At 50.4% G+C, this 60,948-nt stretch overlaps 7 protein-coding genes across 7 annotated transcripts in view; 5 read left to right on the forward strand and 2 right to left on the reverse strand.

Annotated features, from left to right (window-relative positions):
- The window catches only part of ARRB2 (arrestin beta 2), a gene marked incomplete at its 5' end in the record, with an annotated part of 8,539 nt that extends 3,782 nt beyond the window's left edge, over positions 1 to 4,757 (forward strand). The window contains 13 exon segments of the mRNA XM_079726266.1: positions 1 to 25; positions 257 to 485; positions 487 to 511; positions 737 to 796; positions 1,171 to 1,238; positions 1,372 to 1,507; positions 1,839 to 1,923; positions 2,211 to 2,283; positions 2,578 to 2,715; positions 3,370 to 3,453; positions 3,614 to 3,693; positions 3,808 to 3,862; positions 4,156 to 4,757. The exon segment at positions 1 to 25 is cut by the window's left edge and continues 20 nt beyond it. Of these exon segments, the coding sequence (XP_079582392.1) occupies positions 1 to 25; positions 257 to 485; positions 487 to 511; positions 737 to 796; positions 1,171 to 1,238; positions 1,372 to 1,507; positions 1,839 to 1,923; positions 2,211 to 2,283; positions 2,578 to 2,715; positions 3,370 to 3,453; positions 3,614 to 3,693; positions 3,808 to 3,862; positions 4,156 to 4,249 (1,152 nt within the window). The 3' untranslated portion in view covers positions 4,250 to 4,757.
- Positions 4,758 to 14,003: 9,246 nt separating this feature from the next.
- On the forward strand, positions 14,004 to 15,544 carry MED11 (mediator complex subunit 11; the record flags this gene model as incomplete). Its single annotated transcript, XM_079725074.1, has 3 exons — positions 14,004 to 14,088; positions 14,285 to 14,415; positions 15,059 to 15,544. 3 exons carry the CDS (start codon positions 14,004 to 14,006, stop codon positions 15,194 to 15,196), a joined length of 354 nt encoding a protein of 117 aa, XP_079581200.1. The 3' UTR covers positions 15,197 to 15,544.
- Positions 15,545 to 16,172: 628 nt separating this feature from the next.
- Positions 16,173 to 19,449, reverse strand: CXCL16 (C-X-C motif chemokine ligand 16; the record flags this gene model as incomplete). The annotated part of the gene is made up of 5 exons (XM_079725170.1): positions 16,173 to 16,418; positions 16,869 to 17,288; positions 18,501 to 18,583; positions 18,888 to 19,026; positions 19,383 to 19,449. The coding sequence occupies 5 exons, from the start codon at positions 19,447 to 19,449 to the stop codon at positions 16,372 to 16,374; spliced, it is 756 nt and encodes a 251-aa protein (XP_079581296.1). The 3' UTR covers positions 16,173 to 16,371.
- A 1,198-nt stretch (positions 19,450 to 20,647) lies between these two features.
- Positions 20,648 to 25,830, forward strand: LOC307067770 (zinc finger MYND domain-containing protein 15-like). Its single transcript, XM_079725355.1, is given in 14 exon segments — positions 20,648 to 20,996; positions 20,999 to 21,238; positions 21,680 to 21,914; positions 22,001 to 22,156; positions 22,412 to 22,572; positions 23,110 to 23,262; positions 23,583 to 23,663; positions 23,812 to 23,928; positions 24,049 to 24,137; positions 24,225 to 24,323; positions 24,487 to 24,640; positions 24,723 to 24,781; positions 25,016 to 25,176; positions 25,544 to 25,830. Coding segments are annotated over 14 exon segments (2,184 nt in total). The 5' UTR covers positions 20,648 to 20,665; the 3' UTR covers positions 25,692 to 25,830.
- Positions 25,831 to 43,598: 17,768 nt separating this feature from the next.
- On the forward strand, positions 43,599 to 50,038 carry TM4SF5 (transmembrane 4 L six family member 5; the record flags this gene model as incomplete). The annotated part of the gene is made up of 5 exons (XM_079725568.1): positions 43,599 to 43,772; positions 48,939 to 49,019; positions 49,396 to 49,532; positions 49,766 to 49,949; positions 50,024 to 50,038. 5 exons carry the CDS (start codon positions 43,599 to 43,601, stop codon positions 50,036 to 50,038), a joined length of 591 nt encoding a protein of 196 aa, XP_079581694.1.
- Positions 50,039 to 51,011: 973 nt separating this feature from the next.
- On the reverse strand, positions 51,012 to 51,980 carry VMO1 (vitelline membrane outer layer 1 homolog; the record flags this gene model as incomplete). Its single annotated transcript, XM_079726267.1, has 3 exons — positions 51,012 to 51,340; positions 51,601 to 51,716; positions 51,795 to 51,980. 3 exons carry the CDS (start codon positions 51,978 to 51,980, stop codon positions 51,043 to 51,045), a joined length of 600 nt encoding a protein of 199 aa, XP_079582393.1. The 3' UTR covers positions 51,012 to 51,042.
- A 1,820-nt stretch (positions 51,981 to 53,800) lies between these two features.
- Positions 53,801 to 55,562, forward strand: GLTPD2 (glycolipid transfer protein domain containing 2; the record flags this gene model as incomplete). The annotated part of the gene is made up of 4 exons (XM_079726422.1): positions 53,801 to 54,359; positions 54,478 to 54,530; positions 54,787 to 54,953; positions 55,046 to 55,562. The coding sequence occupies exons 1-4, from the start codon at positions 54,254 to 54,256 to the stop codon at positions 55,560 to 55,562; spliced, it is 843 nt and encodes a 280-aa protein (XP_079582548.1). The 5' UTR covers positions 53,801 to 54,253.
- Positions 55,563 to 60,948: the final 5,386 nt, after the last annotated feature.

Here is a 60,948-nt window from a genome sequence, read left to right on the forward strand (position 1 = left end):
CCTGACTACTTGAAGGACCGCAAAGGTACTGGCCCCCGAGTCCAGGGGCCCCAGGGGAGGGAGGGAAAGAGGGAGGTGGGGAAATGAAATGGGCTGGCATTGAGAGGGGCCCTGGGGAGACGGAGGGCCGAGGCGGAAGCCAGGAGTAGGATTCAGGCAGGTTTTATGCTGCTGAGGAAGGAGCAGCTGCTGCTAGGAAGTGGGGGGACTGTGGGAGGGGGGCTCGTGACCACCCTACCTTGCCCACCTTTGCCAGTGTTTGTGACCCTCACCTGTGCCTTCCGCTATGGCCGCGAAGACCTGGATGTGCTGGGCCTGTCCTTCCGCAAGGACCTGTTCATCGCCAACTACCAGGCCTTCCCCCCAACGCCCAACCCGCCCCGGCCCCCCACCCGCCTGCAGGACCGGCTGCTGAGGAAGCTGGGCAAGCATGCCCACCCCTTTTTTTTCACCGTGAGGATACCCCCACCCTCTGCAGAGCAAGGCGTCTGGGACTGTGTTGGGGGTGGTGGTGAGGCACCTGTTACAGGCAGGTCTGGGAGAAACAGTGAGGAGGGACCCTAGACCCCCCGCCCCTTCAGGGTCACCCTGCACTCAGGAAGCCCTTGCCTCTCTGCCTCCCCCCGGGGCCCCTTCCTTTTTCCTTTCTCTTCTCCAGGAGTCCTCCAACCTCTTGAGATTGGGAGGAAGATTCCGGGGCTTTCTGGAAGAACTGAACTCTTTTCTTCTGCCACAGATACCCCAGAACCTGCCCTGCTCCGTCACCCTGCAGCCAGGCCCAGAGGACACAGGGAAGGTACGGGAGGAACAGGGTCCAGCAAGAGCCAGGGGACCCACCTGGGGGGCGTGCGGGAGGAGACGTCAGGGTGGGACTAAGGATAGGGAAATGTCCCCGATGGCAGTGGGTGTATGGAATGGTCACTGTTCAGTTGCGACACCTCCTGCTCTTGACCTGCATGGCCCTGAGTAGAGGGGTTCACCTTGTTTAGCGAGGACCGAGCCTCTGCCGGGCCGGGCCTCGGGGAGGCAGAGGCGGAAGACCCAGGCCCTACGCCCCTCAGACCACGATGGGGCAAGAGTCCATGCCCAAGACAGGGAAGTGGGAAGGAAGGGAGTGGCGGCAGTGGCAGAGGCCTTGTGTAAGATGTGACCTTTTCTCCCCCTCCCAAGGCCTGTGGGGTAGACTTTGAGATTCGAGCCTTCTGTGCCAAATCACTAGAAGAGAAAAGCCACAAAAGGTGAGAGAAGCAACCTCCCCTCAGGTCTGACCATTCCCTCTGGGTCCCAGGAGCCCCAGGCCCCTGTGGGAGGCGGGAGCCAGTGTCTGGGCATCTGAGGACTGACCCTCTCGCGCCTCATCTCTGCCCCCAGGAACTCCGTGCGTCTGGTGATCCGAAAGGTGCAGTTTGCCCCAGAGAAACCCGGCCCCCAGCCTTCGGCTGAAACCACACGCCACTTCCTCATGTCTGACCGGTCCCTCCACCTTGAGGCTTCCCTGGACAAGGAGGTGGGGTGGGGACCCAGCTGCTGCAGACCCGGTGGGGAGGGGTGAAGCCACATGTCAGGATGGTGTTTTTAAAGGAGGCTGCGTTAGCTGGGGGTGGGCTTGGGTTTAGAGGGAGGAGGCCCAGCAACGTACACGTGTGTGTGTGTGTGTGTGTGTGTGTGTGTGTGTGTGTGTGTGTGTGTGTGTGTGTGTGTGTGTGTGTGTGTGTGTGTGTGTGTGTGTGTGTGTGTGTGTGTGTGTGTGTGTGTGTGTGTGTGTGTGTGTCAGGGGGCACATTAATAATGGGACCAGTGAAAAAAGATCCGATTAACCTGACCACCCCCCTCAAAAGCTGTACTACCATGGGGAGCCCCTCAATGTCAATGTCCACGTCACCAACAACTCCACCAAGACTGTCAAGAAGATCAAAGTCTCTGGTAGGACATGGGGGTTGGAAAAGTGTCTTAGGGGAGGGAGTTGCTGCAAATGTGGCCTCAGGCATCAGCTCAGCCCCAGGACACAGCCCAGTGGGGAGACCCGAGGGGCTCAAAGGACTCAGGCTGTCTGTCCCAGTATGAGATGGGGGTGGGGTTTACTGCTAGGGGGAGGGTGCAGGTCATCGGAGGGGCAGGGGCCCTTGCCTGGGTCTAGAGTTGGCGGCGGGGGGTGGGGGGGCGCTGCCGGCACTCCATGTGGAGCTGCTTGGCCCTACCCCACCCCACAGTGAGACAGTACGCCGACATCTGCCTCTTCAGCACCGCCCAGTACAAGTGTCCTGTGGCTCAGATCGAGCAAGAGTGAGTAGCACAACAGCCCTGGGTCCCAGCCTCAGGGGAGAAGGGTAGGCCCAGGGAACGTGAGGTTGGGGGGCAATTCTTCCCGAACTGTCTCCACTTACAAGGGCATTCGCTCCAGCTGAGTGGCTCTGAGCTGCTCATTTTATTGAGCAGGTCTAGCCACAACCTCCTCCCTGTGACCTGTGCCCAAAGAGGGCAGGGGCTAGTGACCGGGGAGAAGCTGCTGGGGGTGGGAGCTGCCCCCTCACCCCATCTGCACCCCCAGAGTCTCGTTCTCTTGTCCCCACCCCCCAGTGACCAGGTGTCGCCCAGTTCCACGTTCTGTAAGGTGTACACCATAACCCCCCTGCTCAGCAACAACCGTGAGAAGCGTGGTCTCGCCCTGGATGGGAAGCTCAAGCACGAGGACACCAACCTGGCATCCAGCACCATGTGAGGGGGGGCTGGGGGAGGGGAGTCCTGCAGCACAGGAGACAGACACTTGTTCCACGCCAGGTGTGTGCCAGGCTCTATCGGTGAACAGAACAGACCCAAAACATCTCTTACATTCTCGGAGACGGAAGCCAGACAGATCAGATAAAAGGCAAAATATATAGCATGTTTAGTCATCGGTGTTGAGGAGAAAAAGCAAGGCAGAGAAAGGAGATGTAAAGCCACGGTGGGGGCGGGGGGGGCGTAATCCAGAGGGAGGAGCACTCAGGACAGAGGGTACGACAGGCGCAAGACGCGGAGGCAGACGGCCCCGTGTGTCCGAGGCGGCTGGAGGCGCCGCAGAGCCACTGCTGGCCTCTACGGGCCCCGTGCCTCTCGGAACAGCTCCGCCAAGTGTGGGCTGGATTTCACCCACACTGGCGCCTCTGTACACGACCACACACAGCAGGCCTTGAGGCCAGCGTGGGAGCAGGAAGTGAGGTCAGAGGGCTGATGGAGAGCAAGACAGTGGAGGGCTGCTGGGTCACAAGGACTTGGGCTTTTACTGGAGAGAACTGACAAGATGGGAGGAAGGACGCAGCCGGGTACCTTACACGAGACCAGCCTAGGGTGCGGGGCAATGGGCTCTGGTCCAACTCCTCCTCCCACTTGCAGCGTTAAGGAGGGTGCCAACAAGGAGGTGCTGGGAATCCTGGTGTCCTACAGGGTCAAGGTGAAGCTGGTGGTGTCTCGAGGCGGGTGAGTGCTGGGGTGGGGGATTCCTGGGGGTGGGGCGGTGGCACAGGGCTTTCCTCTGGCGCTGCAGTGTCATCTCTTCACCGCTGCAGTGTCATCTCTTCACCGTGCCTCTCTCTCTCTCTCTCTCTCTCTCTCTCTCTCTCTCCCTCTCTCCCCCCAGGGATGTCTCCGTGGAGCTGCCTTTTGTTCTTATGCACCCCAAACCCCATGACCACATCACCCTCCCCAGACCCCAGTCAGGTGAGCTTGCCACCCGCCCAAGCCCCGCAAGGGAAGGCCTGAAGCAAGGCCAGTGGAGGAAAAAGCCGGTCCTTTCAGCAACCCCCCACCCCCCCACTCTCCTCCTCCCCTCAGCTGCTCCTGAAACAGATGCCCCTGTGGACACCAACCTCATTGAATTTGATACCAAGTAAGAGACTCACCCCCTACCTTCCTAGCTTTGACTCTCTTTGGACAGATTCCTGTAACCTTCAGACCTCCCCTCTGCCCCTCATTGTTTTTCTCTTTTGGGGGAGGGATGGTTGAAGCATCCAATCGAGAGGACTTCGCCATGTGAGCAGCCGATTACCTCCCCTTCTCTGTCCCTTCTTGCAAATACCTCCAGCCCCATGGCTGCCCCAGCACCTCTGTCTCCGGGAGGGGAGTGGGGGGTGGAGAAGGAGGGCTGGAGCCCTCGCCTCACCCCTCCTCTCCACCACCAAGCTATGCCACAGATGACGACATCGTGTTTGAGGACTTTGCCCGGCTTCGGCTGAAGGGGATGAAGGACGAGGACTACGACGACCAGTTCTGCTAGGAAAGGGCGGCTGGAGGAAGGGAGCGGATGGTGCTGGACGAGTTCTGCTAGGAAGGGCGGCTGGAGGAAGGGAGCGGATGGTGCTGGGAGACGTAGGGGCAGGACCAAGACCCCCACTGTCACTGGGGGGGATCCCAGCCTCTCTTCCTTTCCCCTCCACCCAGCGGCTTCCTCAACCAACCCCTCCCCTCCCTCCCTCCCCCATCCTCCACCAGATACACACTGGACCCATCTCTTGTGGATCGTGGGCATTAATTTTTTGACTACGGCTGTGCTTCCCCAGCCCCCCAGTGGGTGCCAAGCTGGGTTTGTACCTAAATTTTTTGGAGGGGGACACTGAAGAGGATAGTAGGGAAAGGGGGGGAAGAGCTCCCACATTCAACCTCACACCAACACCCCCTCCTGTCACTATCTCTGCCTCCCATTCCTTCAGGATGAGACCCTTTGGGGGGCAAGGCCAGTTCTTTGCTTCTGAGCATAAAGAAGAAAATAAACCTTTTAATAGGCATGAGTGTGTGTGTTTTCTATACAGCGTTTAAGGAGCACATAGTGTGCGTGCCCATGACTATTAGCTGTGACTGAGGACGCAATCTCTTCTCTGCACCCACATGGCACCTGGCCTACAGGCTGTCAGTAAACGTTTACTGAATGGCTGAGCTGTACCTGAGGTCCAGGGTAAACATGGAAACTTGATTTGGTCTGTCCCAACTCAAAGGTACAGTTTGATAAAGGCACAAAGTAAACTCACTCATTTACGGAGGGAATAATAACTCACTTCCCTGCAGATTAGATGCTCTTGGGAGGTGGGCAGGGCAGGCCCTTCCCTGTTGCGGCTGATACACACAATCGCATGATGACCTGTCGTGACGGAGTGTGTTCGTTTCCACTGCTCTTTATGGTTGCTCAAGCTGTCCACTCCTGGGGCTCAGCAGCACCACGGCTGCAGGCAGAAGCCACACGACACACATCTCTGTGGAGCCTGGTCCTTACACTGTAACACAGACACCGAGGCTTTGGGCAGCCAAAGGGAGTCATGCTGCTGTGGACAAGTCCAAGAAGCTACATCCTACTGCTGCTGCTCCTCTGACGTCCATCAGGGACTCCCAGAGGCTTGGCCAAAGCCCCAGGCTAGGCTGGAGGGAGTTAGCAGTACTCCACTGACATCCTTCACCCCACCACCCACTCCCATTCCTGTAGCCCAACCTTTCTCCTTTTTCTCTTAAGGTTCATTCATTCATTCCATGAACAATCTTGATTTAAACGCCTATTATGTGCCAGGCATAGTATAGGGTTGGCAGTGACCGAAGCAAACATTAAAGCATTGCAGTATCTGTGCTCCAAAGGAGAAATGCAGGAGCTAGGGAGTTCTGACCTAGGCTAGGGCTGGAAGATTTCCCTGGAGCTAGTGACCTTTGAGCAGAGTACTGGAAGATGAGGAGGAGTTCCAGTCTCCCAGGCAAAAGTAACACCACGTGTGAAGGCAGGAGGGAACAGAGCGCATTTCAGAGACTGAAAGAGGCCAGAGGGACTGGGACAGAGACAGCCAGTGGCAAAGTAGTTCCAGATGAGGCTCATGAGGCAAATGGAGCTGCTCATACAGGCCTTTAGTCTATGTTATGGCTCATGACATCTAATTAAATCACGATTTACCCACAGGCTTTAAGTGCTGCCAAAATGCCAATGACCTTGCTTACCTCTCCACAGTAGCAGCTTACCTGGCACGCCCTGGTCTTCTTCATGTGAAGGAACCGTCATCATCCCTCTAACAACCACGAACCTGCTCCTTGACCTCTGAGCCCTTGGCCCGTGGATCTCAAACTTTTTCAGGTGAATCAGAATCCTCTGGGGTACGCGATAAAGACACAGAGTCCCAGGCTTCTACCTTCCCCAATTCTGATTCAGTCGATCCCAGGAAGAATCCATGAATCGGGATTTTGAATTAGCACACGCTTTGAGAAACAATGCCTTTTTTCTTTTAGCTTTTCACGTTTTTAATGTTTTTAAGTAAAATAAGCACATGGCTTAAAAAAAAAAATCCAAACAGTACAGAGTGAACAGAAGACTCCCTCCTGCCCCTGATCCCCAGCCTCCCATTTCTCATTCCCAGAGGCGATCATTATCAGCAGTTCCTTGATTACTCTTCCAAAGACATTCTTCGGACACAGTCATACACATATGAACATATTTCCCCCTTATTTTAAATACAGATAGCAGCACACTATGCACACTCTTCTCCACCTTGCTTTTTTCCCTTAATAATGCAGCTAGGAGAACATTCTTTTAGCAATCCATATAGATCTACCTCATTCTTTTGAAGAGTTGCCTAGGGGCTTCCCTGGTAGCACAGTGGTTAAGAATCCACCTGTCGGGCTTCCCTGGTGGCGCAGTGGTTGAGAGTCTGCCTGCCGATGCAGGGGACACGGGGTTCATGCCCCGGTCCGGGAAGATCCCACATGCCGTGCAGCGGCTGGGCCCGTGAGCCATGGCCGCTGAGCCTGAGCGTCCGGAGCCTGTGCTCCGCAACGGGAGAGGCCACAACAGTGAGAAGCCTGCGTACCGCAAAAAAAAAAAAAAAAAAAAAAGAATCCACCTGCCAATGCAGGGGTCACGGGTTCAAGCCCTGGTCCGGTTAGATCCCACATGCCGCGGTTAGATCCCACATGCCGCGGTTAGATCCCACATGCCGCGGAGCAGCTAAGCCCATGCACCACAACTACTGAGCCTGTGCTCTAGAGCTCACGCGCCACAACCACTGAGCCCGCGTGCCACAACTACTGAAGCCCGTGCGCGCCTAGAGCCCGTGCTCCGCAACAAGAGAAGCCACCACAATGAGAAGCCCGCGCACCGCAAAGAGTAGCCCCTGCTCGCCGCAACTAGAGAAAGCCTGCGCGCAGCAACGAAGGCTCAACGCAGCCAAAATTAAATAAATAAAATAAATATATTTTTAAAAAAGAGTTGCCTAGCTTTCCATTGCCTAGGTGTCATTTACTTTCACCAATTTTCTATCGATGGACGTGAAGGATGTCCACTCTTGCTAATTCAAACAGTATTACAATAATTATCCTTGAAGATATGTCTTTTTGCACATGCAAAGTGCGTCTGTAGGACAAACTCTTAAAAGTAGAATTGGTGGGGGAATTCCCTGGCAGTCCAGTGGTTAGGACTCCCTGTTTTCACTGCCAAGGGCCCCGGATCAATCCCTGGTCAGGGAACTAAGATCCCACAAGTCACCACGTGGTCAAAAAAAAAAAGTAGAATTGGTGGGTCAAAGAGGGGAAGCATCACTACTGTATATAAAATAGATAACCAACAGGACCTAATGTGTAGCACAGGGAACTACACTCAACATCTTGTAATAACCTATAATGGAAAAGAATCTGAAAAAGTATATACATATAAAAGTATCCGGCTGGCCAAAAAGGTCATTTGGGTTTTTCTGTAAGATGTTACAGAGGTCGTTCAGGTTTTTCCGCAAGATGTTACAGAACATCTTACGTAACATCTTACGGAAAAACCCGAACGACCTTTTTGGCCAACCCAACATATAAATATAAAAGTATACAGGGACTTCCCTGGTGGTCCAGCGGCTAAGACTCCACGCTTCCACTGCAGGGGGCACGGGTTCGATCCCTGGTTGGGGAGCTAAGATCCCACAGAGTGTGGCCAAAAACAAAAAAGTATATATGGAAAAAAGTATATATATATATATTAAAAAGTATACATATAACTGAATCACTTTGCTGTACACCTAAAACTAACACATTATAAATCAACTATACTTCAATAAAAACTTTTTTTAAAAATGAGAAAAAAAAGGGTGAGCACCTTTTTGATTACTGCCAATCAAGCAGATGACATATGGTATCACCCTAGTTTTAATCTGCATCTCTTTGATCATGAGTGAGGATGAACCCGATTTACTGGGTTGATGTTGTTTTTCGTAAAGTACCCTAAGAACTCTTTATATAGCAAAGCAATTAACCCTTTGTCATTTATTTTCCTCATATTTTTCCCACTTTGTCTTCTGAATTTGTTCCTAGCTTTTTTTCTTTTCTTTTTACTGAGGTAAAATTCATATAACATAAAGTTAACCATTTTATTTATTTTATTTATTTATTTTTGCTGCATTGGGTCTTCGTTGCTATGCGCGGGCTTTCTCTAGTTGTGGTGAGCGGGGGCTACTCTTCGTTGCGGTGCGCGGGCTTCTCGTGGTGGCTTCTCTTGTTGCGGAGCACGGGCTCTAGGTGCACGGGCTTCAGTAGTTATGGCACACGGGCTCAGTAGTTGCAGTACGCGGGCTCAGTAGTTGTGGCTTATGGGCTCTAGAGCGCAGGCTCTGTAGTTGTGGCGCACGTGCTTAGTTGCTCCGTGGCATGTGGGATCTTCCCGGACCAGGGATCAAACCCATGTCCCCTGCATTGGCAGGCAGATTCTTAAGCACTGTGCCACCAAGAAAGTCCCAAGTTAACCATTTTAAAGTGTAAAATTCGGTGGCACTTAGTTCATGCACAATGTTGTGCAACCATCACTTCTAGTTTCAAAGTATTTTGCTTCTGGTATTTTTAATAATTCATAATTTTTATATTTAATATGTAGTCAATTATAATCACTTTTCTTGGTTTTTTGTCACAAAGCTCTTGGCCCTTCTGTTTTCTCGTAATTTAACACTTCCTTTTCTTTCCAGACTAAACTTCAGGATCATCACATCAACCACTATCTCATCAGCACCTTCAACTGTTCCTCCTTTCACAAAATCTGCTCTGAAACCCCACTCTTGGCTCTAACCACCACCCCGCCCTTGTCCCCTCCAACACGGGGCTGCTGAGGCACCGTCAGAGAAAAATCACACAACCACATATTTACTCATTCATCCAACAAATATTTTTAGTGCATCCTAGATGCCAACACCGTGCTAGGCACTGGGTACGGATTTGGGCCACTACAAACCTATGGCCTTTAACCTCAGCTGGGCCCTCAACACCTGATAACCCCCTGTCCCCCTCCACGTCCCTGGTCACCTCCTATTCCTGCTCCCATCCAACTCACTAATTTTCTAAACCTTCCTCACATTCAGAGTGACTTCTCCTCCCGCTCTTCACAGAGTTGAGACTCTGAGGGATGAATGATTTTAATTCCCACCTCCTACCGACAAGCAAGCACCACATCGACACCATTTCTCCTACACAACCAAGGCTAAGATGCCGCCTCCAGGTCGAAGCTAATCCCGCCACCTGTGCTCAGATCGCTCCCCCTCCCACCTCCTCTGAGACCTTGATTCATCAAACCGCCCCCATCTCTTCAAACTCTGCCTCTACTGGTTCTTCCTCCATGGTAAATAAACCCGTGCAAGTCTTTTCCGTTAAAGGAAGAAAGGGAGAGAGGAAGGAAGGAATGCCGGGAGGGAAGGAGGGAAAAAGGGAGAGATAAAGGAAGGAAACCAAAGAAAACACACTCCTCCATACTCAGGGCTCTTTCACAGTAAAGTCTAGCTCCTCTCTCACTTTTCACGTTTATTTAATTTTTATTTTCAAAGTTGTATATCCACATAGTTGAAGGAGTCAGATACGACTACAAGGGCTATTACAAGCAAAAGTAAACTCCTTTCCCCCTGCAATTTCCTTCTCCTCAGAGGCAATTACTTTCACCTCCGTTCGGTGTTTCTTTTGGCATTTACCTCCATCTCTAAACAACATGCTTGTTTTGCTACTTCTTGATTTTTGTTTTAAGCATTGTCTATGGGCTTCCTGCCATGTAAGGTGAAGCCTGAGCGCCCTTTCGCCCCCCTGCCCCAACATGGGAAGCTCTCCCAAGGGGATTCTATCAATCGGGGTTAGCTCAACATCCAGGATTTATCGCAGATGTTATCCATAGCTGCGTCACGTGGTCTATTATGATTACCTTTCTCTTCTTGCACAACTGTTTTCCCTGAATAACTATCATTTTTAAAATTTGCTTATTCTCTGAGTTATCACTAATTCTGCTCTATACTCTCCTCCAATAACCTGGGTATCCTCTCAATTCATCAAAACAAAACAGATCGGGCTTCCCTGGTGGCGCAGTGGTTGAGAGTCCGCCTGCCGATGCAGGGGACACGGGTTCGTGCCCCAGTCCGGGAAGATCCCACATGCCGCGGAGCGGCTGGGCCCGTGAGCCATGGCCACTGGGCCTGCGCGTCCGGAGCCTGTGCTCCACAACAGGAGAGGCCACAGCAGTGAGAGGCCCACGAACCGCAAAAAACAAAAAAACAGATGTTATCTCTTCCATCTCCTTGAAAAATCTCTCTCCAGGAGCCTTCTGACTTGGGTCTAACTCTAGTCACCTCCTGAGAAGGGTACTTGGAAGTGAAACTTGAGACCTTGTACCTATCAAAATGTCCTTATTCTATCTTCGTTATTGATAGTTGGGCTGTTGTGAGAGTCTAGATATTCCCTAAAACCTATTCTGCCATGGTGCTAGAACAATAGCTAGCCACCTAGGTAAAAGGACTGGATTTCCCAGAACCCCGGAGCTGGTAAGACCACATGACTGAGTTTTCTTCAAAGGAATGTGAGTAGAAATTATGTGCCACTCCCTAGCCAGACCTCTGAGACAGGTGTGCCTCCTCCATATTTTCTCTTCTGCCTTCCTGCCAGCTGCAACCCACAGAGGGCAGCAACCCAGTTTTGACATTGCACACAGCAATGTCCCAGAGCAAAGCAGCCTTTCTCAAAGCTTACTGTGCATACAGATCACCTGGAAGAGAAAAGCAGCGTTTCTCAAAGTATACTGTGTATACAGATCCCCTGGGATCTTCGAACACAGATACTGATGCAGTGGGTCTGTGGTGGGGCCTGAGATCCTGCATTTCTAAAAAGCATCTAGGTAATGCCAATGCTGTGGCCTGAAGACCATACTTTTGAGCATAAGAGCCTAAAGGATGGCAGAGTTGCACTGCTTGCTAGCCTTGGTCTCGGTCTGATTTGTGGAGCACACTGAACTACCCACACCAAACTGTTTTCTGAGAAAAAGTTAAGCTCTATTTGGTTGAGCCACTGCATTTTTAGCCTTCACCCTACTACAGCTGGAGTACAGAACTCCACATTGGAAATTACTTTCCCCCAAAATGTTGAAGGCGCTGCTCCACTGGTGTGGAGTGTTAGTATTCAGAGGATCAAGGCCATTTTGATTGCTGATCCTTAGCATGTGGTCTATTTTCTCTCTGGAAGCTTCTGCAGGACTCTTTTTTGTGAGACTAGTGTTCTGATATTTCACAATGTGCCTTGATGCTGGGCACTTAATGGGTCCTTTTCATCTAGAAACACAAGTCCTTTCTTCCCTTTGTTTTCCCTGTTCTCGGAGAATTTAAGCCCCCCGGACTGATTCTCTAATTTTCTCACGTCGTCCTTCCTATATGCCATCTTCTTTCTTTTGCTTTACTTGCTGGGAGAGTACTTCAATTTCTCTTTCAACCCTTTTTCTCAATTTTTCATTCTTTCCCTCATGGTTTTATTTTTCAAGTGTGTTTTCTTGGATTCAATCCTTTATTTCTTTTTTTTTTTTTTTTTTTTTTTTTTTGCGGTACGCGGGCCTCTCACTGTTGTGGCCTCTCCCGTTGCGGAGCACAGGCTCCGGACGCGCAGGCTCAGCGGCCATGGCTCATGGGCCCAGCCGCTCCGCGGCATGTGGGATCCTCCTGGACCGGGGCACGAGCCCGTGTCCCCTGCATCGGCAGGCGGACTCTCAACCACTGCGCCACCGGGGGAGCCCTCAATCCTTTATTATAGTATCTCTGACCGAAGCGCGTCAATATTTTTTTTCCTTAAGTTTTACTCTATGTCATCGAAGGTGGGTTTTTTTTTGGTTTGTATGGGGGTTTTTTTTCTGTTTATTTTGGTCTCTGCCTTCCATGTTAGAAAGTTTCTGCAAACATCTAGAAATCTTTTGTCTTATGTCTGCTCATTTTAAGGGTGACATGCTAAGAAGTTGACTAGAAGATCTGTGGACATAGTTGGGACTTATCAACTGTGGGTTTCACTATGGGGTGATCCAGCTAACTGCTTTGTTGGAGAACCCCTGATGTTCATACCCTTAGATCATTCCTCTGAATAGTCAAATTCCCCAGATGAGAGTCTTCCAGTCTCTGACCTGGAAGGTAAAAGCCTGGTTGCCAGAGTTCTAGAAACCACCACTCCGTAAATAAACTTTCACTCAATCTCTGTTTTAAATACAGTCATGCCCAGGTGCCCTCCATGCCAAAGACTCTCTGGTTTCCATCTCCAACCAAGAAACCTCCAGCAATCTGGTGAGTCGGGGGTGAGTAGCTGCCAAGATATATGAGGATATAAAGGAGGAGATGGGGGGTCTAACTACTTCAAATAATCCTCCTAATTTTAGTACTACCTACAGCCCAGCTGTACTGTGATGCCACTGATTTAAGAGTAAATCAACTTGCTTCTAAGCCAATCAACTATATTTCAATAAAAAATTAAATTAAATTAAAAAAAGTTGCTTCTAAGCTTTCTTCACTGCTGGCTTAATGACTTCACTGCTAAATCAGTTACCACACACCCTTCTGTCTTGCAGTTTCTATTTAAAGTTTTGCTATTAACTCCTCTCTCTCCTTGACTCCTTTCTAAAATCCCCTTATTGCTATCTTCCTAGGACTTAGTAAAGGAGTAAAGTTAAACGCTAGATGCCTCAAGTTTAACTGAGTCTCCACTCGTTTGCTAACCCTGTGCAAACTGGCTTCATTCTCAATCTTCCATAAACTGTCAAGATTGATCTTTCCTAAAAGGTACAGCTGGTCAGAATACACTTCTTGAAAATCCTTCAAAGGCTCCCAAATGCTTTCAAAATAAAGTCCAAATTCCTTAGCTTGCAAGCCATTTCCTGATCTGGCTCCCCTCTCCAGTCTCCCCAGTCACACCTATCCACCACCACACTGCGTTCACTCCAGTCAAACTGAACCCCTTGCTGGGCTTCCCATGTGTCAGCCCCCTCACACCACCATGCGCTTGCCTGTGCCTTCCCCCTTTCCACTCCAAGCTCTCATCCACCTGGTTAAGCCTTCAGATTCAGTTCAGGCAGGATTTCCTCCCAGAATCCTTTCTCTGTGTTCCCAGAGACACACCCGGGGCGTAGCCCTAACGAAACATTTATCCATCACGTGAGAGTCCACCTCACTCACCTTTGTATCCCCAGAGCCAACCACATTAACAGGCGATCAGAGAGGGAAAAGGCTGATAGGAGCCAGCTTCTCAGAATATACTGACAGTCCGTGTTTTCAGGGCTCCCGTTCAGGGGGAATCGCTAGGGCGAATAAGGTCACACTCACCAAGTCCGGCTTTCCCCAGGCTCCGATAGGTGGCGGAGTGGGATAGGCAAACACAGGGTCCATGGCTGTCCAGTCTGTAATACCCCAGAGCTCCCACCATCATCACCTAGCACCCAGCAGACGCTCACTAAATTCTTGTAGAAGAAATTAAACACAGACCACAAGACAGTGTCGTAAAGGTGGACAGGTTTGAAGGGCGTGAATATTTCGATATTGCCTCTTACCACAGGTGGTCACGCGGCGGCGGCGCAGACCTGGGCATGCGCAGGAGACCCTGGGAGTTGTAGTTCACCAGGTGAACCGAGAAAGGAGAGACGGTGCTGAGCATCCCGGGAACTGTAGTGTTAGCTAAGGGGCGCGCTCTGCGCGGGCGCAAACCGACAGCCATTTCCGGGCACTTTTCCGCAGTATTTCGCAAAAGGAGAGAATCCCGGAGTAACGATGGCTACCTACAGCTTGGCGAACGAGCGACTACGCGCCCTGGAAGACATCGAACGGGAAATTGGAGCCATTCTTCAGAATGCAGGTTCGGGATACGACGACCAGAGGAGGAGCGGCAGCGAGAGCGTGAGCTAGACCGACCGTGCGCACATGCGCCGACCGATGACTGGGAGTGGGGTTGGGAGAGATCCTAAGTGGGTGCAGGGGTGGGTGGGGCTGGCTCTGGGGCGCGGCTACACTGGCAGTCTCCGGATAGCCCCGCCCACTCTCCATCCCGGCAGGTACAGTGATCTTGGAACTTTCCAAGGAAAAAACCAACGAGCGGCTCCTAGACCGACAGGCAGCTGCCTTCACCGCGTCGGTGCAGCACGTGGAGGCGGAGCTGTCGGCTCAGATCCGCTATCTCACTCAGGTCTGTGTGTGTGTGTGTGTGTGTGTGTGTGTGTTTTGGACCGTGCAACACGCCCACCCCAGCTCTCTGCCTTAGCCTTAGCCTTCAGGAGTCCCGGGCAGAGCTTTGGGCTCGGGAGCCAAGCAAGACCAGCCCTACCCAGCAGGCCTGTTGACCCTGGCAGGACCCCTCCCTTACAGGGTAGGTTTCCTATACCACTGAGTTGCATCACATGAGCCACTGGATGGGGAAGTCCTGGGAGAGGGTGTGTAAACAATACGAAAGCCACAGGATATGCACTTAGAAACTTGACCTGACCTCAAGGGTATGGAGCCCCAGATGGCTACCTCCTGAGAAAAGGAACAGGATTGAAAGGGTTCTGAGGTCATTATAACAGCAACTACCATTTACTAAACTTTTACAGTGTGCCAGACACTCTGCATTATCTAATCCTATAACAGCTCTAGGAAGTAGTTAGTTACTGTCATCCCCATTTTACAGATGAGGTTAACAGAAATTCAGTGATATGCCCTAGGTAATCCAGCTACCCATGTGGCATAGCAAATTCAGACTCAGGGAAGAAATGAGGCAAGAGACCTGATGCCTGGTTGGGGAGATGGGAAAGGGGAGGGGTGCTTCTTTGATCAATCTAAATGTCCTGTAGGTGGCCACAGGGCAGCCCCATGAGGGCTCCAGCTACTCCTCGAGGAAGGACTGTCAGATGGCCCTGAAGCGAGTGGACTATGCTCGTCTCAAGCTCAGTGAGGTGGCTCGAACCTGTGAGCAGATGCTGGAAAACTAGGCCAAGCAGGTGAAAAGCTTGGAAGGAGAGCTCCACCTACACCCCAGGACAGAACCTGGAGAGCATGGGCTGCCCCGTACATGCGCTGCTGGTCAGAAGCCAGGAGGACAAAGGCACAAAAGGTGGGAATGGAGAACCTTAAAGACCAAGCCCATGCCTGGCTGTGCCCTGGCTCCTCTTGCCATGCACTTCACCAAGCACTGACAAGCTCTGAACAGGAGACAGAGACTCAAGACACCCAATCCACTTCCTCAGGTCCCTGCCCCAGGTTTCTGGTAGACTTGGACCAATGAAGACACATTTTTGTTCACTGGAAAAGATAAAATGAGAACTAAGGGTTTTGATAATAAAAACAATAACAGTAAAAACAAGGAGTTCAGACTCTCATTGGGGCATATATGGGTGATGTAAGGGGTTGAGGAAGTAAAACCAGGCTGTATGGCAGCTGCTGAGGAGGGAGGGTGGGAAAGCGGGAGAGTGCTGAAGTTGGGGAGGAACACTGCTGTGGTGTGAAGAGACAAGGACAAGATACAAGGGACTTGGGACAAGGAGGTTGGCAGGGATTGGGGGATGCGCTGAGGGGGAAGGTGTCAGGTGGCCGTCAGCAGGGAAGCTGAAGCCAGGAATCATGGTAAGCGGGCAAGGGCATGAGACCAATGTCTGCAGAAAGAAGAGTCAATAATTGTAAAAATAAGTTTTAGGGCTTCCCTGGTGGCGCAGTGGTTGAGAGTCCGCCTGCCGATGCAGGGGACACGGGTTCGTGCCCCGGTCCGGGAAGATCCCACATGCCACGGAGTGGCTGGGCCCGTGAGCCATGGCCGCTGAGCCTGCGCGTCCAGAGCCTGTGCTCCACAACGGGAGAGGCCACAACAGTGAGAAGCCCGTGTACCACAAAATAAATAAATAAATAAATAATAAAAATAAAAATAAGTTTTAGTAGTTAAAAAAAATCTACATATAGAATTTGTACACGGTATCTAGTATAAGAGGTGATTTTACATTACAGCATAGAAAAAAAACGGAGGGAAGGTCTAAGAGGGCAGTGGCTGGTTGGTTGTGTATTAAACATTGACAAATATGTAGAGAGTGCCAACCATGTGCCAGGGATTGCTCTAGTATATTAACTGCATTTGATACTGAATAAATCATAATCTGCCCTCACAAGCTTCCATTCTTTAAGCACTGGCGTCTGCTGCCACACGCACATAATGAAGGTGCAAATCTGTAAAAGATAAAGAAATTGAGAGATGAGCTCTGAGATCAAGGGAAGTTGGGTGGGGGAGTGGGGGGCAAGGGGTGATAGCTTGAACTGGAAAATCAGATTCCAAAACATTGACTATCGATCAGGTACACAGTAGGTGCTCAATAAAGATGTGTGAATTGAACGAATAGCTCCCACCTTCCTCCATCGCTTCATCTCCCACTCGTCTGCTCTAGCTGCCATCTTGATGTTGCTCAAGCACTGCCTGGCTTTGAAGGCCATGCACTGGTCCCTGGGCCTATGGTGGCTTCCCTCCCTCCCCATTCTGTAGTCTGGCTGACTCTTCCCTCATCGCCTGTTGTCCGTGGTGCAGACAGCCTCCACATTTGCCGGCCTGAGAGCTACTGTGGGCAGGATCCCTGCCAAGGAGGCTCTGGATACCTGGAGGAGGGGTTCAGAGGCCCAGTTTACCTGCAGGACACTGCAGTGACCGCTCCATCCTCTTCTTGCACAGCATGTAGAGCAGGGCTCCAGTGAGGAAGAAAACGATGCCCAAGAGGGACAGCACCGGCACCATGGCTGATGTCCCAGCTGTAGGACCCACATTTTCTCCCAGCTGCTTCTGGTTCCCCCTGGCCCCAGGCCTTGCCTCCAGATGGTGGCTCAAAGTGTAAGTGGTAGTCTCATTGGTGTGGATGAGCTTTTGGTCCAACAAAGGTGTTCCTTCTGGAGGGGTGAGCTGCTGGGTAGGCTGCAGGGTGGATGGCAGGTACTTCTGTGCAGGGGTGCCCGTGGCTGAAGGTGTCTTTTCTGTGGGCTCAGGAACCTGGGTGCTGCGGGGAGGTACGTGTCCCTGGCGGGCCACACTCCTGGCGTGAGCACGTCCACATTCTGAAGAAGCAAGAAGTGAGGAATCAGGGCTATGAGGGGATAAGGTGAAGAACTAGATAGAGGGAAGGGTCCTGGGTCAAGGAGAACATCAAGGGAACAGCTAAATGCCAGGAAAGAAAGGCAGGGGCAGAGGGAAAACATGGGGAGATGGAAGTGAGCAAACCACAACATGGAACCACCGGGGCGAGCATGCATTCTGAACTGGGAAGTCAGGAGACCTGGGTTGGAACCCGGGCTCTGCTACAAAGTAGCTGTGACCTTGCCCCTTGTCTCTTAACCTCTCTGGGATTCATTTCTTTCAGCTGTAAAGCAGGGATAATTTTAGTACTAAAGGCCAGAGTAGCCAGGAAGAGTAAATGAATAAGGTAGGTCTACGTAGCCAAAGGGCAGTATGGGTACCACCAATGCTACAGAAGACAACTTTAGCTGGGACCTGGAAGAACATTTTGTGTCTTAAGGGTTGTGTATTTATTTTAGGAGAAAAATACAACCGGCATATCAAATTTGTGACTCCACAGATGTTCCTGCTTAGGACTAGTTGCCATTAAGTTTTTCAGAAGTGGCTGTGTACACTTAAGATTTATTCGTTTCATTGTTTGTAAATTTTACCTCAAAAGAAAAAAAAAGGAACAATAAAATATAAAACCCTCCTTAATAATATACATGATGAAATGTCTGGGGATAAAGTATAGTCAACCTTGCAACTTACTTGGAAGTGCACCAAAAAATATTAGGCAGGTTGATGAGGAATAGAGGGATGGATAGACAGATGGGTGTGCAATAAAGCAAATATACTTAAAATGCTGTAGACTCGATATTGTAAAATATAAAATATATTTGCTTTATTATGTACACACATAAAATATAAAAATCAAATATTATAGAATCTAGGTGGTGGGTGTATGGATGTTCACTGTACAAATTTTTCAACTTTTATACATGTCTTTAAATTTCCATAATAAATTACTGGAAAATAAAAATAGTGCCTTGATTTCAAGGAAAACATTAAGTAAATGCACAGGTGATAGGATGAATTGGCAAAAATCCTGAAAGTGACGGTGAGTGATTTCTGGTAAACAGGGACTTAAGTGAAAGTACACAGAATAGGAAAGTGAGGTGTCAAAGGGGAAAGGGCTGAGGCAAAGAAAAGTGTAAGGTGGAGGCGGCCGAGCCCTGGGGACAGAGCCTGGGGAGGAGGGAGAACGCGCTCACCTTCACGATCAAAGCAGCGCATCAGTTCCTGGACCCACCGGTCACTGCTGCCTCCACACACACTTCCCAAGGGTAGCTGGAACCTGTAAGGAAGGACGTGGTCTCAGCTGTCTCCAATCTCCGCCCCCCTTCCCTCCCCCACTTTACCAGCTCTTTCCTCGTTCCAAAGAAGTGAGGTCACTGCCAAGATTCAGCACTTTCTGCTGGGACTGGGAAATTCCAGGCGGGACAGGGAAACTAAGGTGTGGAGAAATAGGGCACACATAACCTAATGTACTGGGGACTATAGAAGGGACTAGGGGTCCTTCCAGAAGGAGTTTAAGTTTGACCAGAGAGGGTCCTGGAGGCACCCGGAGGCTCTGCGCTCCCAGGGGTGGGTGAGATTACCTGACGTAGGAAGAGCAACGTTGATAGACTTTCAGGTATTTTCGGAGATGTCCCATGTATTGATCGTTAGGAGGGGAGTGGGAAGAAATTCTTCTATCACAGGGACAACTTCCAGCGATGCTACCTTCATTGCCATCTCCTGAGCGGGACCGAGGTGGTCAGCACAGGTTCCCAGGTCCAGGGGCTCACGCAGCGGTAAACTTAGCCTCCAACCCACAGCCCCACTGCAGCCTCTCCCCTAGACCCGGGGATCTGAGCCCCTCCCACCCCCAGGGCTCAACTCACACATCACACTCCCCAAACACGTCCATAATCACACCTGGGCCCTGGTGTTCCCCAGCCCGTCCCCAACCCCAGGCAGCTGGCCCTCCCCCTGCCCCGGCTGCCTTGGGGACCCTGGCTCCCCACTTATTCAACTCAACCCCGCGGCCCTCGTGCCCCCCATCCCCGTCCCCGGATTCGGGGATATGGGCACCAGCCGGGCCCCTGACGAACCTGGAGGAGTGTGGCACGCTAGAATGAGTAGGAGCAAGCGGAATCGGAGTTCCCAACCCAGCATCATCTCGGGCCCGCCTCGCCCTGTCTGACTCCCGAAGACGTGCTCCGGAGCCTGACGTCCAGCCGGTGTCTCAATGGCTTTCGCTTCCTTCTCCCGCTACGCCTGAGATTCTGCGGGAGACGGCGGCCGTCGGCACCAAGGCCCGGCCGAGGCGAGGCGCGAGGTGGCGGCGCCTCCCTCTGGGCGCCCTCACCGTCTCGAACCGATAAGTGCGGTCAGTACCGTTGTAGCCGGTGATCGCCGGCCTGGGGCGGTGGGGAAACTCCGGGAGGCGGAGCGCCTCTGCCCGCGCCCCCGCACCCAGCCCAGAGCCCCGTCGAGGGGGCAGCCAGGAATGTCTGAAGAAGGAGAAAGAAAGCGGAAGAAAGTCCAGGCTGCAGGGCCAGGCGCGGCGGACGGGCACTGACCACTAGGCTGATCCGGTTCGGCCCGGGGATGTCAGCCCCGCCCGCCCGCCCTCCGCAGGTCAGTCGGCTGGACCTCCTCCTTTGAGAGGCTTTCACTTTTCGGGCTCGGCTCCGGCGCACCGGAATCCAGTCACGGATCCAGTTACATGGCTGGAGTGACCGCGGCAGACGAGTCCGCGCGACCAGCAGCACAGACACTGACTGCCCTGAGCGCCTCCGCGCCGCGCAAGACACGGGGGGCGTGGCAACCCGAGGAGCCGGCGGGGGGCTCGGGCAGCCTGACGTCACGCCCCACCCCGAGGTATTTACCTTCAAAAAGTGGTGGCCGGTACCGGAGAAGCGGACCGGACGGGAGGGGCTAGGTGTACCGGGGCTCACCGCCAAACCTAGCCAAGCCGAAGAGATGCCCTAGCTCCTGTCCCCCTCCTCCCACACCCCACAAACGGATCCAAAACTCCTCCCTCCTCACCAAACCCTTGCCCATAGGATTAGCCCTCTCTCACTTCTATCCTCAACTCAAACCCTACCTTTGAGGGTTTGAGCCGCAAATTTTGGGCCCCAAATACCATCTCCCTCCCGACTATATCACCCACTTTCAAGTCTGGACCCCATTCTCACCCTGAATTCCCATCCTCCGCCCTGAAAACTCCTTTCTCACTCCTAACACTCATCCATAGATTCCACCCTAAGTGACCCTCAAACCCACAATCTCCCATTTTATGACCCAGCCCCAAACTCTCCCGAGTACCTCTCTCTCACCACATATCCCTCCCTCTGCTCAGTCTGGGCCCAGGCCTTGTGTCCCTGAAGACATGGAGTTTGTGTCTGGATACCGGGATGAGTTCCTTGATTTCACTGCCCTCCTCTTTAGCTGGTTCCACAAGTTCGTGGCGGAGCGCGGGGCCGAGGGGACCACCCTTGAGCGTTGCTGGCGGCAGCTGGAGGCTCAGATCAGAAGCCTACCCCAGGACTGCGCCCTTTGGGTGCTCCATGTCTTGCCCAACCGTAGTGTGGGCATCAGCCTGGGGCAAGGGGCAGAGCCAGGCCCTGCACCAGGCCTGGAGGCTGCCTGGCTCCTGGGAGACGAGCCCCCACTCCACCTGCGGGACCTAAGCCCCTATGTCAGCTTTGTGAGCCTGGAGGAGCGGGGGAGGAGGAGGAAGAGGAAGAAGAAAATGGAGAGGAGGAGGGTGCAGGCACCGAGAAAGTAGAAACAGAGGAGGATGGGGAGCCAGCCCCTACCAGCAGGGAGACCCCACAGGAAGCAAACCCCCCAGGGGAGGCAGAGGAGGCCCAGCAGGAGGCAGGAGGTGGCGAGGTTGGCTGCCAAGAGGACAGGGCGGAGGACGAACCAGGGCCTGAGAGGACGAAAGGACAGAGAAATGGTAAGAACCCAGGGCTGGCCCTGCCCTGCCCCTGCCCAGGCGACTCCCCTTCAAAGCCCTCCTCTGCCCCTCAGAATCCAGCTAGGAGTCACAAATGGGTGGCCCTCAGGCCAATCTGGCCTAAAAAGGTGTCTTCATTGATCCACAATGTTCTTTGTTTTTTAAATTTGAGCCAACATTTAAACATTAAAAGAAAAAACTTCCAGAAGTCTGGAGTTACCCCTTCCCAAGAAAAATGTAAAGTCCCCACAGCAGGCCCACATTTCCACCTGGCAGCAAATGCTGGTTCTGTGTAGCCACAGTCCCCTTCCGATGAGGCATGCCCTCTCTCCCTAGTCCCCTTCGCTCAGTCTCCTAGTCCCCGTGGGCATTTGATTTGGTGTCCCTGACCCTGACAGTCTGCCCCCCACCCCCGCCCCTGACTTTTCCCTTTTTCCCCAGAGGCGGCCCCCCTGCACCCTTCCTGCATCCTACTGGTGACGGATGCACATGGCACCATCCTGGGCATTGACCTGCTGATGGATGGAGGGCAGGGGAGGGCAGGCAGGGGCTCAGGGACACAGAACCTGGCTCCTCGGGCCTATGCTCTCCTCTGCCACAGCATGGCCTGCCCCATGGGCTCTGGTGACCCCCGAAAGCCCCGAAAGCTTACTGTGGGAGACGCCCAGCTGCATCGGTACAGAAACCTGGTAGAGGGTGGGGAAGCCTGGGGCCCTGGGCTCCTGAGCCCCCCAGCCTGATGCCGTCTCCACCCCCATTCAGGGAGCTGGAGAATCTGGTCCCAAGGCTGAGAGTGAAGCAAACCAAGACCCCGATGCGGACATGGGGTCCCCGGCCCGGCTTCACCTTTGCCTCCCTTCGGGCTCGAACCTGCCATGTTTGTCACAGGCATAGCTTTGAAGTGAAGCTAACCCCCTGGTGAGCAGCCTGCAGAGATGGAGGGAGCAGAAGGAAGACCCCAACAGTCAGGCAAACAGAGAGGAAGCAGGCTGGTGGGGGGCCCTGCAGACAGACAGAGTGAGGGATAGGGAAACAAGAAGATGACACACACACAAAAAAAGCTGTCATAGGCAGAGAGAGTACAAACAGACTGAGCGTACGGGCAGCCGCAGGACAGATGGACAGCAGACAGGGGACCTACAGACACTGAGTGCCCACCCCCCGTGACCCCAGCCCCCAGTGTGGTGCTGTCCTGTACTGCGGAGAGGCTTGTCTCCAGGCTGACTGGAAGCGATGCCCAGATGATGTGAGCCACCGATTTTGGTGCCCAAGGCTTGCAGCCTTCATGGAGCGGGCCGGAGAACTGGCAACTCTGCCTTTTACCTACACCGCAGGTACCCTAAGGAGGTCAGGATGGGTGGGGGAAAGTGGGACCCGGTCTTTGGAACTGGGGCCCCAGGTGCCTGGGAACAGGGTCCTGGGCTTGAAGGCTAAGTGTCTGGGGCTGGAATCTAGATCCCTGTAATAACAGCTGGGTGCTGGGTATTTGGGGCTGGGGGCTAGACCCCTGGGGCTGGACACAGGATCTCTGGAGCTGAGAACTGAGTGCCCTGGTCCCTGAGAGAACTTATGGGAGTAGGGATTCAAATACTTGCTTCTCAGCTTCACCACTAACTGGTGACCTGAAACAAATCGCTTTACTTCTTAGAGCTATTTCCTCAACTGTGAAATGCGCAGACTAACAAATGTTAAAACCCATGGAATTGTTATATGGGTTCTGTGGGCTACGCTGTAGACACTCAGAAATGTTAACAGTTCTCTGCCTGACTAGAACCAGACTCAGACTCAGGGTCCTGGGGAGAGACTGAGGAGAGCCAAAGTCTGGAATCCTGGCCACCAGGCCCTCAACCCGTCCCCTCATCCTTCTCCAGAGGTGACCAGTGAAACCTTTAACAAGGAGGCCTTCCTGGCCTCACGAGGCCTCACTCGTGGCTACTGGACCCAGTTCAGCATGCTGATTCCAGGCCCTGGCACCCCCGGGCACCCAAGGGGCAGCACGCCATCCCTCAGCGCTCTTCTCAGTGGTGCGTGGGGCCTCTCTCCAGGCATAAGTCCCTCAGACTACAGGGAAGGACGGGAGGGCAAAAAGTTGTCCGGGTCCTAGCTAACCCCTCCACATACACACCAAACCTCACCGCCACCACCAGGGCATTTCATGCCTCTCCTCAACCCTCAGAAAAGTCACCCCTGCCCAGCCCATCCAGAAGCCCCATCCCTAGGCAGCTCCCCATTCCTCCTGCTGCAGCTCCAGGCCCTCTCTCAGGGAACACAGCTCCTTTGGAAGAAGGAAGAGGCCCGGTGGGGACCTCCCTGACACCAGGCTCCTCTTCTTTCATCCTCTCAGGAGATCCCTACCAGCTTCTTCAGGGGGATGGGCCTGCTCTGATGCCTCCTGTGCCCCCAGATCCACCCAGGGGCCTCTTTGGTGAGCTGGAGGGGCCCTGAGGGAGCTAGGGGTAGGGACGGGGACTGGAGGGCCAGCAGTCTCGGTGGTTGAGAAAAGGGGCTATTGGACAGGAGAGGTGGGGGTCCACAGGCCTGGGGCACGGTCCCCAGTAACCCACTCTCCCCAGGCTCGTGGCAGGATTACTACACATGGCGGGGCCTCAGCTTGGACTCCCCCATGGCTGTGCTTCTCACCTACCCGCTGACTGTGTACTACGTCATCACCCATCTGGTGCCCCAGTCCTGTAAGGAGGGCAGAGGCAGGGGGAGGAGTGTGTGGAGCCAGGGGGGGCCAGGGGGGTGGCAGGGGACAGGAGGGAGGGGAGGAGGAGACCATATTCTTAAATGGCTAGCTTATCACCCAGTCCCTGAGCTCAACATCCAGAACAAAAAGTCACTGAAAATCCACGTGGTGGAGGCTGGGAAGGAGTTTGACCTCATCATGGTGTTTTGGGTAAGTCCCTCCAGGCCTGAGGGTGGAGCATTTGGGTGTGGAGGTGGATGCAGGGTGGGACCCAGATCTGTCCTCTTTGCCCTTCAGGAGCTCTTGGTCTTGCTCCCCGACGTGGCCCTGGAGCTGCAGTTTGTGGGTGACAGCCTGCCCCCTGAGAGTGACCAGCAGAATTTTACCCTGCAGAGGGTGAGGGCTGAGGGGGGCCCTGCTCTTTAGCCCTAACCCTCCTGCTGTCCTCCCAGCTGGGCTCTGCCCTTCCGATCCCTGCCTCCTCTCCCCTGTCTTACTTGATGCATCTCCCAGTACCGTAACTTCCACCGGCTACTCCACCCCACTCCAAACTCCCCAGGATGACCTCGAAGTAGCTGTCCGTCCTGGTTCCGGGGTATCAGCACGGCTAAGCTCTGGGACTAAGGAGAAGGGGCGCCGCAGGGACCTGCAGATCAAGGTGTCTGCACGGCCCTACCACCTGCTCCAGGGGCCCAAGCCTGACTTGGTTATCGGTAAGCGCCTGGGGTAGGAGCATGGGGGAGGTGAGAGGAGGCCCTGGGAGCCAGCTTCTCCCTGCTCTCCTTCCCTCCGCAGGATTTAACTCTGGCTTTGGTCTAAAGGACACTTGGCTGAGCTCGCTGCCCCGGTTACAGGTGGGGGATGGGATAAAAGGGACCTTCTCTGACCTCCTGCCCGGTCCCTCCTCCTCTTCGGAAAGTCTCTTCTTCCCCATCATCTGCTCTACAGACCTGGGGTGCGCCAGCGGGTCCTCCTGCCCTCCTCTGTGCCTGCCTCGTGCCTCTCCCCATCCCGGTCCGTCTGGGTCCTCGGGAGGTACGTGGGGTCGGGAGCCTTTCTGAGTGTCTGAGGCCCCGCCCCCACCCCAGTCCCTCCGAGTGCCGGCCTTCTTCACCGAGAGCAGCGAGTACGGCTGTGTGATGGACGACCAGACCATGGCGGTGGCCACGGGAGGGGGCGCCAGCCCTCCACAGCTCAACCCTTTCCGCTCCCCCTTTCGCCTCAGAGCGGCGGACAACTGTATGCCCTGGTAAGGCCTTCTTACTCTCTGGCCACGCAACCTGAAAGGCCCACCTCTACCCTCGTCTCTGCGGTCCTGGGACCCTCCTGGCCCAGCCCTACACCCTGCTTTCGCCGCCCGCACTCCCACCACCCCCGCTGGAGGGTCTCGACAACGCCCACACACCCCTCTTTAGATCCAGCTCACAAAAACCTCTCCGACTCCTCGTTTCCCAGCCCCGGCCCCAACCCCTCCGCAAAAAAACGCCAGGTTGCGCTCGGGCTGGCAGAGCCCTAAGTTTAGCCCCACCCCCTGAAACTCGGAGCCCACAAACCCCGCCCCTTGGGAAAATCCCGGCCTTTTGGCCCCGCCCCTGACGGCGCCGCGCCCCCCTCAGGTACTGCAACGCCTTCATCTTCCACCTGGTCTACAAGCCTCCGCAAGGGAGCTGGGCCCGCCCCGCGCCACGGCCCGTTCCTCCCGCCCCGGCCCGTAGGCGCCAAGGAGAAAAGAAATCTGGGCTGGGGGCCCGCCGGCGGAGGTGAGGGCGGAGAGGTAGAAATCCACCCCCTCCCCTAACACGCCTCAGAAAGGAACACGAAACAGGCGAGGCCGAGGGGGAGGGCGTAACACGAAAAGGTAAATAAAATTACTTGTTTGAAAGCACTGAGTCAAAAGCTCATAACTGGGTCCTTAAATGGAAAGAGGATTAAAGGATTTACGGATGACATTTTCTTCCATCTTTCTTCAGTTCCTCGACAGCTGTCCCCTCTCTTACTTGGGATTCTGACCCTCCTGGGTAATCCCAAACTTCTTCTAATGTGTGTGTTGACAAGGCATTTTCCGGCCCCAGTAACAGGCAGGGACCGGATCCGAGTCAAGCAAGACCAAGAAACAGAAAGTGGCTTCTCTCTGGGAGGGGGGGAGAGGGGGCGGGGGCGGGGGCAGGGGAGGCATGCAACCTCCTAGGGGCACTCACAGCCTTGGTTTAGAGTCAGTGAAAGACCCCAGCCACCCAACTGTCCAAGTTAGAAACTTCATGGCCATCCCTGACTCCACATTCTCTCATCCTTCACGTCCCATAAAGAACCAGCTCCAGCTGAGTCAGGCTGCTGGTCACTCAACATCCAGCAGTTTATGTCCAGTCCCACTGCAAATGCCACCATATCTCGTGTTCCTTCCAAAACAGACATTCGAAACATTACTCCCTGCTTAAATCCCTTCAATGACTTTCCTCTACTTTTAAAATCCCCGTGAGTCTGGGCCGGGCTTAATGACCCTTATCACAAAGAATACAAAGGGAAAAATAGTGGAGAAACCTGGCAGACACCACCTGCACCAAGTGACTAGGTTTACAGGAAATAAGAAGTCATGTTGACGTCATGCTCCCTGACATGATGCAATAAGGCCACATCCCCTCTGTAGTATTCTTCCCCCAAATCCATAACTTTAGACTAATCATGAGAACATGTCAGACAAAACCAAACTGTGGGACAGTCTACAAAACCCCTGACTGCTATTCTTCAGAAGTATCAAATTCACGAAAAGCAAAGAAAGACCAAGAAACAGTGACAGATTGGAAGAGACTAAGGAGACATGACAACTAAATACGATGCAGTATCCTGGTTTGAACCCTGGAACAGAAAAAAAAAATTAATGGAAAAACTGGAGAAATTCAAATAAAGTTTTCAGTTTAGCTAATGGTATTGTATCAATGCTAATTTCTTAGTTTTGATAAACACGCTGTGGTTATAGAAGAAGTAATAAGGAAGATGTGTGAGGAGTATTTGGGAACACTCTACTGTCTGTGCACCCCACCTATAAATCTAAAATTCTTTCCAAAAAAAAGTTTAAAATTTCAGACTCTTTAGTATGGCTTGTAAGGTGCTTCTATTTCTGTCACCCTCTTTTATTATAACTATCTTATTATCAAAGTTTCCAAATATACACAAAAGCCCAGAAGGTTCAGCATAATGAGTCGCTATGTGCCCATCACCCAGCTTCAACAATTATCAACATTTTTCAAATTTTGTTATTACTCCCTGTGATAATGTGATAATATAAGAAATATATATTTGGTCTGCGTGCCCCATTCCTGGCACAAGAGCTTCTATAATCTGAGTGACAGAGGTGAGAGGAGCATCTTTTGTTATTCATAATAAGCCCCTTTCAACCATACCTGAGTTTAATAAGGTAGCTCTAGGTGGGCCCTTATTTAACTTCAGGATGGAAGTTAGATACTAGAGGAACCAACCACATGATTAGAGGGCTGAAACGTTCAGCCCCACCCCTTGCTCTCCAAGGGAGAGGAGCGGGGCTGGAGATTAAGTTAATCACCAAGCAACCTGCATAAAAATCCCTAAACGATGGGGTTCAGAGAGCTTCTGGGTTAATGAACACACTGAGGTACTGAGGCTGGCACACCGGGAGAGAACATGGAAGCTCCAGGCTACCCCCTCTTCCCTCACCACACCTTGCCCTATACCTATTTGCCATTTTGCAGTTCCTTTACAACAAAGCAGTAATAATCAGTAAACTGTTTTCCCAAGTCCTGTGAGCCATTTTAGCAAATTATTGAACCTGAGAAGGAGATCACAGGAAGCCTCAGTTTATAGTCGGTCGGTCAGAGGGCCCAGGGCTTGCAATTAGCATCTGAAGTGGGGGCAGTCTTTTAGGACTGAGCCCTTAACCTGTGGCAGTCTGTGCTCACTCTGGGTATTTCGTGTCAGAAGTGATTGAATTGGGACTTCCCTGGTGGCGCAGTGGTAAAGAATCTGCCTGCTAACGCAGGGGACACATGTTCAATCCCTGGTCTGGGAAGATCCCACATGCCATCGAGCAACTAAGCCTGTGCACCACAACTACTGAGCCTGTGCTCTAGAGCCCATGTGCTGCAACAACTGAGCCCGTGTGCTGCAACTATTGAAGCCCACATGCCTAGAGCCCGTGGTATGCAAAAAGAGAAGCCACTGCAATGAGGAGCCCATGTGCTGCAACAACTGAGCCCGTGTGCTGCAACTATTGAAGCCCACATGCCTAGAGCCCGTGGTATGCAAAAAGAGAAGCCACTGCAATGAGAAGCCCATGCACTGCAACGAAGAGTAGCCCCTGCTCGCCACAACTAGAGAAAGCCTGTGTGCAGCAACGAAGACCCAACGCAGCCAAAATAAATAAATACATACATACATACCCTGTTTAAAAAGAAAAAAGAATTGATTGAATTGCAGGACACCCAGTTGGTGTCAGGGTAGTTGGAGAATTGGTTGGTGTGAGAGAACAAACAAAAACAAAACACCTATTTGGTATCAAAAGTGCTATTAGTAAAAACAGCTAATAGTTGGTGTCAGAAGTGAGATTTGCTAGACTGGCCCTAGCTCACAGAAATATGTGGTTTGAGAGGAGAAAGGATAAAAAGATGGGAGATACAGAACCTTTGATTCCTGGGTGGCCATGTGGTCACCCATGGCATGGAGCAGCAGCTGTGCTGCACTCAGTTACTAAAGGTAAAAGTAACAAATGGAATTTAAAGTTGGATTCAACTCCCAGGAAGTTGTTTCACTAGATGCATAAGGAAATGCAAACCAATAAGAAAAAAAGTGACATATACAATCCCTTGGTGATTATTTGTAATAGCTAAAATGAAATTTAAAAAGAGTTCTGGTTTGGACTTTGGTGCTAGACTAAGCTCGGGTTTGAGTCAGTCTGAGTTTTGGCCACTAGCCTCAAAGCTATCCAGTAAATAATTAGGCTGGGACAACAGAAAGTACCTCTAAGGCCTCTGCTCACCAAGAAGGTAGTCAGCATGGGGGGAAGGCAAAAACCAAGGATCTACTGAAACCAGGAACATAGTTGTGCAGCAGTTGCTTCATTTTGTAGATTGGTATCATCAGCTTCCGGAAGGACCTTTACTAAAATGGATTATGAGAGTGACTAATTTAGGGGCAGTATCTTTGTTTATAAGTGTTCAGGATAGAACAGCATGTTTGGGTTGATACAGGACCCACAGTTCACTATTAAACAATCATAAATGGCTGTACGCCAACCAGACACACAGGAGGTTATTCCTGAGGAATAACCCTAAACTATCCAGGACCCACCAAAAGTCACCTCATTAGCATAAACTCAGGTATAGTCAAAGGGGCCTGTTATGTATAACAAAAGACACTCCTCTCACCTCTTATCACTCAGGAAATTCCAAGGGTTTTACAGGCTTTTGAGCCAAGAACCTGGGATGAAGACCAAAATATGTATTTCTTACATCACAATATCACACACCCCCAGCTGTTTCCCAGAGTGTTTTAAGGCACACCCCAGACATCAGTTAGCTCACTTATATGCATCTATAACTAATAAAGACTTTTAAAAAATGTAACCACCATGCCATTATCATACCCAATACAATTAACAATTATTCTTTAATATCTTATCATAATACCCAGTTCATATTCAAATTTCTTGAATTATCTCAGAAATGGCTTTTACAGTTGGTTTGTTACAATCAAGAAATGAATAGGATCTACACATGGCTTTCAGTTGTTATCTCTCTTAAGTTTTTTTGTTTTTTTCTATAACAGACCTCCTTCCCTTTTTTATTTTCAGTCCACTGATTCAATGAGAAACTAAATCACTTGTGCTGTAGAATGTTCCTCATTCTGGATCTGGCTGATTATTTCCTCTGGGTGTTTTTTTAATCTGTTCATCTATATTCTTTAGTTCTATAATCTGGCAATTAGATCTAGATGACAAGGCCCTTTTAATGTGGCCGCTGCCAACCTCCACAGGCTGATCTCATCCTGCTTCCTGCCCCCTCCCTACCCTCGAGCCAGGGGCTCTAAATGAAGACACCACACTCTCTCAGTGTGGAAGTTCCCTGTTTTCTTGCACAATTAATGCCTTCTCAGCCTAAAGCTCACTTCCTTAGGAAGGGAGGCCTTCCTTGACCCCAGATGAGGGTAGACACCCCCTGATAATACCTTGTAAATCCCCTACAGCCATAAAAGGGCAGTCTAGGTCCCTGGTGGATTGAGGGGAAAGAGAACTTTTCCCCACTCCCTTGGCCAGAAAAATAACCTCTCCCTAAGTTCCTGCCATCTCCTACATGAAAGCATATTGTTATCTCAGAGCAGCGGGATTACTAAGGATTTGTTTACTCATTTTGTTTTGCTGTCCTGCTCATTTTTCTTCCGTGAACACACAGTACTTTTGTAATAAAAACGTTTAATTTACAAATTTGCCCACCTTAATAATTCACGTACTAAATACTGATTGAATGCACACACGGCTTTATGTTAGAGATGCAGTGGGGAAAAAAAAAACCAAGAGAATGGTCCCTGCTTCCATGAAATTTACAAGGATCCCTTACCCCCATCACTCTCTATCACATTACTCTTTTCTTTTCTTTGAGCACGTATTACAGTTATTTTATTATGTCATGCATTTATTTATGTTTATTACCCCTCCTCCTCTAATACACACTAAAAACTGAATTCCATGAAAGGGGAGACCTCGTCTGTCTGATTATAACTATGCCCCAGCACAGTGCCTGGGATGTGATAGCCACTCGGCATTTACTAAAGGAATTTTATTTTTTTCCGGCTGCACAGCTTGAGGGATCTTAGTTCCCTGACCAGAGACTGAGCCCTGGCCCATGGCAACGAAAGCACCGAGTCCTAACCACTGGACAGCCAGGGAATTCCCTAAAGGACTTTTAGAAACCTATTCCTGCTATACTGGAGGGAAAATGGACTATGAGAGGGTAAGACTTGAGACAGATCAGCTAGGAGTTTTTGGTAGCAATACAGGCAAGAGCTGATGGTGCCTTGATGCTGGAGAGACACAGGTTAAATCCTAGGGCTAATGAGGAGGTAGAAATAACAGATGGTGAGCAATTATACTGGAACAAAGGGAGGGCAGAGAAGGAGCTGAACGTTCCCAGCCAGGACAACCAGATCGAAGGAAGTGCTGTGTGCTCACAGTGGGGACACAGGAAGAGGAGGGATGGAGTTAGAGCGGTTGGAAGGGGTGGGAGAGAAAGGTAATGAATTCAGGGTGGACTTGTTAAGTTTGAAATGCACATGGGACCTCGCGGTGGATATTCTGGTAGGCAATTGACATGTGAGATGGAACTCACACAACTAGGAGAGTGGATGAGGAGCCTAGAAAGAAGAAGGGGCCTTCAAAACAGAATCCTGGTGGAGGTAAGGATGGTCAGAGGAAGAGGAGGCAACTAGGAGAGGGAGAAGTGCTGAGAGCAGTGGAAAACCAGGAGGCTTCAGAAACAAAGAAGGGTGCTCAGCTGTGCCAGACACTGCTTAGGCCAGGTCAGATCAAGGTGAAGAAATGTCCCCTGTACTTCACAACAAAGACAAGAGAGTATTCAACAGAGTGGTGGTGGCAGCCTTGATAGGGTGGAGAGTGAGAGGGAGGCGAATTAGAGGCAACAATTGGGCAACTTAGAGAATACAGAAGACCCGAAAAAGAAAATTCAAATGGCCCTCAATCCCAACACCTAGAGATAACCACCGTCGTCATTTTGGTGTGTTTACAGTCTCTTTTATCAAAATGTACATATTTTGGGCTTCCCTGGTGGCGAAGTGGTTAAGAGTCCGCCTGCCGATGCAGGGGACATGGGTTCGTGCCCCGGTTCAGGAAGATCCCACATGCCACGGAGAGGCTGGGCCCGTGAGCCATGGCCGCTGAGCCTGCGCATCCGTAGCCTGTTCTCCGCAACGGGAGAGGCCACAACAGTGAGAGGATCGTGTACCGCAAAAAAAAAAAAAAAAAAAAAAAGTACATATTTTTACAAACTTTAATCATACTGTACAGCATGCTAACTAGCTTGCTCTTTTAATAAAACAATATGTTATGAACAGCTTTTGGGGACTTCCCTGGTGGCGCAGTGGTTAAGGATCTGCCTGCCAATGTGGGGGGCACGGGTTCGAGCCCTAGTCCGGGAAGATCCCACATGCCACGGAGCAACTAAGCCCATGCACCACAACTACTGAGCCTGTGCTCTAGAACCCATGAGCCACAACTACTGAGCCCTCACGCCACAACTACTGAAGCCCGCATACCTAGAGCCCATGCTCTGCAACAAGAGAAGCCACCGCCATGAGAAGCCTGTGCACCGCGACAAAGAGTAGCCCCCGCTCGCTGCAACTAGAGAAAGCCTGCGAGCAGCAACAAAGACACAACACAGCCAAAAATAAAAAGTAAATAAATAAATAAATGTATAATATGTTATGAACAGCTTTTTATGTCATTACACAGTCTCTTTGTCTTATCTGTCTATACAGATGGCTGTATATTAGTTTACTTTATGAATGTGACATGGCCTAGTGGGACATTTAGGCAGTTCCTAATTTTTCTCTATTTTAAAGGAAGGAGGAAGTAGAAAGTGTCCCAGCTGGGAACCAAAGCAGGACCCAAGACTGTCTGGGCCTCCCCGGTGGGCGGGGAGTTGATATGCCTGAGACACTTCGCATGGAGTTTCCGGCCAAGGAAGGAGGAGGGCAGTTTGCAGGGACCGAGGTAGAAGCATAGGATGAAGAAGACAACATGGGCCTGTGTGGGGTGCTAGTCCCAACCCAGCCTCGTGGACACAGATCTGAGGCCTAGAAGACAGGAACCACAGACAGAAGCCAAAGAGCTGCTGTAAAGCCGAGGAGCATGAAGAGCACAGCATAGCACCTAGAGCCCAGGAAGCAAAGTCATACGCTTTCACTGTCAACACGCCAGAAGTCCACACTTGCCAACATACCCGTTGTCACCTTGACTTATCCCCACATGACTCTGTTCATCCCCTCTTGGGTTCAATCTCCTACCTCCTCCCTTTCTTGCCCCAGAGCCTCTCATTGGACCCTCTGGGATTTAAGATCAACAAGATGCCCCAAATCATCCACCTCTTCTCTTGGTTTTCCCTTTGCCTTCTTGCTCTCAGAAACTTGGTGTTCCTCCAAAGCCACTACCCCCTTGCAACCCTTTGAAGAAACATTTTTTCTCCCACATTCCACAAATTCTGAGATGAGGCAGTTGTCTTTCTTATCGTATGTTTTGGTTTTTTTTTTGTGGTACGCAGGCCTCTCACTATTGTGGCCTCTCCCGTCGCGGAGCACGGGCTACGGATGCGCAGGCTCAGTGGCCATGGCTCACGGGCCCAGCCTCTCCGTGGCATGTGGGATCTTCCCAGACCGGGGCACGAACCCGTGTCCCCTGCATCGGCAGGCGGACTCTCAACCACTCCGCCACCAGGGAAGCCCTTACCGTATGTTTTTGCTTCCAAAAAATTTCTCCTCCCTCCAAAACCCCAGCCTCTTTGAAGCACATGCCAGGAGACTAGACCAGCCATTACCCTTCCTGTGGCAAACATCTTGTAACATCTACCAGCTTCATCAAGGGCTTAAGCATTTGGCTTATGTTTACTTCTCCATCATTAATCATGTCTTCATTTGTGTAACTAAGACATCCACTGAGATAATCCATCCAACAGCCCAACCTCTCAGCTCCTTGTCCTCTTCTCTTCCACCCCTCCTCAGCCACAGGCTCCAATGGCCAAACCCTAGAGCCCTGTCATTACCAGTAACTGCACCTCTTCCAACCTCTGATTCCCAGCACCACACTACTATCCATCCTTCTAGTCCCCTCTCTGATATCCTCAGTTCAACAATCCTTCAACCTTTCAGGTTCTTTAGCCCACATTTTCACTGTCCATCACCCTCTTCACATCTTCACATCCCACTTCACCCAGTTTAGGTCCATGACTCTAATGATTCCTTCGCACACACTCTTAATGCTCTTGTCCCACCATTTTCCTTGCAAAACTGCAAGAAGGATCAAACCAAACTCCACCAACAATGAGAATTTCCCTGAGCAACTGAGCACGGCTGGGGATAAAGAAGTGTGCTGACAAATCTCACTTGGAATGAGTAACAACAAATCACAAGTGGGCTCTTAGGACACCCGACCATCCTATGATTTCTCTGCTCAATACTCTCTTCTGCTCTCTGAAATTCCCCTTCTTGCCTCAGATGGCAACACTGCGTGGCCCCATCCTCAGAACTTCCTCATCTTTCCACCAGTGCTTCTTATGATATCTATTCCCTGCAATTTCCGTTCTTCTGTTTGTTTTTTTGGTCATTCATGTTAAATGCTTTCCTCAGATGTCTGGTCATCCTTCCTTCTCCGTTCACATCCCAACCACTCCGATGAAGAGTACCCTTGTTGAGATAATGCCAAGCCCAATGGTCAGTATTCACTCTCTTAGCAGCATTTAACAGAGTTGTTAAATGCACTCACTCTTTGAAGCACTGTGTTGGCCTCCAGGACAGCACACTCCCCTGGTTTCCCTCTCCCTTTGCTAGGGTATCCTTGTGCTGGTTTTTCCTCCTCCTGCCTCTCTGTCTGTCCTCTACTCTCCTTTCTCCCTTGCCCTCCACACCTGTCTTACCCGTGCTTCCTCGTGTTTATTTTGTTTTTAATATTTATTTATTTATTTGGCTGCACCCAGTCTTAGTTGCAGCATGTGGGATCTTTAGTTGCGGCATACAAACTCTTAGTTGCGGCCTGTGGGATCTAGTTCCCTGACCAGGGATTGAACCTGGGCCCCCTGCATTGGGAACGTGGAGTCTTAGCCACTGTACCACCAGAGAAGTCCCTTTTTTTTTTTTTTAAGTATTTATTTTTGGCCACACCGTGCAGCACGCGGGATTTTAGTTCCCCGACCAGGGATCGAACCCATGCCCCCTGCAGTGGAAGTGCAGAGTCTTAAACACTGGACCACCAGGGGAGTGCCTGCTGTGCCCATTCTTTGCAGGCCAAGCCTGTTTCCCCAGGGCCTTTGCACTTACAGCCTTCGCTGGAACACTCTTCCTCCCAAATCCCACTCCCTTCCTGAAGGTCACTGCCTCAGAGAGACCTTCCCTGACCTCGCTAACTAAAATAGCCTGTTAGTCTACCTCCTTGTTTCCTTTTTCTTCACAACACGTATTTCTCCCTAAAGTTGTATATGTATTGTTGACTTGTTTATTGTCTGCCTCTCCCCAACTGAATCCCCAGCACACTGAACAATATCTGGTACACAGTAAGTACTCAATAACCTTTGTCATATGAAAGAAAGAAAAGGAGAGGGAAGAAAGAGAGAAAGAACAGGTAAGCAAAAAGCCTGAGAAAACAGGTTTCGGTTAAAGCCAGCTGAAACCACCGGCTCCTCCCCTCTGCATATTCCATCAATCATGTTGATGGTGGCACAGCAATTACAAGCACAGGAGTCTGCCAGCCATGAGTACAAGTCCCAGTTTGACTGGTGTCAGCTGTGTGGTTTTAAGCAAGTTACTTAATCTCTCTGAGCCACATACCCCCCTTCGGCAAATTTTTATGAGTGCCTATTTACAACAGAGGCATTATGCCATATCTGTTGTGAGGATTATATAAGATAATTTATGAAATGTCTCTGATACCAATCATAAGTACTCAGTAATCTGGTGTCATTTACACCCATTCTTCAAGTTTTGCCATGATACATTCTCATCTGTTTATAATCATCTGTGTTTGCAATTCAGATATCCTCAGTGATCAAAGAATTATTTAGGACTGTTTTGGTGGGGTTTTTGTTTTGTTTTGTTTTGTTTTGTTTTTGGCCATGCCACACAGCATGCAGGATCTTAGTTCCCCGACCAAGGATTGAACCCGTGCCCCCTGCAGTGTAAGCGTGGAGTCTTTTTTTTTTTTTTTTGGCTACGTTGGGTCTTCACTGCTGCGTTCGGGCTTCTCATTGCGGTGGCTTCTCTTGCTGCGGACCACGGGCTCTAGGCCCGCGGGCTTCAGTAGCTGCTGCACGCAGGCTCTGTAGTTGTCGCTCACGGGCTCTAGAGCACAGGCTCAGTAGTTGGGGCGCACGGGCTTAGTTGCTCCAAGGCATGTGGGATCTTCCCAGACCAGGAATTGAACCCGTGTCCCCTGCATTGGCAGGCGGATTCTTAACCACTGCGTCACCAGGGAAGCCCGGAAGCGTGGAGTCAACCACTGGACCACCAGGGAAGTCCCAGGACTGTTTGGGGGTTTCTTCTTTTTTTTTTTTTTTTTTGCAGTTCGTGGGCCTCTCACTGTTGTGGCCTCTCCCGTTGCAGAGCACAGGCTCCGGACGCCCAGGCTCAGCGGCCATGGCTCACGGGCCCAGCCGCTCCGTGGCATGTGGGATCTTCCCAGACCAGGGCACGAACCCGTGTCGCCTGCATCGGCAGGCGGGCTCTCAACCACTGCGCCACCAGGGAAGTCCTGTTTGGGGGTTTTTTAACGGTTGGATTTTTTTACTTAAACATTTGTAAATTTCTGGTTTATTGCATTGTGGTTGGAGAAGGTGGCCAATACAATTTCAAGTTTGGGGTTATCTGGTATTTCCTTCAGAACTTCATATTTTATGAATATTTATAAATGTTTCATTGACCTTGAAAAATGTGTGTTCTCCATTTATGAGATACAAGGTTCAAGAAATATCATTTGAAGGCAAGCTCCAGGATGGAGACTTTATCTGTTGCTGTATTCCTGGTATCCAGCAAAGGGCATGGTGCACATCAGACACATTCAATAAATATTTGCTGAATGAGTGGCTAATTAATCAATCACCTTATTATCATTTAGATTCTCAATACCTTTGTACCTTTGTGTATTTTTTCTTACTTCATCTGCCAAAGACTGCTGAGTTATGTCACAGTTTCTCACCACTATTATATTTTCTAGTCTAGATATATAGGTATATAGATGTATATATAGTTTCCCAGGGTATTTCTAAGTATTTGGACTTTATATATTTCAATACAATATGATTTCGTGCCTAAAGGTTTATGGCTGTTACATAATCATTGTAAATATACCCTATATCAATATAAAATTAACACTTAACAAAACATTATCTATATCATATGGTTTAATTTTATTATGCATTTATTATTTGGAATAAGCAAAACATAATAATAAAATTCAAAATGTGCAATAGTACCTTTTCATAAAAGTGAAAAGTAATTTCCCTTTCCCTCTGGTCTCCCATTGCCCTGCTTCCCTCCCCTGAGGCAACTACTGTTAACAGAATTTTGCTGATTAGCCTAATTTGGAAACATTATTTTTTTTCATAGAGGAGTTTAAAATAGTTACATGAATTGTTTTGATCCATATATTTGGCATAATTAGTGATCTTATTTCATGTTTTCTTATGACTCCTTGATGCTTTATATTCTGTTATATGGATTACATTTTCTTTGCTTTTATCTTCTCTGGAGGTTTGGAAGGCATATATCTCATTTTTTATTTCTCTAATGTTTTCCTTTAACATTTCCAAAAGTATTCTTAACTTGTGTTTCTTGACTTGAAGTCAAGAATAAAATAACATGGGAATTCCCTGGCAGTCCAGCGGTTAGGACTCCGTGCTTCCACTGAAAGGTGCACGGGTTCGATCCCTGGTCAGGGAACTAGGATCCCACATGCCACGCGGTGTGGTCAAAAATTAAAAATTAAAATTAATAAAAATTAATTAATTAAAATCAATGAAGTCCAGCTTATCAATTATTTCTTTCATGGATCACGCACAGAAGTTGGTTGTGCCTTTGGACATTTAATTACCTGAACCAATAAATGCTCTTTTTGTTTCAGTAGAGTTGAGTTTCTGTGACCTGATATGTTTCCTTAAAATGGATTCTAGTCATGGCCGGCAATAAATGATTGACATCTTTACTATTGTTAATAAAATTTTTAGAATTTACACTATATATTTTCTCTTTAAAAGGATTTTTTGAAACATATTCAGTGTCATAACTGGGTTTATAAATATTATTTACAGGGGCTTCCCTGGTGGCGCAGTGGTTGAGAGTCCATCTGCCGATGGAGGGGATACGGGTTTGTGCCCCGGTCCGGGAGGATCCCACATGCCGCGGAGCGGCTGGGCCCGTGAGCCATGGCCGCTGAGCCTGAGCGTCCGGAGCCTGTGTTCCGCAACGGGAGAGGCCACAACAGTGAGAGGCCCGCGTACCAAAAGCAAAACAAAACAAAACAAAAAATATTTACAGTCATGCCAAGATTTCCCCATTTTTGGAGTTTTTATTTCACTTCATCTCTTGCTGAGTTAAAATATCTTAAAAAAAAAAAAAAGGAGAAGAAGGAGACATAGTGGAATTTCCAAACCCAAACATTCTCAGAAATGCAGTTCTCTTGCCCTTCACACGCAAGAGGAAACTTGCATACACATACAATAACTGACTCATAGCTTGTGTCATGACTACAGATGTTGCTCCTTTGTCTTCTGGACATTTAGTGTTACAGAGATGTCTCAAGCCTGACTGACTTTTGTTCCTTTCTAGGAAGCCTTTTAACTTTGCTGAGCTGTATTCTTTAATTCACATATTTAGTCAGGATGGATCTGGGTTCAGTTCACTTTTAATACTTCACCTGGGATACAGTATGCCCTCTAGCCCACTAACTCAAGTGGAGCCGCGCCCTGGGGAAGCCTTCTCCGAGCACAGATTTGTCACCTGTGACGTCACTCCCACCAGCTCTGTTCTTATCTTTGGGAGCAGCTGGTTTCCTTACCTTCCGTCTCTATTCTGCCTCTTATCTTCCCTTGTGCTGTTTTAGTCGCTGGTCCTTTTTTTCTAATCTTTTGCTCCTTTTCCTGTGCATCTTGCTCAAGTTTGTCCTCTGTATCCCTCTTCCGCTTTGCCCCACTTTCAGTCCTGTTCTTTAGTGCTTCTCACGTGGACTTTAGCTCTCTTTGTGCATTTTTTGAGTTTCCATGCAATTCTCCTTCTTCCCCAAACACGAACTGGTGCCTTTTCATCTCAGTCTTTCATTCCTTAAAGAACTCTGCTCCTCCTTCTAGTGAAACCCTTCCTGAAAATGCCTTCCAAATCCTACAGTAAATATTTCTCAAGAGTTCTGTTTCTTTCTTTCAGTCTTCAGGACGATGTGCCCTTTCCCTTGTTTTGATAAAGTTTTGCAGAATCCCTATAATGTTTTTAACATTGTTATTCCGTGCATACGGAGTTGTACAAAATGTAATAGAAATGAATACACACCACCCCGCACACACAACTTTCCTTTTGTTTTCTTTATTTATCCTGAAAAGCAGAACCATCTCTCAGACTCAGGACTGATGAACTTGTAGTGAATATGCAGCTTCTCTTGGCCCTACTCCCTGTCCATCAGGACCATGGCTGAATCCCCGCTCCAGGCTTAAGTGGGAAGACCCGAGACATGAGCATCACAGCTGCTCTAGTGGTTCAACGTCACTTCTGGCGACTCAGCAGAACCACGCATCCTCTGCCTCACCTCGGACCCAGGTTCCCCACCTCTACTCCCCAGGGCTTGTGCTTCTTCCTCCTGCACTGTTTCTGAATACCTGTTCGCTACACAATTCTCTTCCTATGGCTTCTGCTTATTTATGGATTCAGTTGCCTTGTGGCTTTTGCTCACTTCCTGCTTTCATACTTCTCTCAGTTCCCTCTGGTGACTCTCAGGTTGGGGCCATCCTTCCCTCTGATGACTCTCAGGTTGTCTTCAGTCAACTTTCCCAAGAATGAAGATCCAATTCATTGATCAGTCATCATTCAGTAAGGGTACCCCTCTCTGTTGGGCAGAGTTCTTACCTCAAGCAACCACACAGGTCTCTGGTTTCATGTCTGCTTTTGGGTTGGCTACTCCTTCTTGGATCAGTCAGCTGTGGCTTAGATAATGGGGTCTGTGTCAGTCAGCTATTGCTGTGGAACAAAAAAATCCCATGAAGTCTTAGTGGCCTACAAATATCAGCATTTATTTCACTCATACATTGTGTGTGGATTGGTTGGAGGTCAGCTGATGTAGGTTGGGATCTTGTATCTTACACCTTCCTTTTAACAGTGAGCTAACTCAGGCATGTTCTCCCGAAGCCCATAACTGGGTCTCACGCATGCAACTGTGAATCCCTGTACTCTCCAGCACAAGGCCCTGTCCACAGCAAGGGCTTAATGAATTCACCTCTGTGTCAAAAAAGACTCTTTAGGGAATTCCCTGGCAGCCCAATGGTTAGGACTCTGCGCTTTCACTGCCGAGTGCCTGGGTTCAACCCCTGGTCAGGGTGCTGAGAGCCCACAAGACACACTGCAGGGCCAAAAAAACTACAGATTCAATGCAATCTCTACCAAATTACCAATGGCACTTTTCACAGAACTAGAACAAAAAAAAACTTAACTTTTTTTTTTTTTTTTTTTTTTGAGGTACGCGGGCCTCTCACTGTTGTGGCCTCTCCCGTTGCGGAGCTCAGGCTCCGGAGGCGCAGGCCCAGCGGCCATGGCTCACGGGCCCAGCTGCTCCCGGACCGGGGTACGAACCCGTGTCCCCCGCATCGGAAGGCGGACTCTCAACCACTGCGCCACCAGGGAAGCCCCAAAAATCTTAACTTTTGTATGGAGATACAAAAGACCCCAGATAGCCAAAGCCACAGTAATCAAGACAGTATGGTACTGGCACAAAAACAGAAATATAGATCAACGGAACAGGATAGAAATCCCAGAGGTAAACCCACGCACATCTGGTCACCTTATCTTTGACAAAGGAGGCAAGAATATATAATGGAGAAAAGACAGCCTCTTCAATAGGTGGTGCTGGGAAAAATGGACAGATACGTGTAAAAGGATGAAATTAGAACACACCCTAACACCATACACAAAAATAAACTCAAAATGGATTAAAGATCTAAATGTCAGGCCAGACACTATAAAACTCTTAGAGGAAAACATAGGCAGAACACTCTATGACATAAATCACAGCAAGATCCTTTTTGACCCACCTTCTAGAGTAAGGGAAATAAAAACAAAAATAAACACATGGGACCTAAGGAAACCATAAACAAGACGAAAAGACAACCCTCAGAATGGGAGAAAATATTTTCAAACGAAGCAACCGACAAAGGATTAATCTCCAAAATATACAAGCAGCTCACGCAGCTCGATATCACAAAAACAAACAACCCAATCCAAAAATGGGCAGAAGACCTAAATAGACATTTCTCCAAAGAAGACATACATATGGCCAACAAATACATGAAAAGGTGCTCAACATCACTAATCATTAGAGAAATGCAAATCAAAACCACAGTGAGGTATCACCTCACAGTGGTCAGAATGGCCATCATCAAAAAATCTACAAACAATAAATGCTGGAAAGGGTGTGGAGAAAAGGGAATCCTCCTGCACTGTTGGTGGGAATGTAAATTGATATAGCCACTATGGAGAACAGTATGGAGGTTCCTTAAAAAAGTAAAAATAGAACTACCATATGACCCAGCAATCCCACTACTGGGCATATACCCTGAGAAAACCATAATTCAAAAAGCTACATGTACCACAATATTCATTGCAGCACTATTTACAATAGCTAGGACATGGAAGCAACTTAAATGTCCATAAACAGATGAATGGATAAAGAAGACGTGGCACATATATACAATGGAATATTACTCAGCCATAAAAAGGAACGAAATTGAGTTATTTGTAGTGAGGTGGATGGACCTAGAGTCTGTCATACAGAGTGAAGTAAGTCAGAAAGAGAAAAACAAATACCATATGCTAATGCATATATGTGGAATTTTAAAAAGTGGTACTGATGAACCTAGTGGCAGGGCAGGAAAAAAGACGCAGATGTAGAGAACGGACTTGAGGGCACAGGGTGGGGGAAGGGGAAGCTGGGATGAAGTGAGAGTAGCATTGACATATATACACTACCAAATGTAAAATGGATGGATAGTGGGAAGCTGCTGCATAGCACAAGGAGATCAACTCGATGCTTTGTGACAACCTAGAGAGATGGCATAGGAAGGGTGGGAGGGAGGGGATATGGGGATGATGGGGATATATGTATACCTATAGCTGATTCACTTTGTTGTACAGCAGAAACTAACACAACATTGTAAAGCATTTATACTCCAATAAAGATGTGAAAAAAAATGCTGTTGTGTGCAGCTCAAAACAGAGGGAGGTTTAAAAAAAACAGCAAAAAAAGACTCTTTACCCTGCAGTTGACAGAAACACAACGCAAACTGGTTCACATAATCAAAAGTTTCCAGGGACTGATCAGGCTTCAGGCATAGCTGGATCTACACGTTCACACGATGTCATCAAGACTTAGTCCTATGAATTCCTTAGCAGTCCAGTGGTTAGGATTCTGCGCTTCCACTGCTGAGGGCCCAGCTTCAATTCCTGGTCAGGGAACTAAGATCCCACAAGTGGGGGGGCGGGCGTGGGCGGGGGACTTAGTCTCTCTCCATCTCTTGACTGGTCTTTCCTCTGGATTTTCTTCACTCTCCAGCAAGAAGGTGACGATATGCCACCAGCAACTGCAGCAGCGCAACAAAAACAGGAAATCTTTGACCTCAAATTGTCAACAACAAGAACCAGAAATTGGTTCCCACGGGACTGGCTTGGATCACGTGGCCATTGCTGAATCAAACACGGAGGCCAGGGGGATGGATGCTTTAATCAATGAGACCTGGGGCTTCCCCGGTGGCGCAGTGGTTGAGAGTCCGCTTGCCAATGCAGGGGACATGGGTTCGTGCCCCGGTCCGGGAGGATCCCACACGCCGTGGAGCGGCTAGGCCCGTGAACCATGGCCGCTGGGCCTGCGCCTCCGGAGCCTGTGCTCCACAGCGGGAGAGGCCACAGCAGTGAGAGGCCCGTGTACCACAAAAAAAAAAAAAAAAAGAGAGACCTCAGTGGTGTTCTCAACAGGAAGATGGTTCAATAAACAGACATTAACAAGAAGAAACAAAAGGATAATGAACCTCCACCACCATCTTTAGTTTCTTTCCAGGAGGAACTCTCCCTATGGGACTAATAGGGCACCATACACTGGCTTAGTGTGTCCTCAGTTACAAATTGTTTCTCACGCTCACCTTGACCCTTTTTCTTTTTTTTTGGCCACCCCACACGGCCTGCAGGATCTTAGTTCCCCAACCAGGGATCGAACCCAGGCCGCAGGCAGTGAGGGTGCCGAGTCCTAATCACTGGACCGCCAGGGAACTCCCTAACCCATTTAATCCTCACCACCTGCCCACGAGCCAAGGGCATACCTTGGCTGTATACCCTCTGTAGAGATGAGGCAACTGAGACAGAGACATTAAGGGACTTGGCTAAGTCACAAAGCAGGAAAGGAGTAGACCTAGGTTCTGTGGAGAGGTGCGTGCAGAAAAAGAGGAAGAACACAAGTAGCCCAGGCAACGTCTCTGTGTGTCAAGCTCCCGCGCCTCCTCCACCACATCCTCCCCTTTGCCCGCGTCTCTGCTGCAGCCCCGTGTCTCCTGCCTCCGTCCCTTATCATCAGCTACTGCCAGCTTCACCACACCTCCTCCTCGACCTTTGCTCGGGGCTTGTTTTTCCCTCTGGACCGGGGAACCTCCGGCTCACTTTCACTTGCTGCCTGTCCTTTCCAAGAGCCTCAGCATGTGCACGGGAAAGTGCGCCCGCTTCGTGGGGCTCTCCCTCATCCCCCTCTCCCTGGTCTGCATTGTGGCCAACACCCTCCTGCTAGTGCCCTATGGTCAGACCACCTGGACCAAGGACCACCTCAGCTTGCAAGTCTGGCTCATGGCTGGCTTCGTCGGCGGGGGCCTGATGGTGAGAGGGCTGGCCAGGGCACACGGGCCAGGGGGCTGGGCGCCACTCTCCGGGGTCCTGAACAGGAGGGAGAGGGAGTGAGGGAAAAGGATGGCTGCCCGGGAAGGGACGGTGGTGGCTTGGTGGGGACCAGGAGCCCGCCCAGGCTGCCCCCAAACACTGAGCACTCTGTAGGGGAGGTTCTCAGCCCCAGGGTCCTGAGCTGAATGTCTGAGGGGGATGAGAAGGAAGGAGTCTTGCTGCTCGAAACTCTTCCCTCCTGGGTAGGGAGTATGTCCTACCAGCCACTCGCCATCCCCACTGCTGAGCAGATGCTGGGAACACCTCATTACAGGGGTTGAGGCAGAAGGAACAGCTGTTTCCATGGGAGGTTATCAGGTTAAGATAATAATGGGCTTCATGCGGGTGTGGTTTACAGTGACAGTACCTGGAGCCAGGGAGTGATGTCGCAGATCAGTCTTTCTACCTATCAGCTCAGTGTCACCTCCCCCACTTCCATGTCCCTTCACTCTCCACCCAGGTTTCTGGATGCCCAGTGTGCGCTGGGCAGTAAGGATAAACTCAGAACCCGGGTCAGTATGGTGGAGAAGGGGTCCCCGTGGCTTCCTGGAGACTAGGATCTGTCAGGAGAAGTTGGGGAAGGGGAGACACAGACCTCCTGGACTTCCTAACCCCCATTCGCCACCCCCCTCCCCATTCAGGGAACTTTTTTGTTGTTTTGTTTGTTTGTGCACCGCATGGCATGCGGGTTCTTGGTTCCCCCACAAGGGATTGAAACCGTGCCCACTGTCTTAACCACTGGACTGCCAGGGAAGTCCCTAGGGGAACTTTCTGGAAGGTCAAGCGAATTTAACATCTTTATGGCATGAAGATAAAAGATCTACCCTGCACGCACGGTTGGTTCCCCACTTCTCAGGATGGCTGACTGATGAAATTCTCCGGGGGATGCCTCACCTTTGTCTCCTTCACTGGCCACAAGTCTGTTAGCTAATGGGGACACCTCTTCTCCTTTACCCAACAATCCCCTCTTACCCATCCAGGTCTTTCCTCCTACTCCCCCTCCCCCTCCCCCATGGATTTATGGCTGTTGGACTCCAGGCCATATCTCTGACCTCAACCCTCTCTGAGACAGTCACACTCCTACCAGCCCCACCCTCCCCGCCACTGTCACATCACACCCCTCCTCCAGCCCAAACCACCACCACCTCCCCACGATCTTACTTGCCTGCTTCTGGGGAGACCCCCAAGGATGCCCCCCCAACATGCTCATTCCCAGCTGCCCTCCGGCCTCCATGCTCTCAGCCACCCTGGAGAAGGTTCTCAAGTGTATTCACAGTTAATGCTATGCCACAGGGACACAGGCGAGGGCCCTGCACTCCCTGAAGCCGGTGTTTCTGCTGGAGAGACACACAGTATCAAGGAAGCAAAAATGTACACCCCACAGGAGGAAGGGCTGCCTGTTTCATTGGCTGCTGTGTGCCAGGCGCCTAGGCCTGGATTAACAGGCACTGGATTAATAGTGAATGAACAAAGTAAACAGACGAGCGAGATGATCTCAGATAAAAGTAGGGACCATCAAGAAAACAAAGCAGGATGCTGTGTAAAGAGCTCCTGAGGCAAGGTGGGGGGCCACTTTTTATAGCATTTTCAAGGAAGGCCTTGATGAGGTGACTTCTGAACTGAGACCCAAAAGACAAAAAGAAGGAATCAGCATGGCAGACAGGTGAGTACAAAGTGTAAGGCAGGAAGAGGCCTGCACATCTCAGGGCTGGAGAGGCCGCCAGTGCAGCTGAGGTTTGAGGAAGTGAAATCGGAGGAGGGCAGAGGCCAGAGCACCTACACCCTTGAAAGGCACAGTGAGGAATTTGAATTTTATTATAAGTGCACAGAAAACTATTGAAGGACTTTTTACCTTTTTAAAAAGTCATACAGACAAATGCCCAGATCCTTAATATACAGCTCAGTGAATTTTTATAAAGGGAACACACCCATGTTCTGGGCACTCAGATCAAGATGTGGGTCATTACAAGAACCCCAGACATGTCTCCCACCAGGCCCTACCCCACACCAACAAGGGCCCCACTAACCTGACTTCTATCCCAGAGGTTAGTTTTGTCTGTTTAGCACTTTATATAAATGGAATCATACAGAATGGACACTTTTGTTCTGGCTTCTTGAGGTCAACATTATGTTTGTAAGTTTCACCCATATTGTTACACAGTGCTGTAGTTTATTATTTCTAATATTTACACAATTATTTCCATTGTGTAAGTATTACTACAATTTATTTAAACATTCTACTGTTGATGGACATTTGGATAGTTCCCAACTTGGGTTTATTCTAAATAATGCTCTATAAACATTCCTGTAAATGTCTTTAGGTGAATGTATGTTTGCATTTCTGTTGGATAGATACCTAGGAGTAAAACTGCTGATTCTTAAGGTATGCAAATGTTCAGTGCTAACAGATATTACCAAAGAGTTGTCTGAAATACTTATGCCAATTGTATTCCCACCAGCAGAGGATGAGAGTTCTAGTTGCTCCATATCCCGCCGGATATGGCTGGCTGCTGGGTGGTGAGTAAACAATAGGAGATCAGCACTGGATGCAGAAAGAACAGACTGAGGTCACTACAGTTGTCCAGGGGAGATGATAGTGGCTTAGATGAGGCCAGTGGCCATGGAGATGGAGAAAATTAAACAGACTCGAGCTATAAACTCAGTGCTTCCTCCTGCCTTTTCAATTACTCTTCTCTTTTCAATGAGACGAGATAGCAGAGAGCAAGACAGACGAGTTCAGACAACAAAAGGAAACACTGTGGCTAGAAGAGTAAAAATCAGGGACTTCCCTGGTGGTCCCGTGGCTAAGACTCTGTGCTCCCAATGCAGGGGGCCCAGGTTCCATCCCTGGACGGGGAACTAAGATCCCACATGCTGCAACTAAAGATCCTGCGTGCTGCAACTAAGATCTGGTGCAGCCAAATAAATAAGTAAATATTTTTTAAAAAATCACAAACAGGGCTTCCCTGGTGGCGCAGTGGTTAAGAATCCGCCTGCCAATGCAGGGGACACAATGCAGGGTTCGATCCCTGGTCCAGGAAGATCCCACATGCTGCAGAACAACTAAGCCCTGTACGTCACAACTACTGAGCCTGTGCTCTAGAGCCCGTGAGCCACAACTACTGAGCCCGCGTGCTGCAACTACTGAAGCCCACGTGCCTAGAGCCCGTGCTCCTCAACAAGAAAAGCCACCGCAGTAAGAAGCCTGCGCACCTCAACAAAGAGTAACCCCCACTCGTGGCCACTAGAGAAACCCTGTGCGCAGGAACAAAGACCCAACACAGCCAAAAATAAATAAATAAATTTATGAAGAAAACCACACAAACAGAGAGGTTGTTTGAAATTGGTAAATCCAAATTCCAGGTGTCTTTGGATCCAGGAGCTTCTGAGTAAGTGATGTAAACAGAAAGGCTAAGCAAGGGGGCCAGCATTAGCCCTAGACCTGCCATGAGACATGGAAGAGGGAAGAGTGTCTGGTGGAAAGTTCATTCAACTCTGCAGGTGTTTCTGTAAGGTCGCCGTGGATGATATAATGGAACTAAAACTCTCAGCCCCTCCTTTGGAGAAGATCAAAATGCCGCCCTGTTGGTGTGTGCCAGACAAGGAAGACAGGGAGGCACAGATCCAGACAGCTGTGGAATTCCAGAGATGGGAAGACAGGCAAAGAACCTGGTCTGGTGCAACAAAGTTAAGGCTGGAGCCAAAAGTGAGATGCCTCGAACACCTTCCTGGAGTTCAGTCTTTTTGTTTTTGTTTTTGTTTTTGCGGTATGCGGGCCTCTCACTGTTGTGACCTCTCCCGTTGCGGAGCACAGGCTCCGGACGCGCAGGCTCAGCAGCCATGGCTCACGGGCCCAGCCGCTCCGCGGCATGTGGGATCCTCCTGGACCGGGGCACGAACCCGTGTCCCCTGCATCGGCAGGCGGACTCTCAACCACTGTGCCACCAGGAAAGCCCCTGGAGTTCAGTCTTGATGGGCTACTCTTTGAGGAGACCCTAAAGGATTGGATCAGGGAAAAGACCAGTTGAAAGCTAAGTTTAATCTGGCGGTAGCAATGTAGAATGGAATGTAAGTTGGCACAGGGTAAGAGATACAAAAATCTAGTAGGGAGGCTGACCACATCCTTCTCATGGGAGGTGATTGGGGATTGACCGTGGGGAAGAAAAATGGACTGACAGATTCAAGAGCCATTGAAAGAAAAGTCCCAAAGACTTGAAGTCTGGCTAGGTGTGAAGGACTCAAGTTTTTAGGCTGGGGTGACCTGCAGGATATTTCCACTGATGGAGACAAGAAAGTCACAGGGAGATGAATTAGGGGGAGCAAATTGTGAGATTAGTACAAGGCTGGATGAACTTAAGCTAAAACCAAGACATTCAAACGAACATATCCTTCAGGCAGTTAGATTTGAATTTGGAGGCATCAATTTAGGAGACAACAATTGTTAGAGGGAGCAGCTGATGCCCTGGAAGGGGATGGGCTCTCTGAGGAGGGCCACGGGAGAAAGAAAGACAAAGAGGATCAAGCTGTATCTTGGGGATTCCTACCCTTCCCGTCAGAGTCTTACATGCTCCTCCACCCTCCACCATAATCCCAGTTCGCCAGGCATTCCAACACCACTATTCCTTCCTGCTGCTGAGGGACTCTATAGTTATTGACCATTTACTCTGAGCAAGTCTTGACATCAAGGCAACCTGTTATTTCATTAAATCCTGAGAACAGCCCATTTTACAGAGGACAAAACTGAGACCCAGAGAGATGAATCAATTCACGGAGTGTGAAGTGAGCACAAGGTTGGCATTAAACCCAGGCCTCCTGACTCCCATTCAGTTGGGCACCTACTATATGCTGAGATTTATGGGGGATATAATGATATCACGCCCTATCCTCCTGGAGGCTACAATCTGGACAGAGATAAGTAGGCACATAAATATAGATAAATTTAAAGCAGAGCCCCACAGTGCTCCAGGAGAAGTAGAGATAAGGTCTCCCTATAGTCCAAATGGCTGAAGGCATCACAGGAAGCTTACCTCGTCACAATACAGGGTAAGCACTGATCCAAGTTGGGGACCTGGGTGACTCGCTATCACATCGACTCTGATCCCACAGGTACTGTGTCCAGGAATTTCTGCCGTCCGAGCAGGGGGCAAAGGCTGTTGTGGTGCAGGCTGCTGTGGGAATCGCTGCAGGGTAAGATGCAAGTTAAGACGGCACTCAGCATAGGTCTTTGAATCTGTCTTCGAAGAATCACACCTAAACCCCTCCACAGAATTCCCACCTTCACGAGCTCATCTGCAGAGTCCTAGGCTCCATCTTACCGCTCCCTCGCACCAGCAAATCTTAGGCTTCAGTGGGCCTGACCAGAGGGAACTACAATCCCCATGAACCTCCGCGGCCACTGGCTCTTAGAATTATCCGAACTCCAAGCCCTGGAGTTTGACGGGAAATGTATTTTTAACGAGACTGGCTAGAGCTCGGTAACAAAGGGCGGGGGGAGCTAGGCGCGCTTTGCCCACGAGTGGGGCGGGGACGGCCCAACTCACCTCTCCTCGCACTTTGTATCCAGATGCTGCGATCGGTCTTCTGCTCGGCGTTCGGGATGCTTGGTGCCATCTACTGCCTCTCGGTATCAGGAGCCGGGCTCCGAAATGGACCACGATGCTTAATCAACGGCTCCTGGGCATACCACTTCCAACAGACCGCGTAAGGCTCAGCCTGTATTCGCGCCCCCGCCCCCATTCTCTGCTACTGCCCACCTGCCTTTCCCACGTGGACCGAGAAACCTAGGTGGGACTCGGCTTCGAGACAGCTTCCTCCACGTGGGCCGAACGAGTCCTTCGCATATACCCCTTGGCGCCTGCGCGGGGCGGGGATCCCCGAGGTGGGGCGCGCTCCGCGTGACCTCCTTCTCTCACGTGACCCTGCCCCGCCCGCAGAGGCTCCTACCTGCTCAACCGCACTCAGTGGAGCTCGTGCGTGGAGCCGCCTGGTGTAGTCTACTGGAACGTGACGCTCTTCTCGCTGCTGGTGGCCGCCTCGTGCCTGGAGATTTTGCTGTGTGGGGTGCAGCTGGTGAACGCGTCCATTGGTGTCTTCTGCGGCGATTGTCGGAAGAAGGAGGTGGGACTGTGTGGGATGGAGCTGTCGAGGAAATCTATTTGCTCCCTGACTAAGTCCTCACTTTTTTTCCGCAGGGCGCCCCTCACTGAGGCTCCACGGACCTGGTCCGTCGCTCCTGGACACCCGCCTGACCGCCCCCCCCCACCCCGCCCTGGAATAAACTATTTAGAGCTCTCTTCCGCGTCTCAGATTGTGCCCTTTACAAGGAGTGTCCGAAGGTCTCCATATACACCGTGGCTTGGGGCTCTCGTGTTTGGGACCCTTGCACCCCGCTTGTTATTTCCCTAATAAATAGTTATTGAACTATTAGTGCACTGGAAATACTGTGTAAACAAGACAGGCAAGTTCTGTGCTCTTAAAGAATTTAACATTCCAGGGGTAGAAGATGGGCAATTTTTAAAAGAGGCAATAGATTATTTTAATTGGTGATAAGCACTTTTTAAAAACACGGAGGTAGTGGGATAGATATTGACTGATGGATGGACTTTTTTAATAAGATAAAGTCCAAGAAAGAGAAATTGGAGCTGAGATCTGGTGGATGGGCTAACCATCTGGACAGTTGGGGGATTCCAGGCAGAGAGGGCAGCAAGGACGAAGACCCTCAATGGGACTCAGTATACAGAAAAGCCACTGTTTGAGTTTTGGCGCAGGGGGGAAGGAAAACTATGGAAACGACATCTTAGCCTCCTAAGTTCTAGAAAATGAAACCTTAAGACGATATAGCATTGTCACCTCCTAATTTGGTAGAAGTTTCTTGATCTGGGGTCACTGGTGGTTCAGAAAGGAAACAACCTGGTCTCTTAATGGGGACGAGGTGTCTGCAGAGGCTCACAGAAAGGCAGGGACTTCCTTAACTTGTACGCAAAATTGTGTTTAAGTGTGTCTTTTCTGAACTATGGGTCAGTAACTTACAGTAGCTTGCCATGGACTCCTGAGACCAAATCCTAATTGGGCCTGGCCCGATGCTAGGTTAGGAGGAAGATGGGGCTACGCAGTTTCCCACCCCTAAAACAAGCGACACCAAAGCCAAGACAGAGAAGCTTTAATAGCGGAGGTGGGACTAGGCTTGGGCTGGGAGAGGGCGGCGATGGTGTCAACTGCGGCAGCAGAAAAAGCGCGCGTCGTTAACAGCGGTGTCATCGAGGAGGCCTCTAGGCTGCTCGATCTTGGTCTGCAAGCCGCACACTCCTTTAGGGCAAGGCTCACTCCAGTTTCCAAAGTCTCCCCAGGACAGACCGGGCCCCTGCAGCTCCGTGCTGTCGGAGCAGCGGAAGCGCACGTTGTTCGCAGCCGTGTTGTCCCAAGGGGTCACGGGGGCCTCCACGCGAAGCGAGAAAGCCACCAGGAAGCCGCCGCCGGGACACCACAGCGGCTCACTCCACGCGCCCCACCTGCGAGGGAAGCAGAGACGCGCGGTCTCCGCGGGCGCCCCCCACCCACCTCCAGCCGGACCCAGGCCTCGGGGCTTCCCAGTCAGGTGCTCCAGTCACCTGACCTCCACTGTGGTGGGGAGCTGGCAGTCTCCCACCCGCTTCCCAGGTCTAAACCTCCCCACAGCGCTGGAGGAACCTGCCTGTCGGTAGGGGATGCGTGTAATGGAGAGTAAGGGGCATACCCCGACCCTAGGGGATCCTCGGCCCTTGCCCCTCACCTTCCAGACTGGGACTCCACCACATGCGTGTTGAGCTCCGCATTCCCGCGCGAGCAGTGCAGCCGGATTCCGTTCAGAGCCGTGTCGTCGCCAGGAATGCCTTGGGGGGGCTCCACCTGGGCGGCGGAGGACGAGTCAGAAGACTGCCATCCTCTGCTTGGGGTCCCCACCGAGACCTAGGCCTGAGCCCCTACCTTGAGCGAGAACCCGCTGGCGAAGAATCCGTCAGGACACATCTCTGGCCAGGCCCAGTCGCCCCAGGGCCCCCCGTTGGTTACCTCGATGACCAATGTGTAGCCGCTTGACGCATCTGCTCTTGCACGCCCGAAGCACGTCGCCCACAGCAGCAGAAGCAGCTTGGCTCCCGCGCCCCGCTCCATCCCGCAGCCTCTGTGAGCCCAGGCCCTTTGTGCAGGTATATACCACCTTTGCCCTAAGAGGGCTCCGATTGCGGAAGGGCCACCTGGATTAAGTGACACTCAAAACTAATCCGTTCCGGAAGCCTACAAACTTGTTTCTCAGCTCAGGGAGACTGACGCTCCCAGCGCCAGAGGGGGAGGGGCAGCAAGAACCCACGGGTTTAAATAACCACCAACCTACCGAATGTTTACAGACTATAGGCCACGAATCGTGGTTAGCGTTTTGCTGGCATGTTTTATTTAATCCACACAACTTTAGGAGGTGAGAATTACGATTCCTATTCTGCCAGTGAGGGAACTAGGGCTGCGAAATTGCAAGCGACTTGCCTAAGGTCACAGCAAGCCAGGGAACATTCCAGCACTAGGAAATGGGGAACCCACGGCTAGGGATGGAAGTGATGGTTCCAGAATCCCACTGGACAGGGACCCCAGGGACCTCCAGGATGTGAGGGAGAATCGGAGTGAGACAGAGTAAGAATCCATGAACTGTGGGAGGGCCCCGACTCCTTGAGAATATGGGACATCCCTTCCCCTCAGAAGAAAATGTACACAGAGACAGGAACAGTTTTAAAAAGTTTATGGACGGAACTGAGAACAGGAGAGCTATTTCTTTCATTGCTTCCTGTAGCCTTTCCCTCAATGTTTTTCCCCCTGTGACCACCAGGGGGACTCCTAATTAAAAAAAAAAATTTTGTTGTGGGGAGTACCACCCCTGATTTGCCTGCCCTGCATACACATTCCTTTGTCTATTCAATATTACTTATTTAAAAATAATGTGTTTTGGCCCAGGCAATATTCTAAATGCTAAATAGAGCAGCCACCAAGAAAAGGCCCCTGTCTTCATCAGAGCTCACATTCCAGTGGGGGAGACAGATGATAAATTCTCCAATGGACCCTGAGCTCTGTGAAGGCACATTTGTCTTCATGGGGCCTAGTACAGGGCCTGGCCTGTGGAGGTAGTTAATAAAGGTTGGTTTGATGAATGATTGAGGAATCAATTTGGAGATTAAAAAATGTAAACTACAAAAATGTAAAAGGTGACAGCCTAAACTATATAATTGAGACCTCAGGCATCCAGATTAAGATAAGGTCCCCTGGGCTTCCCTCATGGTGCAGTGGTTGAGAATCCGCCTGCCAATGCAGGGGACATGGGTTCGAGCCCTGGTCCGGGAAGATCCCACATGCCGCGGAGCAACTAAGCCTGTGTGCCACAACTACTGAGCCTGCACTCTAGAGCCCGCGAGCCACAACTACTGAGCCCTCGTGCCACAACTACTGTAGCCTGCACGCCTAGAGCCCGTGCTCCACAACAAGAGAAGCCACCACAATGAGAAGCCCGCGTGCCGCAACGAAGAGTAGCACTGGCTCACTGCAACTAGAGAAAGCGTGCAGCAACAAAGACCCAACGCAGCCAAAAAATAAATTAATTAATAAAATAAAAATAATAATAAGATAAGGTCCCTTGGGGACAGGATAGAGAACTTAGAAGTGGGTGTTCTCTGAATCCCAGGTGCCCCATGCTTGAACTTAAAAGGCAAGATTTATGGGCTTCCCTGGTGGCGCAGTGGTTGAGAGTCCGCCTGCCGATGCAGGGGACGTGGGTTCGTGCCCCAGTCCGGGAAGATCCCACATGCCATGGCTTGGCTAGGCTCGTGAGCCATGGCCGCTGGGCCTGCGCGTCCAGAGCCTGTGCCCTGCAACGGGAGAGGCCACAACAGTGAGAGGCCCGCGTACCACAAAAAAATAAATAAATAAATAAAAGGTAAGATTTATGGAGCAATTGTAGTAAGCTTTTCCATTTACAGTGTTTGCACATACAATATCATTTAATCCTCACATGAAGCCTGCAAAAGAACATATTATTATCCTCAATGTACAGTGGAAGGAACTCAGGCCCAGAGTCAACTTAGGGTCCACCATTGCTCAGTGGGGGAACTGGTTCTGACCTCAGCCTCTCCTCACAATACCCAGGCTTCCTCTTACTACAACCTGGCCTTACAGGAAAGGGAAATGTACTGACGTGTCACTGCTACTGAATCCCCCAAATCCTCTTCATCCAGTCCTTCTCTCCTCAGATGCTGCCCTCTGGGGCAAAGGGCACAGGAGAGGGGGACTTAGTAGGTTAATTATTAACCCTTTGCGCCTCAGGCACTGCGGCTTCTCTCCCCTCCTGGAGGCGAAGGGACAAGGCCTGGCGAGGGGCTGGTGAGGGGGCGGTGGTCCCTGCAGCAGCCATGCGGGTCGCACTGCCTCAGCCGGTCCCTCGGCGCTGGTTGCGCAGTGCGATTCCTCTTGCTGTCTTCACACTACTGCTTGTTTATCTCTGGGATCGGAGCCTCCGTGAGTACCCCTTCCCTCACCTGCTCTGGGAGGAACCGGGGAATCCAGGCCCTTGAGACCTAAGGTCTCTCCTCAAGCCCTCGTTGCTCTGTTTCACTTCCCTCAGGTGCCCTCTCAGGCTGCAGGTCTGGGGCCCAGTCCTGCATTGCCAGGGAACCGCCTCCTTTCCAGGTATGCTCCCGGAAGGGCTGGGACTGGGAACTCCAGGTAGGACCCTGAGCAGGGGGAAGTGGACCAGGCTGAGGATCTGATGAAGGGCAGGCCCTCCTCCTCCTCTCCCTTCTCCCGTCAGAAGCTGAGAATACAGCAAGAGGGACACCATCTAGATCTTAGGAATAATTTCTTCAGAACCCAACTGGGCTGTTTGGCGAACCCAGCAAGCTAGGGATTCTGCTCCCACTCCTTTCCCCTCCTATCTCACCCCCAGGTCCCGCAACAGTCGGGACCCTTGGAGGCCCCGGAATGGGAAGATCCTCAGTGTCTGGGCCCTCAGGGGATGCTGGGCCGCATGATGAGGCCGTTCCGCGCCAGTCTGAACTCGGAAAGGGATGTGGAGTTGTCGCAGTACCTGGCAGGATGGAGGGAGCTAGTCCGGTGAGTGGTCCCCCCCCATCCAGTCCCCGCCTCTTTGTGGCTCCATCGCCCTCTCTCATACCTTCCTACCCTTCCCACCATCACACACACAGGTTCCTAACTCCCCTCGGCTCCATCTTCGCGTTTGCCACAAGTGAGGCCTCCGCCAAAGTGACAGCCCTCGAGGCTCTGGTGCGCGGCCCAGAGGCCGCGCACTACAAGTCGCTGGCGACCATGGTGGCGTGGGAGCGGCCCGGGATCGCCCCACGACTCTCGGCCGAGTCCCCGGGCTCACTGACGATGCTCTTACTGCACCGTGCGCTACGCTGGTCCCAGCTCTGCCTCCACCGGGTGGCGACCGGGATGCTCGGAGGCCCGGACGCTGGCGCTCAGTGCAGCGACGCCTACGGCACGGCCCTGGCTCCGCACCACCCCTGGATCGTCCGTCAGGCCGCCCACCTCGCATTCCTCGCCTTCCCGGGTCGCGGCCGCTTGCTCGAGCTGGCGTGTCCGGGTTCCAAAGAGGCGGAGGCGCGGAACGCGCTGGTCCGGGCCGCGGGCACCCTAGAGGACGTCTACAACCGTACTCAGGGATTGCTGGCCGACGGCGGCCTGCTCGAGCTGGCCTGACGCCTACCGGCCGGAGGAAGGAAGCGCCCTGGGGAGGGGTCGGTGCAGCTCCAGGTTGAGCCCTTGGCCCCGCCTCCCGGTGCCGGGGGCGTGGTCGCCATATACTCCGCTTCCTTGGTGACGTCACCACCCCTGGAGGCTCACCTCGTTAGGGGTGCGTTTTTTAGACCCTGCCTCTATCCGCAATCTCCGGGAGAAGGGAGGAGCTGTGGGGAATAAAAAGTATTCTTTGGGACTTCCCTGGTGGCAGTGGTTGAGGATCCGCCTGCCAATGCAGGGGGCCCGGGTTTGAGCCCTGGTCCGGGAAGATCCCACATGCAGCGGAGCGACTAAGCCCGTGAGCCACAACTACTGAGCCTGTGCTCTAGAGCAGCGAACCACGACTGCTGAGCCCACAGGCCTAGAGCCCTTGCTCGGCCACAAGGGAAGCCACCGCAGTGAGAAGCCTGCACGGAAAGGAAGAGTAGCCCCTGCTCGCCGCAAGTAGAGAAAAGCCCGTGCACAGCAATGAAGACCCAATGTAGCCTAAAATAAATAAATAAATAAATTTATTTATTTTTAAAAAAGTATTCTTTGGTAGCCGTCGATTAAGGGCGTTTTGTGTGATGACAGCAGGCGCTTAAGGGAAACAGGAAAAAATAGATGTGGGAAGATGTGTCATGCCTGTTTCCGGCCGCCGAGAGACTCACGCTACCCCTGGCCTATGTCAACCACTCCTACAGCTTCAGTTGCCAACTACATGCCAAGTCTCCAGACCAGACCTGTCCCCTGAGCTGCAGCCCCCATAAAGCGAACTCTTTCCTGGACACCTCCACAGACACCACAAATGCAACACATCCAACACGAATCCAGTCACCGCCTCCCAGAACTGCACCTCTTCTTGTGTTTCCTATCTCAATAAATGACACCCTTTCCTGACAACTACCCAAGGCTAAAACCTGTGCGTCTTGCCTCACGCCAAGCAGGTGCTCAGCTCAGTAATGTATGTTTATTAAATGACTCCACTCCCACAATAGTAAACAAAGTTACACACTGATAATTCCCAAATTATAACTCCAACCCACTTTCCCCTGGACTCCAGAATACTATATATCACTTCCTTATTCCACATCTCCACTTGGATTTCAGCTAGAGATAGCAAACTTAACAAGTCCAAAACTGAGCTTCCGATATTCCCTCCTCCCAAAATACCCCACAGTCCTCGCTAGCTCAGTAAACGACAATTCCAGTCTTCCAGGTCCTTAAGCCAAAACCCTTGCAGTCATCCTGACTCTTTGGTTTCTCTTTCATCTTACCCACCTCCAAGCAGTCAGAATCTATTTCTCACTGTCTCCACTGCTACCAACCTTGTCAAGTCAGCTTCATCTATCACCTGGATTATTGCAATAGCCTCCTAATGGTTTCTCTCTCCCATACTTTGCGTCCCTACAGTGTATTTTCAATAGAGGAACCAAAGCGATCTTTAAAATTTAAAGCATATCATGTCACTTCCCTGCTCAAAACTTTCCAATGGCTTCCAATTGCAGGAAATTTTCTGGATCGTATTTTCAGTTGAGAATGATGAAAAGCTTCTCAAAGGCCCTATGTGATCTGATTGCACTAGCCAAACTGACCTCATCAATATTCATTGAATATGTCAGGCATGATCCTGCCTCATGACTTTGCACTTGCTCTTCCCTCTGTCCAAATGCTTTTCCCCAAAATATACAAATGACTTCCCTCCTTCCTTCTGGTCTTTTTTTAAATGTCTCTCCAGTGAGACCTTCCCTGATTATTCTTTCTAAAATTTCAACACACACACACACACACACACACACACACACATCTTCCTATCCTCCTTCCTTGCTTTTTCTTCTTAGTATGATTCACTATTTAACATGCTGTATATTGCACTTATTTTTTTGTCTCCCTTTATACATGTAAGTTCCATGGGGCTAGGAATTTCTGTCTACTTTGTTCCCTGATGTACTTCCAGTGCTTCAAACTGTGCCTGGCACCTAGTAGACATTCAACAGCTTTTGTTGAATGAATGTATGAGCACTAAAAGTAGTTCAGATGGCTGGAGACAAGAGTGTCAAAAAGAAAAGAGGGGATTGCACAACAAGGTAAATGCACTTCATGCTACTGAATTGTACACCAAAAGTGGTTAAAATGCTAAATTTTATGTTATTTATATTTTATTACAATAAAAAATTTAGTAGTAAATAAGAGTGTGATTCCAGACAGGTGGGCAGGAGTGAGTACATAAAGGGCCTTATAAACTATGTTATAGAGACAGCACTTTATCTTGAGAGTTAATTTTAAGTGGGGGATTGTCTGGATCATATTTTCAATTCAAAACACCAGCTCCAGGGACTCTCTGGTGGTCCAGTGGTTAAGAATCCATCTTGCAATGGAGGGGACGCTGGTTCAATCCCTGGTCAGCGAACTAAGATCCCACATGCCTCAGGGCAACTAAGCCCACGTGCTGCAACTACAGAGCCCACCCGCCACAACTAATGAGCCCTCGTGCTCTGGAATCCGTGCATTCTGGAGCCTGCACACCACAACTAGAGAGAAGACCACGCACCACAACAAAAGATCCTGAGTGACACAACTAAGACACTACGTGGCAAACATATAAATAAATAAATACTTAAAAAAAAACCAAACAACCAGCTCCAGCTGCAGTATGTAGAAATAGTACGGCACGTTCATAGGAGGACTACTCCACAGAGTAACAGCAAAATACACATTCTTCTCAAGTGCACATGCAACATTCTCCAGGATGGACCATAGGGTAGGCCACAAAAAGTCTCAATTAATTTAAAAATGTTGAAGTCACAAAATATTCTCCAACTAAACTGGAGTAAAATTAGAAATCAATAGCAAAAGGGAATTTGGAAAATACACAACTAGGTGGGAAGTAAAAAACACACTCCTGGGCTTCCCTGGTGGCGCAGTGGTTGAGAGTCCGCCTGCCGATGCAAGGGACACGGGTTCGTGCCCCGGTCCGTGTGCAGCGGCTGTGCCCGTGAGCCATGGCTGCTGAGTCTGCACGTGCGGAGCCTGTGCTCCGCAACGGGAGAGGCCACAAACAGTGAGAGGCCCGCGAACTGCCAAAAAAAAAAAAAAAAAAAAGGAAAAAACCCCCAAACAGTCCTGGGACTTCCCTGGTGGTCCAGTGGTTGACTCCACGCTTCCGGGCTTCCCTGGTGACGCAGTGGTTAAGAATCCGCCTGCCAATGCAGGGGACACGGGTTCAATTCCTGGTCTGGGAAGATCCCACATGCCTCGGAGCAACTAAGCCCGTGAGCCCCAACTACTGAGCCTGTGCTCTAGAGCCCGTGAGCGACAACTACAGAGCCTGCGTGCAGCAGCTACTGAAGCCCGCGGGCCTAGAGCCCGTGGTCCGCAGCAAGAGAAGCCACCGCAATGAGAAGCCCGAACGCAGCAGTGAAGACCCAACGTAGCCAAAAAAAAAAAAAAAAAAAGACTCCACGCTTGCACTGCAGGGGGCACGGGTTCAATCCTTGGTCGGGGAACTAAGATCCCGCATGCTGTGTGGCATGGCCAAAAACAAAACAAAACAAAACAAAAACCCCACCAAAACAGTCCTAAATAATTCTTTGATCACTGAGGATATCTGAATTGCAAACACAGATGATTATAAACAGATGAGAATGTATCATGGCAAAACTTGAAGAATGGGTGTAAATGACACCAGATTACTGAGTACTTATGATTGGTATCAGAGACATTTCATAAATTATCTTATATAATCCTCACAACAGATATGGCATAATGCCTCTGTTGTAAATAGGCACTCATAAAAATTTGCCAAAGGGGGGTATGTGGCTCAGAGAGATTAAGTAACTTGCTTAAAACCGCACAGCTGACACCAGTCAAACTGGGACTTGTACTCATGCCTGGCAGACTCCTGTGCTTGTAATTGCTGTGCCACCATCAACATGATTGATGGAATATGCAGAGGGGAGGAGCCGGTGGTTTCAGCTGGCTTTAACCGAAACCTGTTTTCTCAGGCTTTTTGCTTACCTGTTCTTTCTCTCTTTCTTCCCTCTCCTTTTCTTTCTTTCATATGACAAAGGTTATTGAGTACTTACTGTGTACCAGATATTGTTCAGTGTGCTGGGGATTCAGTTGGGGAGAGGCAGACAATAAACAAGTCAACAATACATATACAACTTTAGGGAGAAATACGTGTTGTGAAGAAAAAGGAAACAAGGAGGTAGACTAACAGGCTATTTTAGTTAGCGAGGTCAGGGAAGGTCTCTCTGAGGCAGTGACCTTCAGGAAGGGAGTGGGATTTGGGAGGAAGAGTGTTCCAGCGAAGGCTGTAAGTGCAAAGGCCCTGGGGAAACAGGCTTGGCCTGCAAAGAATGGGCACAGCAGGCACTCCCCTGGTGGTCCAGTGTTTAAGACTCTGCACTTCCACTGCAGGGGGCATGGGTTCGATCCCTGGTCGGGGAACTAAAATCCCGCGTGCTGCACGGTGTGGCCAAAAATAAATACTTAAAAAAAAAAAAAAGGGACTTCTCTGGTGGTACAGTGGCTAAGACTCCACGTTCCCAATGCAGGGGGCCCAGGTTCAATCCCTGGTCAGGGAACTAGATCCCACAGGCCGCAACTAAGAGTTTGTATGCCGCAACTAAAGATCCCACATGCTGCAACTAAGACTGGGTGCAGCCAAATAAATAAATAAATATTAAAAACAAAATAAACACGAGGAAGCACGGGTAAGACAGGTGTGGAGGGCAAGGGAGAAAGGAGAGTAGAGGACAGACAGAGAGGCAGGAGGAGGAAAAACCAGCACAAGGATACCCTAGCAAAGGGAGAGGGAAACCAGGGGAGTGTGCTGTCCTGGAGGCCAACACAGTGCTTCAAAGAGTGAGTGCATTTAACAACTCTGTTAAATGCTGCTAAGAGAGTGAATACTGACCATTGGGCTTGGCATTATCTCAACAAGGGTACTCTTCATCGGAGTGGTTGGGATGTGAACGGAGAAGGAAGGATGACCAGACATCTGAGGAAAGCATTTAACATGAATGACCAAAAAAACAAACAGAAGAACGGAAATTGCAGGGAATAGATATCATAAGAAGCACTGGTGGAAAGATGAGGAAGTTCTGAGGATGGGGCCACGCAGTGTTGCCATCTGAGGCAAGAAGGGGAATTTCAGAGAGCAGAAGAGAGTATTGAGCAGAGAAATCATAGGATGGTCGGGTGTCCTAAGAGCCCACTTGTGATTTGTTGTTACTCATTCCAAGTGAGATTTGTCAGCACACTTCTTTATCCCCAGCCGTGCTCAGTTGCTCAGGGAAATTCTCATTGTTGGTGGAGTTTGGTTTGATCCTTCTTGCAGTTTTGCAAGGAAAATGGTGGGACA

This window comes from Hyperoodon ampullatus (assembly GCF_949752795.1).
Source record: "Hyperoodon ampullatus genome assembly, chromosome: 19".
NCBI classification, from domain to species: Eukaryota; Metazoa; Chordata; class Mammalia; order Artiodactyla; family Ziphiidae; genus Hyperoodon; species Hyperoodon ampullatus.